Source organism: Bos mutus, chromosome 1 (assembly GCF_027580195.1).
Source record: "Bos mutus isolate GX-2022 chromosome 1, NWIPB_WYAK_1.1, whole genome shotgun sequence".
Lineage (NCBI taxonomy): Eukaryota > Metazoa > Chordata > Mammalia > Artiodactyla > Bovidae > Bos > Bos mutus.
The window spans coordinates 72,280,658-72,351,846 of record NC_091617.1 but is presented as its reverse complement, the minus strand read 5'-3'; the positions used below and the strand labels follow the sequence as shown (position 1 = coordinate 72,351,846).

Sequence of the window (71,189 nt, the reverse complement as noted above, 5' to 3'; positions counted from 1 at the left end):
AATAATAAAATTTCTAGAAGAAAACATGGGAGAAAATCTTCGTGATATTGTGTTGGCAAAGATTACCAAAACATGACACAAACTGCATGAATTGTACAATATATATATAAGAAAATGGACTTCATCAAAATTAAACTTTCATTCATCTAAGGACACATTTAAAAGTGAAAAAACAAGCCACAGGCTAGGAAGAAGTCTCTGCACAATACCTAACTGGTAAAGGACTTGTTTCCAGGATAATAAGAAAGCAAATAATGCAATTAAAAATGGGCAAAAGATTTGAAAAGGTGCCTGCTCAACATAGATATATGACTAGCCAATATGGACATGGCTGACTAGTCATCAGGGAAATTAAAGCCACCATGGAATATCATTGCAGACTCACTAGAATCGGTAAAATTGAGAAGACTGTCAGTACCAGTTTGTGAGATGGGAGAATACACTGCTGGTGGGAGTACACAATGGCACAGTCTCTTTGAAAAAGTGTTTGGCAGTGTCTTATAAGGTTAAATGTATGCCCATCATCAGTTCAGTTCAGGTCAGTTCAGTCGCTCAGTTGTGTCCAACTCTTTGCAACCCCATGAATCATAGCACGCCAGGCCTCAACCCAGCAATTTCACTCCTAGGTATTCACCCAAGAGAAACGGAAAAATATGTCCACACAAAGACTCGTGTGCAAATGTTTATAGCAAACTTATTCATAGGCACATATTTTTAACAGCCCAAATCTGAAAACAGCCCAAATGTTCTTCAATAAGTGAATAGACAAATGAATTATAGTTATCCTATGATATACTGCTAGGCAATAAAAAGAAACAAAAATATTGATACATGCAACAACATAGATGAATCTCAAAACCCAGACATTGAGTAAAAGTAGTTAAACACAAAAGACACTGTGTACTGTGCTGCTTCATTTTATAGAAAATTCTAAGAAAGGCAAAACTATAATGACAAGATTTGCAGTTGCCTGGAGCATGGGGTCTGGAGACGGTGCTGACTGTGATGGGGCTTGAGAAAACTCCTGGGGATGACAAAAATGCTCTGTACCTTGACTGTGATAGCAGCTATATGACTGTACACAATTGCCAAAACCCCATCAAACTGCATCCATTAAATGTGTAAATATTATTGTATAAATGATTCTAAAGGAAATCAACTGTGAGTAGCATTAGAAGGACTGGTGCTGAAGCTGAAGCTCTAATACTTTGCCTACTTGACTCAAAGAGTTGATTCATTGGAAAAGACCCTGATGCTAGGAAAGATTGAAGGCAAAAGGAGATAGGGGCAGCAGAGGATGAGATAGCTAGATAGCATCACAGACTCACCAATATGGGTTTAAGCAAACTCCAGGAGTTGGTAGAAGACAGAGGAGCCTGGTGTGCTGCAGTCCATGGGGTTCCAAACAGTTGGACACGACTTAGTGACTAAACAACAACAACAATTTTAAAAAATGCTTTGACCTAAAAAATTAAATATAGTTATGGGTCACTTATTATTAGCATGAACAACCCACTGCTACCACATTGAATGGAGTCAAAAACAAGAGAACAAGACACACACATGATAGTTGGTCCCGTGCCCTTACCACAGGCTTTCTGAAACACTGAAAAGCATTAAAGAGCCTTGTTTACCACTTTTGCGAATCCCTGGTGGCCCAAAGACCCCACACTAAGAATGAATGGAAGAGATGCTCCCCTTGGTCACAATGTTCTCTGAGGGAACATGTAAAAATGCACCCAAGAAACAGGACCACTTGTCCTTTCCAGAATGTGAAGTCATACCTTCTCATGGAAGTAAACTAGTGGAGATTAACGCACAAGGGTATTTGATGAGGCTAAGCCCCTGAGCAGAGCTGCCTTCCTGTCCACTTGGCCAGGAAACATTTCTGTAAAGATTTCCTGGAGTCACTTAGGAGACAGCAAAGAAATGCCCCATTCGGGCAGGACTGAAACACTTAGAAAGTAGTCCTAATTAAATTTACATGCAAATTGCCAGTCACAGTGGGGCAGTTTTTTAGATTTTCAAATTAGCTGCTATACAAGGCAAAACCAAAAATGGATTTGGTTTAAATAAACATGAAAAAGGAAGGTTTCATCTTTTCCTCCCCTCCCACGGTTTCTGCACATCACTCTCTAACACTTTGAGGGGCAGGGCAGATGCAACTCAACATTCAATACATAAATTACTATGCACCAGCAGCGATACTAGAGACCCGGCCACCGAGAGGAGTCAAATGTGGTTTCTGACCCTGAGAAATCCACAGAGTAGGGTGGGGCAAAAAGCACAGAACAAAGACCCCCTGTGGCGACAGGGGCGGGCAGTCAGTTCTGATTGGGTTAGGAGCTTGAGGACTGTGTCCCACAAAGGAGAACACTACACAGAACCCTGAAGAATGAGACAGACTTAATAAGTAGAGAAGATGAAGAGACAGTGGCAGGGGAAGCAACAGATACAACATCGTGGGGCAGGACCTCATGCTCTGTTTGAGGGAATCATGGGTATTTTGATGGTGCAGGAGTTTAACGGGAGGCAAGTGGGAAAGTAATGAATGAAGAGCTGACAGTTAGTATTTTAGCTTTTTGCTGTCTGGTTTTTGCTGTGCTTGGGCAGCAGCATTCCAGCCCTGCTTATGCCCACAGGGCCACTCCCTCGGGAGTTTAGATCCAGCAGGACACCCCAGTACTGTTCATTCAGAGAGAAAGGCCGGAAGTTAGCTCTGAATGAAGAATCCTCTTTTGAGCCAGATCATCTATGACACTGGATCCACGTACTGAAGTCCACAAGGCCATGAAATTTTCCCAACGTGTTCATTCAGGTTCCAGTTAAATGGGCACTAATAGTCCTTTCTGTGTGTGTGCTCACACACACACAGAGTAAACCTACCTAGCACCTTTCTCTTTATTTACAAAGCGCTTTCTCACCTGTTAACCAGTGGAGTCTCCCAATGCCCTCATGAGTTAGAGGGCAGAGAAAACACACCCTATTTTATAGGGGAGGAAACAGGCTGGAGCTGCCATGGGTTAAGGCCCATGTTCCCTGTCACAAGTGAAGTGAAGTAAAAGTCGCTCAGTCGTGTTCGACTCTTTGCGACCCCATGGACTATATAGTCCATGGAATTCTCCAGGCCAGAATACTGGAGTGGGTAGCCTTTCCCTTCTCCAGGGGATCTTCCCAACCCAGGGATCAAACCCACAAAGTAGCCACAGAATATAAACACCATCTGAAGGGCAGGGGGAGAAGTGATTTACTGGCCAGATCTCCATGCATTTTTTTTTAGGGTAGACTTTCATCAGAATGTCAAAAAGTCCACTTTCCTGTAGACCTCTGAAAAGTTGATTTTGATCAGATCAGCCAGCCCCACAGTGTTAAAAGTCTTGTCTTCTGGTTTTTCCTGCTAAGGACATGAAATTCACATTAGTGATTAACTTATTCTCAGAATGGACTTGTGATTGTTGTTCAGTTGCTAAGTCATGTCCAACTCTTTGTTCTCATGTTAATGCTTGTTAATAACTCCTCTTCCAATCCCTCTTTGTGACACCGAATCATAGAGCACTGATGCTGGTAGGGCCGTAGAGGCACCAGTAATGTGGTTTCAAAGGATTTTCACTTACTAATCAGCATCTATCATTGCATTTGATCATAAGCAGTGAAGCACCTAACAGCCTGGATCGTTATTCCCCTCTGACAAATGAAATAACTACAACAAAAAGAGGCTGAGTCGCCTCTCCACAGGTCAGAGAGCCAGGTTCGAACACAGGTCTCAGAACCCCCTGCCGACGTTCAGTCTACTACACCAAACCCCCTTTCCCTTCCTCGCTGCAGATTAGGTGATATTTACAACATCCCTGAACTTCACAAACGGGAAATTGCAGCTCATAGAGGATCAGAAATCTGACTGGCCTTGATGGCATTCTGTAGAGCTCCCTGCTTCTCACCAGCCCTAGAGAGAGGGGGAGACACAGCATTGCCTTTATGTGCCCTCATGAGGGTTGCTGCATGTCAGCCCCCATCTTAACCTAAAAATGACTGCAGGCCAATATCAAAAGGAAAGGAGAATGCCCACCTACACACTCATGGTAGCTGGCCACATTGTGCTGTCCGGGCCACATTGTGCTGTCCGGGCCACATTGTGCTGTCCGGGCCACAGCCGGTCGCTCCAGGGCATTCTTTTGAAACACATAATGGCATCCACCACTCCACCCCGCCCCCCCAGCTCCAGCCTCAGCTCCTGCTGACAGGCAGGCTCTGAAGCCAACAGGCTACAGCGTGAAGCAGCTCCCAGCAGGAGTCGGACGAGGCCGACAAGGTTACAGGTGCTTTTCATCCAGCCTTGCAGGAGAGCACCAACTTCCTGCTGCTAGAAATTTGTCTGCAAATTTTTGTCTTCATTCAAATCGATGGATGGAGGCCTGGGGACCCTGGGGTGATATGATAACTTGATTAAGCCCCAGGACAGATGACACGCTAACTCAAAGGCCATGTGCTCTCCTCCTTAACCTCTCCAAGGGAGACCGCAGGCTTTGCTGGTAATTGGCCCATTGTCCCTTCCACCGTGCTTCCTACAGAAGCCCACTAATCGCCACGACCCTGGGCTCCTCTCTGCAGCAGCCTTAAATGCTCTCAGAGCCATCAGACTCAGTGAGCTGTGAAAAATACCTGTGCAATGTGACATACCAGAGTCGTGATTTGAGCAGCCAAAAATGACCTCTACTGGAAACAATGACTTGGTAAGATACCTTTCCATCTTCCAGCCTGGGTGCAAATTGCAGCACATTTGGGGATGAAAGTCTGAGACAGTTTTGTTAAAAAATGTGTTCAAACTTTTAGAATGGTTTGTTCTCTTGGGGAACTAATCCCCCTATCTTTCATGTTTACCCAGTTCAGTGTCTTCTGTTGGACAAACCATTACTGAGAGTGTTTATGATCAACCATTTCCAGGTACTTTGGCATACGCTCATGTGAGTCTGCCCTGGGTGAGTCAATGTGTGGATGTTGTTTCTGGAACAAAAGTAAGGTTCAGGTCTGCCAAAGGAGGGAGAGAGCACTGAACAGAATGGATGGATGGGATCCATAGGTGGGTCAGCAGCCACAGCGATAGTTTGTTCCCCACCCCGCCCTCCACCCCACTCCTTTTTAAAATCTTCTGTCAGCCTTTTTTCATAGTTTCAGGGATTTTAGAGTTAAGAGGGAGTCCGAAGTGTATCTCCTCGATCCATTTTCTTTAGGAATATTGTGAAGGAATAAAATTCACTACTCAGGATCTCAGATGGGTTCACTTTGAGAGACGTCAAGAAACAGAGCTGTTACTGGCACTTGAAAATAAGCAAAGTACACATTAAAAGTTAAAGAAATGCTATTTTAAATTTTCACTCCTTATGATTTATTGCTTGAATCTCCCTGTAAGAAAAACGGCTAGGTATGCCAACAACACCGTTGCTGTATTTGTCATGGGAATGGAATGTCTTTTGAACTGCTAAAATAGATAATTCCAAGCCTGGAAGAAAAACAAGGGAGGGGGGAGGGGGAAGCATGGGAGAAAAAAGAGCCTCTCATTTTCCAATAATTGCAAAGGCCAGGAATGTGCCACAGTGGCACAGAGGACCACGTGGCGGGACGGCCTACAGTGGCGCACGCGCCTCCTCCCCCTGGTGCCAGGCTGGTGGTGGGAAGCCGACTGGAGATCGCTTCTGCCATCTGCCCAGAACCCAGAAGCTGGAGCATTTGCGCCTTTCTGCGAGGGAGAACTGTGTGTTTTCATCTTTGTCATCTTAAAGCGGGCCTCTTAGCGCCTAAGGGCAGCACGCACCCCGCTTATTGCGCGGGAGCCCTAGCTGCGCGCGGAGCCTCCTGCAGGCCCCAGGACTGGAAAGGCCTTCTAAAAGGGGGCGTTCCGCTCGGCCCTGTGCGCCTCCGGCCTTTGTCTCCGCTCGCCCCGCACAGGGGCTGAGGAAGGGGCTTTTTAAATGGCTTCCCGGAAACAAAGGGGGCCCAGGCGCCCGGCTTCATTACAGGCTCATCGGCCACACCGGCCGGCCGCCCCTCGCCCGCCCCACTCTGGCCACCATCGGGCCCCGCCTCGCTCTCGCTAGCCCGCCCGGGCCCACCGACCCATGAAGCTGGGCGTCGGTGGGGGGCGGGGGGTGCCTCTCCTCCAGGCCTCCCCTTCTCCACCCGCCTCCCCTAGCCTTCTCCACCCGCCTCCCCTAGCCTTCCCCAGCACTCCTCTCTTCCCGGGCCCTCCTCCGCTACCCCCATTCCCACCCTCACTGTCGCACCTACCCCCACTTCCACCCCCACTGTCACACCTACCCCGCGCTCCTGGCACGCCACCCCTCCCGCCCCAAGAGATGCTCCCACCCCAGAGCAGCCTTTTCCCGGTGGAGAGGCTCTTTCCCGCCTGAGGACAGGGGAAGGATTGCCTCTAAACTGCCTTGAGGGCCCACGTTGAGATGATCCAGGCCCTGACTCCTGCATGACCGCTCTCTGACCCTCCTTTGCTGTTGGCAGAACAGACTTGGCCGACCACAACTGGGAGTGGGGAATCCGAGGGCCCGGATTTTGTCGCAGAGAAGAGGTTAGCATGACCTCAAACATACTCTGGGAGCCACTTGTTAGGCAAAAATGGAGAAAGGCCACTTGTAAGGTGAGCAATAATGTATGTGTCCCTCCTCCTCCTAGTTCAGTTCAGTTCAGTTGCTCAGTCGTGTCTGACTCTTTGCAACCCCATAAATCACAGCACACCAGGCCTCCCTGTCCATCACCAACTCCCGGAGTTCACTCAAACTCAAGTCCATCGAGTCAGTAATGCCATCCAGCCATCTCATCCTCTGTCTTCCCCTTCTCCTCCTGCCCCCAATCCCTCCCAGCATCAGAGTCTTTTCCAGTGAGTCAACTCTTCGCATCAGGTGGCCAAAGTACTGGAGTTTCAGCTTTAGCATCATTCCTTCCAAAGAACACCCAGGGCTGACCTCCTTTAGAATGGACTGGTTGGATCTCCTTGCAATCCAAGGGACTCTCAAGAATCTCCTCCAACACCACAGTTCAAAAGCATCAATTCTTCAGCGCTCTGCCTTCTTCACAGTCCAACTCTCACATCCATACATGACCACTGGAAAAACCATAGCCTTGACTAGATGAACCTTTGTTGGCAAAGTAATGTCTCTGCTTTTGAATATGCTATCTAGGTTGGTCATAACTTTTCTTCCAAGGAGTAAGCGTCTTTTAATTTCATGGCTGCAATCACCATCTGCAGTGATTTTGGAGCCCAAAACAATAAAGTCTGACACTGTTTCTACTGTTTCCCCATCTATTTCCCATGAAGTGATGGGACCAGATGCCATGATCTTCGTTTTCTGAATGTTGAGTTTTAAGCCAACTTTTTCACTCTTTTCTTTCACTTTCATCACAAGGCTTTTTAGTTCCTCTTCACTTTCTGCCATAAGCGTGGTGTCATCTGCATATCTGAAGTTATTGATATTTCTCCCGGCAGTCTTGATTCCAGCTTGTGCTTCTTCCAGCCTAGCGTTTCTCATGATGTACTCTGCATAGAAGTTAAATAATCAGGGTGACAATATACAGCCTTGACGTACTCCTTTTCCTATTTGGAACCAGTCTGTTGTTCCATGTCCAGTTCTAACTGTTGCTTCCTGACCTGCATATAGGTTTCTCAAGAGGCAGGTCAGGTGGTCTGGTATTCCCATCTCTTTCAGAATTTTCCGCTGTTTATTGTGATCCACACAGTCAGAGGCTTTGGCATAGTCAAGAAAGCAGAAATAGATGTTTTTCTGGAACTCTCTTGCTTTTTCGATGATCCAGCAGATGTTGGCAATCTGACCTCTGGTTCCTCTGCCTTTTCTAAAACCAGCTTGAACATCTGGACGTTCACGGTTCATGTATTCCTAAAGCCTGGCTTGGAGAATTTTGAGCATTACTTTACTAGAGTGTGAGATGAGTGCAATTGTACAGTAGTTTGAGCATACTTTGGCATTGCCTTTCTTTGGGATTGGAATGAAAACTGACCTTTTCCAGTCCTGTGGCCACTGCTGAGTTTTCCAAATTTGCTGGCATATTGAGTGCAGCACTTTCACAGCATCATCTTCCAGGATTTGAAATAGCTCAACTGGAATTCCATCACCTCCACTAGCTTTGTTCATAGTGATGCTTTCTAAGGCCCACTTGACTTCACATTCCAGGATGTCTGGCTCTAGGTCAGTGATCACACCATCGTGATTATCTGGGTCGTGAAGATCTTTTTTGTACAGTTCTTCTGTGTATTCTTGCCACCTCTTCTTAATATCTTCTGCTTCTGGTAGGTCCATACCATTTCTGTCCTTTATCGAGCCCATCTTTGCATGAAATGTCCCTTTGGTATCTCTAATTTTCTTGAAGAGATCTCTAGTCTTTCCCATTCTGTTGTTTTCCTCTCTTTCTTTGCATTGATCACTGAAGAAGGCTTTCTTATCTCTCCTTGCTATTCTTTGGAACTCTGCATTCAGATGCTTATATCTTTCCTTTTCTCCTTTGCTTTTCGCTTCTCTTCTTTTCACAGCTATTTGTAAGGCCTCCCCAGACAGCTATTTTGCTTTTTTGCATTTCTTTTCCATAGGGATGGTCTTGATCCCTGTCTCCTGTACAATGTCACGAACCTCATCCCATAGTTCATCAGGCACTCTATCAGATCTAGTCCCTTAAATCTATTTCTCACTTCCACTGTATAAACCTCCTTCTAGTAGGTGGTGCTAAAATCCCAACCACGGTGTCTTTAGAGCAGGAACCCACTGCACCCAAGTGCCTTGGGAAGTGCCTCTGAAGTGATGCGGTCTGGGGAGTGGGTGGCCAGCGGCAGGCCAGCCCTTCCTTTGAGAGGAGGCTTGCTCCTATCTGCTGTTCCCCCTAACCCCACCTCAGAGGAACCTACAGAGCCCATGATAAGAGCACCGGCAGGTGCTCCACGGAGTCTTTGGAGAATGACCCAAAGGCATTCCAAGATGCTGTGATCATAAGGCGTGCAGACAAGTCAAATGGACCATTTCATGTGAAACCAGCGAGTCATGGGAATAGACACATCTTCATGGGGGGCATGGAGGACTATTTCAGACTGAACCCTTGCTGTGCTCCTTTCTTGCAGAGGACCAGACCAGCACCCGCAGGATAGGGGTGAAAGAACATTCACCATCAGAGTAAGAGCACAGCCTCCCAGGGGAACTTTCCAAAGGACCAAAGAGCCACTCCTGTTCCTCAGTGCTATCCTGGGGCTGCCTCTATTAGTGAAGGCTAACAGAAGGCTGCCTCTATTGGTGCCCACCCAGAGGACTGGTATTAACAGTGGACCATCAGGCTAGGCAGGACAGGTGGGAAGCACAAACCCACAGGGCTCTGGGAGCAGCTACGCATCCTGTCTGCCATCCCAGCAAGGTACTGTTGCTTCTCGCTTGCAGTTGGTGATGAGGAAGGTGAATTGTTTCCGAGTAGTGCAGACAGCAATTCAAGCTGGCGATAAGAAAACCTCACCCAGATCCCAGCCCACAGCCTGCAATGGGCTACTCCCTGGAAACAGTGAATGAAAATGTAGGACTGTGGCCCTGCAGACAGGTTATTACTCTCCTCCTCCATGCTATGCATACTGGGCACCAGTGATGCCCATCATTTGGATGTCGGCAGTTGTCCCAAGGTCCCCAAAGGAAACAGAGAAGAAGCAATAAATGGGAGTTTCTGGAGTGCACCATCTTTTTGTTGCTGGACTGATTTTCAGCCAACTTGGCTAATATATATGTTAACTTTTTGGTATTAATCTTCCCTTTGTTTACTTTGCCTCCCTGTTTTTTCCTACAGTGATCATGAATTGTGACGTTTTCTAAAATTATTAGAAAAGAAACAGGAACCCACTGGATAGTCTGAAAATTTAGATATCCAGTGAAGGAAAGTCCTAGTTGAGACTAAAATTGGCTTAAAAACTGCCCCCAAGGAACTTCCCTAATGGTATAGTGGCGGAAACTCCACGCTTCCAATGCCTGGGGCACAAGTTTAATCCCTGGTTGGGGAACTAGATCCCACTGGACCACAACTAAGAGTTTGCATACCTCAAGTAAAGATCCTGCATGTAGCAATGAAGATCAAAGATCAAGAGAGCCGCAGCTAAGATCCGGTGTAGCCAAATAAATAAAAACTGTGACAAGGTGTTGCAGCGCTTGGGCACTTGTGTAGGAGCAGGTGTGGGCGGTGGACGAGGAAGGGTTGCACATTCAGTCCTGGACCCCAGGTTTCTGCAGTTTCTCTGCTCGTGTCCTCTCGGACGAGATAACTTCACTTCTGACAGTGAACCTCGTCCAGAGACTCCCAGACCTGATGACCGGCAGCCAGTCTGTCCAACGTGAAGGTCACAAAGAGGCCACCCTGAAGAGGATTCACCACACAAGCCTTTCTCCATCTGGGATGGTGAATGAATGGTGGCTGGACTGTTGGAACGCTCTTAAAATACTTTTGATGAGCTGGCCTCAAGCAAGGTGGGCTGAGGCCCAGGGTAGATGATGCAATACTGACCCCTTCTTGTTCTGGCCTGGGAAGGAGGTAGACGGCTTCCATGATGCGATTCCCAGCCCTGCTCAGTCAACCAGAGGTGGTGAAATTATCCAAGGGCCAGAGACCTTGCTCTGGCTGGAGCAGAATCCCATGGGCCCTCTTGAGTGGAGAACCTGTTTAATCTGGAGCAAAGGACCTGAGAATGAGTGGTATTTGTGTATACCTGGGGAAATGCTCTGAGGAGGGGAAAGATGTAAATGTTTATTGGTGGTGGTTTTAAAAGTCTGGGGAGGTATCTGCTAAATGAAAATTTGAGCATATATTTCATACTCAAATCCACTGGATATAATGAAATGGTCAATTTTAAGTCTCAAATGTTGCTTTTTTAAAACTCTATGAAAGTTTCCAAGTTAATTTTGTTCAACCTCCTATCTTAAACTCGGTAAAAATATTAACTGAACTGTTTTTGAACTCTGATTTTGAGCAAGTTAAAAATCTTATATCATTAGACTGATTTCTGAGGCCTATAAGATTTCTTTCCAGTGGCGTAGGGCCCATCTGCCAGTTGCGGCTAAATCAGTGCACTGGTGTATGGGCTGGTTTTGATATCTAAGATTCGGTACATTTATAAAACTAGTATTTTAGGTTAACATCTTTTTTTTTAGTTGGTCTTCAGTCTAATTCATATTTTTTGAAGCTATAACATACTTGACACTTTAATAGGCAGTCTGCACTGATAATGCCACAGAGTGTCACAATTGAGTAACTGTGGATGATATTGAGTTTCTAGAACTTACAAGAACAGAGTTATGTGACACATCTCCTTTATATAAAAAGTATATTAAATATATAGTCTATATTACATATAATAATATAGAATATTCTATATTATTCTATATTACATATAGTTTCCGTGGACTAGTCACTCTCCTTATTAAGACTGGCATTCAAAAGTTGTCATCACAATAACCATTATATTCTTTTTTATTAGTATATTAATAGCACTTTATACAACATTTGCGTTGTTATTTATGCATTCAGCAAACATTTACTGATTTCCTCCAATGTGCCAGGTTCTATGCTAGGGACCAGAAATTGAAGTGAGTCAGCATTACTTCTGTTACTGAAGTGACATTCAGTAGAAGATAAAAACGGGGAAGCAAATAAAGATGGGAACATGTTATAAGTGTTAAAATACAGAAATGAACAATGAGCCAAAAGGAAGATGGTGCAAGCTCTGCCCAGAAGAGGGAAAAGAAAGTAGGACCATCTTCCGAAAGGAAGGCTCCCAGCCTTTAACTGTCAGTCACTCTCTGGATGTTACCACAGCCTCGTGGGTGGCCTCCCAGCTGCCACACTTACCACAAGGCTAAGAAGGCATTTGATGGAGTGTGGGAGAGTGTGCTCCCCACCCAGGCCTGCAGTTCTTCAGGAGTGGGGAATAGCCATTCTGATTGAAAGTGACAACCAGTCCTCTGTAAGATGTCAACAGGAACCCTCAAGCAATTACCAATAAAGAACACATTCATTTCCCAAACATCAACATTATGAAGGAAGGTCTTCTACTGAATGACACTCATGAATTCTGACCTCTGCCCTTGGCTGGTGACCCGAGCGTGAAGATGATCAAAGCTGTTGCACTTGCTGTTCCTTCTGCCTCAACCACTTAGAAGTGGATTCATCGAGGAAACCCTCCTGATGGCCGTCAACTGTGGGCTCTCATGGCGCCTTCTGCTTCATTCATTTAGACTGAAATCCACTGAGCATCTGCGTGTGCACGTGCATGCATGCTCAGTCGTGTCAGACTCTGCAAACCCGTGAGAGTAGCCCGTCAGGCTCCTCTGCCCATGCAGTTTTCCAGGCAAGAATACTGGAGTGGGTTGCCATTTCCTCCTCCAGGGGATCTTCCCAACCCAGGGATCAAACCTGTGTCTCCTGTATCTCCTGCACTGACAGGCAGATTCATTGCTCCTGAGCCACCTGGGAAGCCCCTCACTGAGCATTTACCACCCGGCACACATTAGGGCCACAGTAGGGAATAGACCAAACATCCTGCCTCCAAGGAGCTTATATCCTAAGGGAGGGGAAAGGAAAGCAAATAAATAAGGGAAATACAGAGTGTGTTATATAGTGGAGAGTTAGTGGGAGCTCCCCTGGTGGGGAGGAGTATCATATAACAATGTTTAGACTTGCCAATGCATGGTGCTAATAGAAAACAGACTGACTTAGTACTTTTCATGATTATTTTTTAATTTTCTACAGATGATGCACCTCCTTATTACCTGGACCCAGTACAGGCTCCCCACCCCCACCACTGAATTGGTAAATCACTGAATTAAAGAGAGATAAGTGCTCACAGACATAGAAAACAAACTGATGGTTACCAATGGGGAAGGGAGGGGGGAAAGATAAATTAGGAGTCTGGGATTAACACATACACACTGCTATATATATAACAGATAAATTATAAGGACCTACTGTATAGCACAGCAAACTATATTCAATATTTTATAATAATCTATAATAGAAAATAATCTGAAAAAGCGTACATAGGTACGACCGAATCACTTTCCTGTACCCCTGAAACTACCACAAGGTTGTAAATCAACTATGCATGCTAAGTCGCTTCCGTCTTGTCCGGTTCTGTGCAACCCTATGGATCGTAGCCCGCCAGGCTCCTCTGTCCACAGTATTCTCCAGGCAAGAATACTGGAGTGGGTTGTCTTGCTCTCCTCCAGGGGATCTTCCTGACCCAGGGACGGAATCCAAGTCTCATACGTCTCCTGCATTGGCAGGTGGGTTCTTTACCACCAGCGGCATGAAAATTACATATTTGAAGAATGGTAAGTACACTGGAGAAAATAGCAGGGATGGGGACAGTGGGTATAAATGGGGTAGGTTGCGACTTTACACAGGGTGATCAGGGAAAACCTTACTCAAGTGACATTTAGCTTGTCTAATCTTGGAGGCAAAGAGTTCCCAGCAGAAGAAACAGTTAGTGCAAAGGTCCTGAGGCAGGAGAGAGTGAACACAGTGGAAAGCGTAGTAGGAGATAGAAAGATCATGGAAGGACAGAACACACGTGGTTTGAAGGCCTTTGAGATGAATGTGGCTGAGGCTCCATGTGAGATGAGAAGGAAGAGACATGATCTAACCTATTTTTGAAAAGATTCCTCTGGGAACTGTGTACAGAATAGACTGAAGGCAGGAGGGGATCTTTGGGAAGGGTAGAAGCAGGAAGAACCAGTTAGAAGCCTTTGGCAATGTTCTAGCCAAACATAATGGTAGATTGGACCAATGTGATAGCAATAAAGGTGATGAAATGTAGGGCTCACAGGATCTGATGACACAATCAATTTGAGACATGAGCCTGAAAGAAGAATCAGAGAAGTTGCCATTAGCTGAGAAGGATGGGCGGTGGGGCGGGGGGTGGGGTTGCAGAATGCAGGCAAGAGGGGATTTGTGTGCTGGTGGGGCAGGGGCAAGCAGGAGCTCGGTTCTGGAATAGATGTGTGTTAGCTGCCAAATAGAGTTGCAAACAGGCCTTCTTGAGTTCAGAGGAAACACAACCTTGGAAGTTAGCGCATAAGTCTCATTTAAAGTCTTGAGGCTGGGTGAGTGATGACAGAGAGGGGAGAGGCACTCAGACTGAGCCTTGTCATCTTCATCAGGAAGATGAAGAGAAGCCAGCAAAACTTTGAGGTGGAGCAGGCAGAAGTGGAAGGAGAGCCACATGAGGATGATGTCTCAGAAACTGTGAGAGAAACTTCTCAAGAGAAGGAGGGGCCACTGTGTCCAATGCTGTGGACAGGTCAAGCAAAGTGAAGAAGGACCAGGAACTGGCCATTGGATTTAGCAAAATGAGAACATTGGAGACCCTGTCAAGACAGTTTTGAGAGTGACAGTCTGACTGGAGTGGATTCAAAGCAGAGTGGGAGGAGAGGCTATGGAGGTGATAAGTACAGACGACTGTCTACATGGTTTAGCTGTAAAAAGGAGAGCTCCAGGGCCAACTTCCTGGGGGAGGAAGTGGAGTCAGGAGAAGGTATATTTAGATGGGGGGGATTAACAGCAAGGCTGATGCTGTTAGGAGAGACCTGGCAAAGAGGGAAAGATGGGTGGGACAAGAGAGAGAAGAGAGACACGGGAGCAATGTCTGAGAACCCAGATGGACGTGGGGTGGCTCAGGCAGTTGGAGGGGCTGGCTTCAGCCAGGTGTGGAAAGCTCATCCTAACAGGACAGAGACAGAGACAAGGGCACAGACGTAGGCTCGGGGTGGGGCAGAAGTGATGTGGAGACAAAGGCCGTGCAGGTTGCCTGACTACTTTTATCTTGCCTGCAGTGAAATAGGGGCTTCCCTGGTGACTCAGTGGTAAGAATCTATCTGACAATGCAGGAAACTTGGGTTCAGTTTCTGGATCGGGAAGATCCCCTGGAGAAAGAAATGGCAGTCTCCTCTAGGATTCTTGCCCGGGGAATCCCATGGACAGTGGATCTGGCAGGCTACAGTCCATGGGGTCGCAAGAGCTGGACACGACTGAGCGACTAAACAACAACAGGGAAACAGAGGAGGGTAGGAAGTGAGACCATAAGCTCAGGAAGGTGGTACCTTGTCTCTTGCTATTGTTCTTCTGGTGCTAGGCACAGACAAGGTGTTCAAAAGGCACTTATGGGAAGATGAATGATTGAATAATTGATTAAATGTTCAGAATAAGCAGACTATCAAAGGACCTGAAACCTGTTAGCCTTTGCCTAAGGTCTCCAGCCAGATGCCCAGTGCCACTCTAACACACTTGTATCCGCAGCCGTCCAACCCCAGGGCTGCCCTGGCCACCTGATACGACTTCAGACCAATCCCTTCCCTGTGCTTTCTTCTCTTGCTGGCAAGCTTAGAAGGGCTGGACTTAAGGCCTCTTTGTAAAATGGAAGTTAGATTAAAACAAATTTATCTAATTTGAGATTAGTGAGGCATATCACATTTGTATCCATTCCTTGTCCTTTTCTTCTTTCCTAATTACCCTCTGGTTGTTATCGTATTTGTTGCCAAGCCCATCAAGGGGAGCACCTCCAAACCAGTGACATCACCCATAGTTAGAAGGGAAAGTTGGAAAACCACAGCAATGACCCCACTGCCTTTTACAGACATCAATAAAATTCAACTGCTTAGTCAAGCCCCCAGGAATATTTGTTTTATTAATATTACTAATATTCTATTAATATTACTAATAGTTTAAACTGTTCATAATCTTCTGGTCCAAGGCAGAGCTGTGGAGGAGGGTGGGGGTCCTGCCTGCGATGGGTTAAGATAGGCGTCCTGCCAGGTCCTTCAAGTCTGACGGTCTGGGTGCTCATCCCAGGACCACACAGCCTGGAGCCCGTGGGGAGGGAGCTCCTTGCCACACTGCACTCAGCCCGAACCACAAACCCACGGCAGCTCCAGGGCTCCAGTAATCCAGCCCAGTGCTCGCCAGCACGCAGCCTCCTATGCATCCACGTCAGGTAGTCTCCAGCTTCATGGGGGCTTGTGGGTTTAAAAGCAAATTGCCAGAAAAGCTTTGGCCCAATTGTCTGTAAAGACCTGTGTGTCTAGTCACCTTGTTGATCCTTACTTGGCATGCCAGATTCCCGCCCAGAGCGTTAGGGAGGGGCTGAAGGGGGTTGTCCGCCCCATCCACTCTTATATAACGTGTGACACAGTGACCTGGTGTTGCTTGGAAACATCTGCCGAAGGGCGACAGTCTCCCCGGGCACCTGACAGCCTGGGGTACAAGAACTTTCGTTCCTTCCCTGTCCGGCTTGAGAGCAGGCTTGAGGGGGAGGGGTAGAAATTCACATACTTAGTCAATACATACTCAGTAAGAACCTACCGTGTGCCAGGCATTGTTCTAGATGGCAGAGGGTGTGTGAGGAGCAAGACCAACCAATCCTATGCCTGTGGAGCTTGCATCCCGGTGAGGACTCGGGGGTGGAGTGGGGGTATCACGTGAGAAAACGGCTCCCCTTCCATCCAGTCCACTCTAGGGGGTGAGCTTCCTTTCCCCCCAACCCTTGCTCAAGGAGCAGGTGGAGCCCTGGGTCCTTTCAGACCTGTGTCCCCGGACTGAGGCACAGAGGCCTCCCCCTGAGCCTGCACCACCGGATCTGCTGAGGATGTCAGCCGATCCCATCTCCTCAGAAAGACTCGAAACCACTGGGCAATCAGGGAGATCAGCACCGCCACGGTTGGTGGCAAACCCCCGCCCGCTCTGGGGGAGCCTGCGGGGTCAGCTCCCTGCCACCTGCTTCCTGCCTCCGGAGCCACAGGGGAAATACTACCTCCTGGGGAGGTGGGGCCTGTCACCCAGATAAGCAGGCCTTGTTGGGCTGCCCACTTCAACAGGAAAACCCACTTTCTAAGAAGCAGCCTCCCTCCTCTCAGGGTTTTCCTGGCAAGTAGAAGCAGCATGAACACCTGCAGATAGCAGTGAGCTGGGGTGGATTAAAGCAAAGGCTGCTTAAACACCCACCCTTTCTTTAAATCCAGGGAAGCTTCCCAAATAAAACATTTTTAGAGGGGAAAAAAACAAACAAAAAAAACTTCAGGTCCACCACTGTTTGCAAAGAGCAGACAACTCAAGGTTTATCTTCTCCCTGTCATGGGCAATAAAAAGAGGCTCCTGACATTCATTCCCTTTAAGGAGTTTGTAAAAAACAGAAGGCAGCTGTACATGCTGCTTTGAGTATAAGGACCACAACCTCCCATCCTCGGGGCCATGCTCCCCACGTGCCCATGAGGGCAGTGCAGGGTTCGAGGGTGGATCTCCACCTCCTGGGGTGGGCCGTCACCTCAGTCAACTCCTAGTCAGCAAGTCACACAGGACAGACTTTCCAAATCACCTTGAGGAAACTCATCTCCTTTCTAAGTCTCCAGAGTGAATAAATTAAGACTTTGTATGTAACTGGAGGGAGGTTTTCCAGGCCAAACACAAGTCACTCCGTGGTATCATGAAATTTCTGAAGCTTAAAAAAAAAAAATCACCAAAATACAGAGACATTTGCATGATTCTTCTAATGCAAAATTAGTTTCTAGATCAATGGTTTTCAAATAGGGGAGGGGAGTGGAAGGGGAGAGAGACCATAACTTTTTAGGGACTTTTTCAAACTACATTAGTCATCGTCACCCCCAGCTCCAGAGTTTATGGCACACGCCCCAGGGGAGCCTCCCTGACCAAGAACCACTGTCACGGTGAGTTAGTCTTACTCACTGGCCCTCGAACATGAGCGGCCTCGGAGTCACCTGGAGGGCTTAGTAAGCCCAAACCGCTGGGCCCACCCCAGTTTCGGATTCAGTAACTCCCAGAGGGAGTCAAATATGTGTGTTTCTGTCCTAACAAGGGCAGAGGTGCTGCTGCCGTGGCCGGCCCAGGGCCACAGTAAACCTTCTCCATGGGTTTCGAGGGAGAAAACGGTTAAGAACACTGAAAAGACACCACGTGCTGTTTATTGCAAAAAAAACAACAAGCTTAGCTCCCCACCCCACCCCGTTGCTTCTCTTGATGCAGAAGGTGTGACTACACACTAAAATGCCAAGACTCTACCTCCACTGTCTCCCCCATCTAGGCCACGGGAGGAAATAAGGCCAGGAATCCCCAGCTGCTCTTTGAGCTGGAGCATGGATGCAAGCAGAACAGGGGCGGGCTCCATCCCCATGCAGGCTGGGAAGCTTGACTTGTTGGGGATAGCGCCTCAGGCCGTAGGGACACCTGGAGAGAGGAGCGTGCCAAGGGAGACACCTCGGCTACCCAGGCCCTTAGCTGCAGTGATGGTTCTATTCTCAGAATTCAGAAGGGACTTCGTGATAACCAAAGATGCAGCCATCAAGCCAAAGTCAGGCCAGGACCCCTAGCATCAGTAATGGTCACAATCATGACACAGGAAGGAAACTGGCCTGTGGTTCCAGAGAAGGAAAGACAGTCTGAGTAAAGAATTGTAGAATTTACCTTTATTTCCTATTGTGTTTTCATCACACATGAGATCGCGTCTCATAATTATCTGTGGGAGTGGGGATTTCTCCACCTTCTCCAGCGCTTCAGGGCAGGGAGTCTGTCATCACTTCCAGGGCCTAGCACAGTGCTAGGAACACACTAGATCCTCAGTTAAGGATAAACGAATAGATCTTTTAAATGTTCTGAAGTCAATACCTCCCCAAGGGGGAAAAATACCATCAAAGGGCAGGTCTGTGGGGGCCCAGGGATTGTGCTCAGCTCAGGGGAGCTCAGTTCAGTCTAACAAGGAATCCTGCAGCCATGGAGCAAAGAAAACTCCTTCTCCCAGCTGTGTGCCTTGCCTGGCTCTGTTCCTGAATATTTAGTTGGAGTCGTTATGGCTTTTGCCCACAGGATGTCTGCCCCAAGCCTTCAGAAACTGTCTTCTTATTCTTCCAAAGAGTTAAAGATCCTCAAGCATTAGAAAGAAGCTATATTTTGGCCGGTTATCAAAGTCAGCTATCCATAGAGGTGCTATTGCAAGCTGCTCTCTGGGGTGGTGTGCACTCTGGGGGGGTGGGGGCAAGTAGGATGGGAGAAGGGCTTGTATTTACACCCACTCACACACCCAGGTATGCATGGGCACCAACACCAAATTTAGACATTAGCTGATTTAAGCAGATGACTCATTTTCCGCTCACTCCTTGCGGGTGTGGGGAAGGGAGATTGGCCACATGCACAGTTAATGTTTCCCCTAAGATATATTCCGACCAATATCTTTGGTGGCTTGTCTTTCTTCTTTTTTCACCCGAGATCCCACCCAAAGTGCCTCTAGGTAGGGACCGCACAGTGGTCTTATCCATCCTCTTATAGTTTCTTACACTCTGTTCACCCCTTTCTGCCTCCCAGACATCACAATGACACCCTCGGTGCTGGTGAAGGCCATGACAGAAAATATTGCCTTGAAAGCTACTTCTGTGTTGAGCATAAACTGTTGTCAACATGCCGGCCCGATCCTATCACTCTACAGGAGTCCCTCAGAAATTTTTTTTAAAACTCAAAAATGAGAAATCTTATCCCCACTAAGAAGCCAAAATACCAACTTCTCCCCCTTTTTTTCTTGGCCACTAGGACCTTCAGAGTTAAGTTTAATAAGAGTTTTAGGTTTTATATACTTACTTCCTGCCTCCTTCTTGCAGTCCTGGAAGTAAGACAATGATTTTAATCATCTTATTGAAGACATGTTCCTTGTTGTAAGCACACAATTTTTAAATTTTAATTTTTGGCAAAACACAAAGTATCAATGATCTTAGTGTCAAACAGGGATAAACATAGATCCAGCTGCATAAACAATAGTGATTTCCCATAAACACAAATTCCTGAAAACAATTCAGGGGTCACAGTGGACCACAAGCTGATGATGGCCCTGTGCCAGGGGCAGCTGGGCCTAAGAGACTGCGTACCTAGATGCATGTTTGACATGTGAGGGCAGTTCCTTCTCCAGGACGCTATTACATTTCAACCCCCCCTGATGCTTAGTGTTTCTTTCTCACATTGGCCCTTGGAAAAGATAATGATCTTACTAAGGCTTGCAGGAAAAGGTTGTGCCATGCTTAACTGCAATCTTTTTGCTTGGGAGAGCTTGTCTAGTAAACATCCGTTACATACCTGCTGTTTTCAGAATCCTGCCCCCAGCCCCCGGGAAAGGGAGCATCCAGAGGAGAAAGAATAGAGCACAAGCCATTGCACTCAGGGCTTTTCTTCCAATCCTGGTCACCAGTGTCCATAGAAGCTTCTGGAAGCAAATTCCCCAGCAGCATAATGGATCTGGATTGGAAGGATAGAGCATTTCCTGCTGACCACGCTGATCAGACCCCGAATGGACGTCCACACAGGCTTCAGTGTTCTGTTCTCCAAGGCTTTTAGAAAACTTCCTCCAAATGGACTATAGTGAGTGGGGCCCATTCCATACCCGCAGGCCTCCTGCTCTGCAAAGCCCACATCGTACCAAGGCCCAGCCTCCAAAGCACTCGGCGAGCTCTCAGAAGCTGGCGTGAAGCACAGCTCCACTGTATGGTCCTAATTCCCCCACTAATCCTCCACAGCCTTCATTCCTGTAGCTGCCGTGTTGGGGGTTCTGGCACCAGTGGCCACGCGAGCCGGGCTGGCCCCTTGCCCTGACTTTTTTTTTTAAATATAAATTTTGAAATGTGACTTTGAGATGAAAGCAAGAATGCCAAAAGGAGGCCGATGCCTTCTTGTGTTCAATTACAGCCCTGGGGAGTACCCCACACGAGGAACCGCTCAGAGCTCAGCCAAGATGAAATCTGCTTTTCCAATAAGTACTTCAAACAGCGGAGGATGTTTTTGGCTGGATTCAGTAACTGGGAAGCCAACAGTTAATAGGGCTGGGCACTGAGGCAGGGCTCCCTGCCATCAGGGGAAATCTGAAGCTGCCTTTCACAGTGGCTCCCACTGCAACTGAAGTTACAAGGCACTCGTTTGGCTCCCCCAGACAAGCAAGCACGAACTCCACTGCTGGACCTCATTGAACACATCTTCCCAGATGAAAGATTTCACTATCCCAGTTAATTACTCTCCATACAATTTTTCTTCATTTTTTTTTTTCCAGGCCTAATTCCTTTATTCCTAGTCAAGGCTATGGTTTTTCCAGTGGTCATGTATGGATGTGAAAGTTGGACTGTGAAGAAAGCTGAGCGCCGAAGAATTGATGCTTTTGAACTGTGGTGTTGGAGAATACTCTTGACAGTCCCTTGGACTGCAAGGAGATCCAACCAGTCCATTCTGAAGGAGATCAGTCCTGGGTGTTCATTGGAAGGACTGATGCTAAAGCTGAAACTCCAGTACTTTGGCCACCTCATGCCAAGAGTTGACTCATTGGAAAAGACTCTGATGCTGGGAGGGATTGGGGGCAGGAGGTGAAGGGGAAGACAGAGGATGAGATGGCTGGATGGCATCACTGACTCAATGGACATGAGTCTGAGTGAACTCTGGGAGTTGGTGATGGACAGAGAGGCCTGGTGTGCTGCGATTCATGGGGTTGCAAAGAGTCAGACACGACTGAGCGACTGAACTGAACTGAACCGAACTGAATTCCTTTACTAAAAGTTCTAGCTTACTGTAAAGCTATTGGAATTTTGTTGGTCTGAATAAGGGACGCCAGAAATGTTGGTAATAATGAAATAGGGATACTGATGGTTATGGTGATAATGGATGAATGGATGAGTGGATGGATGGATGGATGGGATAGGTAGATGGATGGATACACAGGTTGGCTGGTGGCAGAGGTGGAGGCAGCATTGAAATAAGTGGGAAAAGTTTTAGGAGGCCCAATTCACAACCCTGGAAGCTGAAGCTCCTCAAAGCAAATGACTTGGTCAAGCTCACCACCATTGGGAGTGATCTATTAATAGAATGCAAGTCTTCTGATCCATGCTCTTCTCATGACAATGGCCTCTTGCTCCAGTAAGCTGGGCTGCACCTTGACTGAACGACATGCCATGATATCATGCTTTGCACTGATAGATCCTTCCAGACCCAGTCAGGGTCATGAGTGCACTTTACCTATTTTAGTTACTAAGTATAAGCTAGTTTGGAGAAGGCAATGGCACCCCACTCCAGTACTCTTGCCTAGAAAATCCATGGACGGAGGAGCCTGGTAGGCTGCAGTCCATGGGGTTGCTAAGAGTCGGATACGACTGAGCGACTTCACTTTCACTTTTTACTTTCATGCATTGGAGAAGGAAATGGCAACCCACTCCAGTGTTCTTGCCTGGAGAATCCCAGGGACGGGGGAGCCTGTTGGGTGCCGTCTATGGGGTCGCACAGAGTCGGACACGACTGAAGCGACTTAGCAGCAGCAGCATAAGCTAGTTACTAAGTCACAACGGGAGTCATCATCAGGACCTAGATTCCAGTTTCACTCTTGAACTCCTAAAGTCACACCTAGATTTGGACAAATATTTCCTCACCTCTTAGGTAAATGTCCTTTGCACGGAGAAGCACCAGGATGCAGACAGGGATCTCTAAATTTAGCTGGGCATACAAGACTTGTTAAACCATGTATTTCAAGACCCCCATTCCCAGAGGTTCTGAATGAGCAGGTATGAAGTGGATATGGGAAGTGCAGGTTCAACAGCAAAATATTTATCTTTTTGGAGTTTTGGTTCAAATGGCATTTTCTTGGTAAGGCCTGTTCCGACCATTATGTTTAAAACGACAACCCAAACAAGGACCTAATATATAGCACAGGTTTTGAACAATATTCAATATTTGAATTATAGTCAATATCCTATGATAAACCATAATGGAAAAAATATGAAAAAGAATGTATGTATGATTGAATCACTTTGATGTACAGCAGAAACTAACACAATATTGTAAATCAACTATACTTCAATAAAAATATTTTAAGTTAAAAAAATAAAATGACAACCCACCCACATACCACCTCCCCACTTCTCACTTCCTACTTCACTCTCCTTTTTTGTCACACAGCATCATCACCTTCTGTTATTCCATTGCTATGGACTTAATGTGTCCTCCTACTGTCATACCTTGAAGTTATAACCCCTTGTGTGATGGTATTTAGAGACAGGGCCTTTGAGAAATTTAAATAAGGTCATGAGGGTGGAGCCCCCATGATGTGATGAGTGCCCTTATAAGAAGAGGAAGAGCCCAGCATGCTCTCTCCACTATGTAAGGACACAGCATAAAGGTGGCCATCTGCAAGCCATGAAAAGGGTCCTCACCAGACACCAAATCTGCTGGCACCTTGATCTTGGACTTCTCAGCCTCCATAACAGTGACAAATAAATGCTTGTTTAGGCCACCTGGTCTATGGTATTTTGTTATGGCAGCGCAAGTTGACTCAGACAACTATATAATTGACTTGGTTCTTCTATATATCTTGATCTCCCCAGGCGTGGAAGCTCTGTGAAGCTTCATGCTGACTCCAACGAACCTGGAACAGCCAAGGTGGATAATATCTGTTTAAAAAGATGGACAGAATCAGGAAGTGGTTCTAACATAAGTGGCCCAGGATACACTAGAGTAATCCTGGTGGAAGAAGAGCATGAGCATTGGTATTAACCAGATGAAAGTTTGAACCCCAATTCTATCCACTTCTGCATGACTTCAGACCCTTTAAGCAACGTTAGCCTCAGCTTTCTCATCTGGGGAATGGAGGCAATCCCTCCACCCTAGGGTTGCCACACAGGAATCCAACACAGATCCTCCACAGAGCACTGCCCCACCTGCAGAGTTCTTCCCGCCTTCCTCATCTTCTGGGTAGAATTTTGCATTCAATGACCTCGGAGCAGAAAATGTGCCTGAAGCCTCCCAGGTAGGGGAGAAGCATGCTCTTCTCATATTGTGGAGAGAGGCAGGGAGGACATGCTATCAGAGGCCATCCATCAAGGGGAGTGGGGAAGTCCTCCCTGCAGCTCCTTCTGCAGCTCAGAGGACACACATTCACCTCCCTCCATTGCTCCATCCCTTCCCACCAGCAGGAATGAACAAGCGCTCTCTGAGTAAACAGACAATAAATCACTAGCTGGGATCACACTCTTCCTCCAAAAGCAGCATCATTCAAGACCTCAGGCAGAGACAGCATGTGCTTGGAGGCTGAGCATTCCTCCCAAAACAGCCCAGCCAGTTTCCCCGGGGGTCCTTGGAGTAAATCCCATAGACTCTGCCAGCCCCACCTGGAGAGACTTAAACTAGAGCATGGGAGCTTTGGGCAAGGTGGGAACAGGATTTCCTGATAGACATCCTGGAATAGGTGACTGAGGTTATAGAATCTCTTTTCTCTGAGTTTTATGAAGCTGGTAGGAATTGGAGGCAGAGACACAAGAAATGTCTATACACATGCATGCACACACACACACACAGATACAGATTACACATCCCAAAGAAAAAGAAAGCAGAGCCTCCATCCACATGGAAAGCTGGACAATGGTGGGGACAGTCCACTTGGAGTCCAGAAGCCTGTCCCAGCTCCACTCTGCTGCCAACTGTGTGGTAACCTTGGGCCTGTCTCTGTCCTGCCCTGCACTAATTCTTGACCCACAAGAAGAGAGCATGAATCTCCTTGGTCCTCCTCCAGCTTCTGTTTCATGAGGCCCTGACTTCCAGCTGGGCTCTGGCCAGATGTGCGGCTGAGGCGGTAGGGAAACTGGTCCAAGCTTGCGGCTGCCTGGATCCCCAGGGTCGCCCCCAGGCCCTTTTCGAGGTCCAATTTGAGGCTCAGACCTTTACTTCCAGAGGCTCTGCTAGAAGGTGCAGGATCTGTACTGACCTTCCACATCTCTTCCCTGGCCTTCTGTCTGTAGGGACTGGTGCCTGGCAGGTGAAGTCTCCCGAGTCCTAGGGCAGTTGTTTCCAGCCAGTCCTGCTGGGTCAGAGACCCCAGGGTCAGGCTGAGCCCTAGAAGGACATCTGCCTCTGGCAAGGGGTCACTCATTAGATTCAAGGAGAGACTAGCATTTCTCAAATTAAACCAAACCAGCTCCCTTTGGAACCCAGCCATCACTCCTTCAACATTGCCTAACAGTGTCCAATCTTGCGTCTGGAACCCTGAGGGGCCCTACCAGGGACTTCTGAGGAATCAGCTTGAGAAGGGACATGCTGCAGACCAGCTGTGTGACCCTGAACGTGTCCTTTCCCTCTCTGGGCCTCGGTTTCCCCGTCTGTGCTGGCCTGGCTCCCTGTCATCTGCCCAGTGCTGATGGTCTGTGTCTCTTTCCAACACCCCAGCAGCCTCTCCCTCTTCGGGGGCTGCAGGGAATGCCCACCTCACTGGCTGGTCATGGTTGGGAGGGGGCAGGGGTGTCAATTGAAGGAACCAGGCACAGGCACTGAAGGTCAAGAAGAGAGCAGGAATCAAGCCTGCCTGTTGCTTCCCAGAATTACCTCCTCTCCTCTTCTTAAAATTATGAGCTGTTGAAGCCCAGAGAGTCATCAGCCATCATCCAGACCAGAGGTGTTCAGGCTGCTTTTACCCACAAAACCTTTCTCCAGATGAAATTTCACACAGAGGCCCAGAAAATCAAGCATGGGGGAGGGGAGCAATATCGGGTGAAATGGGAGTCTTTATGATAAAGGCAGCTCTGGCATGCCTGCTGGGAAAGCAACTCCAGGGACGTCCTCAGCCAGAGGGGAAGCCAGATAGGGAGAACATCACTGCACCTGACTGGGCAGTCTCCTCTAGAATAAACTCCCATCCTGGCTTCAAGGAAGGAGTTTTTTTTTTTTTTAACTAAATTTTCATCAACAACCAGAACTCACTCCTCACCACCACAGACAACGTTCCTTACAAAGAGAACTGCCTTGTCTGTCATATTCAAGGGAGGCAATCTCTGGCCCCATCTCTCCCACTCCTGCATATAAGAACATTATCAGGTTGAAATATCTGATCTACACACCTCAGATAAGAGAGAAAAGGAGTAGGCAACCGGGAACTGAGCTGAGGAGAGCCAGGGAGAAGAAAAACTCAGAAGGAGATAGGTAAGACTTGGTTCTTGCAGCTGAAGTGGAAGATCCAAGGATCTGGCCTTGGGGTACCGGGTCTGGGGGATTTCCGGGGACCTTCGGGGATCCTGATAAGGTAGGGGAGGGGCAGGGAGCTGCCGGGGAATGGGAAAGGACATTGCTGCCCCAGTCCGGTGGAATCTGGGAACCGATCTCGCGTTATCCAAGGAGCATGAACAAAGTCTGGATACTCAGGGTGAGCCCGGCGCCCTGCCTGGAGGAGGCGGGCAGCATGGCTGGCCGGGCGAAGCAACTTGTGCCGAGTGGCTGCAACGGACGCGTCTCCCCAGCACCGAGCACAGCCCTGACGTCAAGCGCGGTGGGGCCGCGGCCAGCTCTAACTAGGTACAGATGCACGGAGGAGGGCCGCCTCGGCCCGGAGCCCCTCCCGCGGGCCCCCCTCCCCCAGCCCGGCCCCTCCAGCCCCGGGCTGGGAGGAGTCTGAGTCGTCCGCCCGGCGGCCTCCCAGGCGGCGCAACAGCGCGCCCTAGTGGCCATGGCCCGGAGAGCGTGTCCAGGAGCCCCGCAGCCCTTGGTGTGGGTCTGACATCTTTGATACCTTCTAACACTCAGAGCAATTACATCTCAATCGTGGGAGGGACTTTTCAAAACCCCAGTGCCCAGGAGACACCCCACCTTAGTTAAATTATAATCCCTTGGAGCGGGACCTAGGCGCCAGTATTTTTTAAAACTCTTGAGGTGTTTGCTATGGTCCACCAAGTACAGTTCTGGTTCCCTTAAAGTAGTGGTTCTGCTACTGCTTTGAGCGTACATCAGAGTCACTTGGAAGGCTGTTAAAACAAGGATTGCCAGGTGCCGGCCTGGCAATACTGGAGTTTTCTGCCCCAGTGTGTCTGTGGTGGGGCCTTCCTAGCTCTAGCGGTTTCCTGGGTGATGCTGATGCTCTGATACCCAGGACCCACCTTGAGGACCCAGGGCTGAACTACCATGACTCACAGCGGGGCAGGGCACAGCACTGAGATCACCTGGGAACTGGCTGGAAATGCAGACTTGAGGCCCCGCCTCAGATCCACTGAATCGGAACCTACTGATAATCTAAATTATCAATTTGTACAATAGGATTAGAAGCACGCTCTAAACAACATTTTGTCAGGCCTCATAGGCTCAGACTGTGTTGAGTGCTGGCAAAACCTCTTCACATCCTCCCCAAAACCTCGGGATCAGAGAGCTGGATGGGAATTTCCAGATTACCTGATCCATTTCTCCTGCATGACAGATGGGGGAAAGCAAGGCCCCAAGAAGGGAAGGAACTTGCCAAGGGTCAGTCACCCTGGGCACCTCAAGTTTCATCTATTCATAAATATTCCCTCTCCTCCCGGGGAACAGTCCTGTGAGTTATGATTTCATTCATCCATGGGTCAGGCACCTCGAGCTCAAGGGAGCCTGAGGGGCCCAGGTCTTCCCTGTCCTGTCTGCTTGGCAGTACGCGGAGACAGGGAGTGGGAACACAGGCAAACTGCAGCACTGTGGGAGTGGCCTGCACAGGGTGACTCAGGAGGGGCCTGGCTTGAGAGCTGAGGGTCAGCCACCGACCTAAAGTGGATAGAGACTGACACCCATTTTTTTGCTCATGATTATTTTTCTGACTTCTCAGGAAAAAGACACAGATCCGAGGCCTATCTTACAGGCACCTGTCTTACAGAGGGGATATACCGGTCATCCGGTCTTTCCAAAGTGGAAGGGATGGAGGGCTCTGATCGCAGTTCACAGTGGATTTCTATCTGTCTGTTGTTGTTGTTGTTTGTCATGCAGGTACTCGAGGGGTACACAGAGTCCAGGTGGAGAGACTAGAGAAACATACAAATAAATGGCAGTGGAATAGATATCACAGGACTGGAGGTTCTGACGCCCATGGGAGTGGGAGGAGGGATGGCGTTTGGAGCAAATGGACGCTGGAGGGAGGCGCACTGTGGGTCCGGGAGGCTGTGTGGCCCTCAGAAGCAGGGCATGATGGACTTGGAATGTGCCCGAGTTTGGACCTCACACTCCTAACCACTCCACTCACTGCCTAGTCCTCAAAAGGTACAAAGGTGAGAACCGCACCCCCACCGTGTCCTGTCTGGGATCTGTAAACAGGATGTCTGACTGGAAAAGAAGCAGCTGAGGCTGAACAGAGATGGGGACGTGGGACTTTAAAGTTGATGAGTGTGGGTTCTATCCAGGATCCCATGGAAAGCCATCTGAGTTGTGATGCAGAAAACAGGCACTGATGGAAGTTTCAGGAAGACTCAGGCTTTCTAGAGTCCAGCAAATGGCTGATATGTAAAGCTCTAGCTTTAGAGCCTGTAGTGAGAGAACCACCAAAGTTCTCTATAAGATTATCTCAATTTTGAAGGGATAGATGCATTTTAACATTCTCCCTTCATTTCCATTCATTCCCCCAAAGCTGGGGATGTGGTGGGGGCGGGGGAATAAACAATTTGTAATTGTTAAATAAAAATGGGTAGGTGTTTGTTTTCCACTTGTGGTCTTTTACATTCCCAGCTACACCACCCTATTATCAGCTTTACAGAAAACAAAGAAACTGAAATTAAACATTAACCGGGGTCATTGAGAATGTCAGTGAAATGAACAGGCCTGGTGTTAGGAGAGGAGAGGCCCCTGACTCTGGCTGATTGTTCAAACAGGAAAGGGACCTGAGTGGGCCTCATTGCCAAAGGATTGGGAGGCCAGCCGATCCCAATAGCACTTTTCATTCCAGCTAAGCAAAGACTGAATGACCGTCTGTGTAAGGGCTAGGTGCCTGGGTACCAGGAGGGCTCTGACAGGGTTCCAGCCCTGAGAACCATAGCAGGACCTTTTTTGGCTGGGAGCGGGGGAACCAGGGGCGGAGGGGGGAGCTGCGCTGGGTTTTTGCTGCTGTGTGTGGGTTCTCTCTAGTTTCTGTGAGTGGGGACTACTCTCTAATGGTGGTGCTCCTCTTCTCGTTGCAGAGGCGTCTCTTGTTGCGGAGCATGGGCTCTAGGGCACAGGTTCAGTAGTGCTGTGCATGGGCTTCTTTGCTCCCTGGCATGTGGGATCTTCTCAGACCAGGGATCTAAACCCATGTGCCCTGCACTGCAAAGTAGATTCTCAACCACTGGACTACCAGGGAAGCCCAGGAGAAGGGTTCTTGAGGCAGATCCAGGGCCACGGAAGGCAGAATGGGGAGTGATGTGTTTCACCCTCAAAGAGGTAGGTAACATCTGCTGTGGGTCTTAAAGAATCAACAGACATTTACCCGTAGAAAGAGAGGATGGTCCAGGCAGAAGGAACAGGTGAACAAAGGGTGGAGGGCCACGCAGAGCATGTGTGGTGGGAGGAGGTGGGTGTGGAGGATGGCCAGGGCTGGAAGGTAGCATGGGACTAGACTGGAAACACCAGCTCTAAAGTTAGGTTTAATTAGAAAAGGTCTGGGGACCTTGTCTAAAGCCCCAGGCCACTGTGGAGGAAGGTGGGGTGGCAGGGTGTCCTTGTGGGAGGCTGCTGGGATCATCCTAGCAAGAGATGATGAAGACTTGCCCCAGGCTGCAGCAGAAGGGAGGGGTGACTGAGCTGAAGAGGATTCCAGAGGCACAGTCCTCTGACTCAGTGACTGGTTGTGTGAGGGGGAGGCGAGGGAGACTGAACACTCTGACCTGGTGCCATCCTGAGGGGGAAGGAGTGGTCTCAGTCAGGAGTTCAGCTGGGCCACAAGAAGCACACAAGTATCTCAAACAGAGGGGATTGGTTGCATACTGATGTAAAAGCTGAGAAGCCGCACAAGATGTTGAGGCTGCACAGAGGTTAACATGAGGAAAACCACTGGCACCACCTAGAGAAGGAGGGATGGAAGGGGAGGCAGTGTAAGGAGAGCTGGAAGGTCAGTCGAAACCGGATCAGGCCTGTGCAGTGGGAACTGGGGGCATGGAGGAGGCCCTGCTGGGGACGCTTCCCACAGCAGAGAGAGGGGAAGATCCTGGCCTCTCTCTGCCCACCTGCTAATGGCCAAGTACATGAAAGCCCAAAGACAGGAAATGCTGGCACAGGACTACTAGAGGCACCTGGGCGAGCAAAGATGAGTGCAGCCTAACATGGGAAGTGGGGGGCCTCCCTGGAAGCACACCCAGTGTGCACTGGAGACACAGGCTTAGGGCTGGAGGGGCAGGTGTCATCAGCATGACTCTGTTGGAGGTTTTCCCAGTGGAGGCAAAAGCTGACTCATGCCTGAGTCACACCGTCCCGAAGCTGAGCCTCGTGGGTGGGGCAGGGCAAGGGGGTGTCAGGTGGCTCAGTGAGATGCCAAGCCCCAAGGTCAGGAGAAAGGCTGGCCAGGAGAGGCTGTCAGACCACATCATCATCCACATCTTGATGCTCTCTGGGCCTTGGCTTCCCATCTGTAGAGTGGAGAGAATACTGCGCCCCCATCACTGGGAGAACAGAACCATACAGAAGCACTTTGTCGACATGAGGCTCTGTCTATGCCAGGAAGACCAGAATGACCAGGAGTCGCCAGGAACAACTGGGGCTCAGTGACACCGGGGCTGGGCAAGGCATTCAGGTTGTTTGCTGTGCCCCTGGGGATTCTGAGGTCACACATCCTGCAGAGAGGCCGCTGGCAAGTGCAGAACCCAAGCTGGCCCCACAGAACACAGGACTGGATGGGATCTTTGAATTCCCCTGGTGTTAGGAGCCTTGGCCTGGATCCCTGAAATGATGTGCAAGATCCTATAGGTACTTCTTTCCTGCGAGAGGGTCTGATTCTTAAAGGATTGACAACCACAGGGGCTGACAAACTACAGGTTAAGCCCCTCCACACTGCAGCCCCACCTCCAACCTGCCCAGCCCGCACCAGCAGCCCCAGTCATGGAACTCCTTGCGGTTGCCCCCAACGCTCCAGGCTTTTTCAAATCCTTGACCCTCAGAGGATGATGCCTCTGCACCTGGAATCTCTCTCCTCCCCTCTCCTCCAACACATTTTATTGTCTCCAGTCTTCAACACTCAGTTCAAGCATCACTCCCTCCAGAAAGTCTCCTCTGGCTTCCTGCCCCCTGGCCCCAGTCCTAGATGGACGTGGCAGATTGCATTCTCCAAAGACTCTGACGTACTTAGGCCATCTTGTAAGATCTCCTAGCTGTATGATGGATACACACTACTCCCATGGAGAGGAGAGTCTCTGTCCTCTCTCCTTGGATCTTGGATCTGGAGGGCAGGGTGGCTTGTGACTGCCCTGACCAATGAAGCACAATGATGCCTTCAGGGGCCAGGTCAGAAAAAGACAGCCCTCTGCCTGGTTCTCATTCATTTTCTCTCTCTCCCCTTCAATCTCTGGGTCCTCCTTGGACCAGTCACCATGCTGGGAAGAATCAGGGTCACAGAGAGAGCCACGGGCCCAGAGTCAGCGACCACATCAAGTGTGGACCTTCAGGTCACCCCTGGGAGGCCCTACCTAATGGTGTAGATGCAGACTGTCCCCACCAAGCTCTGTCTGTGTACTGGCCCCCAGAATCCCTGAGAGATAATAAATGATTACTGCTGGTTTAAGCCACAACATTTCAGGGTAATTTGCTTTGCAGCAATTGACAAAAATACTTCTCTGGAGTCCTGTGACCCCTCTGCTTCTCTCTGTTGAGGCACTTTCTCCTGAAGCTGGAAGTGTTGGCTGACAGCCAACCCTCCAGATGCTGAGCAGGGACTAGACATACCGCTTGCTGCTCACAGAACACCCCGAAAACGTGCCTCCAATGAAACCTAGGAAGTAAGAGAGAGACGATTGGGGATAGCGGAAATGAATTCCTAGGTCAGAGAAATATTTGAGCTACAACTCTAAAGATGTGAAATATGTATTTTTTTTAATGAATGAAATATTGGTGAGAACGTATCCATTGAAAGCTTTAATGTTTTATGAATTGGTCACCGTAGACTGTGGTCTCTTATTACAGGGCTTGCTGTGGAGTAAGCTGATGAAGGGACATGAAGGGACCCAAGGCCAGTGATTCTCCCTTCAGCTTTGCAGTTCAGTAACTTCACAGAACTACCGAGTAGTGCAGGTTTCTATTGGGTTGCAAAAAAGTTCGTTTGGGTTTTTCTGAACGACATTATGGAAAAACCCAAATGAACTTTTTGGTCATCCCAATACTTCTCACATTGTGATTTCAGCGTGCCCTCCAACAACAGGCAGCCTTCGTCTCAGGGAGCATCTCTCCCTTCCTCCTGGGGCTCTGCAGGGCCCCAGGCAGTCACCCACTCCCCAAGGCTGAGCCCCCCCAGAAGCCACCCTCCCAAGGGCCCCAAATACAGAATCGCCACCCTGTTGCCCAGACCAGACTTCTGGCCTCTGCCTCTGGGAGGGCATCTCCATCCCAGGAGGCAGGCAGAGAAATGTCATGACAGGGACCTCACGAGGAGCCCTTTCCAGTTTCCAGAGCATTCTCTCCTGCTTCGTGTCCTTGATCTCCTTGATCTCCGGGTCACCGAGGCAGACCCGGGAGATGTGATAAGGAAGTGGCCTCAGCAGGCCTCCAAACTGGGCTTCTGCCTGCACACAACTGCCCCCCAACCCTGCTCAGGCCACGATCGGCCAGGCTAAGGCTAATCACCGTGGTGGGTCCTGCCGTCTGTCCCTGGTGTGTACTGGGTCATCCACAGACGTCTAACCATCTCAGTAACCATGTCAGTTAGATCTTGGCACCCAGGACATTTCTGGTCTTCCTTGACCTACAGTGCCGGTTAAGAAAACAAAGCTCGGATAGATTAAATAGGATTAGACTGGTACTTCTGTTGCCAAAAGACACACACTCACATATACACAGCAAAAACAAACCAAAAAGACAAACCAAAAAACTTTAGCATATCTTCCCCAAGCCAGTTTTTGGATTACTTGCTGCTTGGGATTATTTGTGTTCCTTTCCCCGTGTACCAAAAAAAAAAAAAAATTCAGTTAGCTGTGCTGTGTCTTTTTCACAGATGTCTGCTTATATAAATATTTAGGGAGTACGAGCATGTGTCCTGCACACGCACACACAGGCCTCGCTGTGGATAAAGAGGTCTCAGGGTTAGGATGCATTCTGGAATCTCTCCTTCCACACCTCCCGCGTCTGGTCACTGTCTTTGAGGCTGACATTCCTCAAGTTGAGGGATAGGCAGGCAGAAGGCTGCAGGCTGTGCGCCAGCCAGGTCAGCTTACGGCGAGCTGTCAACCCGTTTCTGACGCCCCAGCTAGGCCATAAATAACTGCAATGAAACTGCAGCAGGCCTCCGGGGCCCCTGCAACGCGCTCCCCTCCATCAATCTCCCCTAATGACTGCTTGGCATTCAGGCTTCCGCCCGTGACCCGACCCCGGCCCCAAGCATTCTTTGGGGGCGCAGCGTCCTTCCCAGGCATAGAATGGGTCAGCCGGGAGCACACAGCTTTGAGAGGTCCCCGTGTCCTGCCAATATACTTTATGGAGGCTGGAGACAGGCAGGAAAACTCTCATCACTCAAAAAGCCCCTCCTTCCCCAATGGGCTCTGGAGAGCAGAGCTATAGCCACCATCCATGTGGTCAATCTGGTCATGGTGGATTCTAAGGTGCAAATGAGCCCACACAGCTATAGCTTTCCTCAGCATAATACTCTATGGAGAAGCTGGCTCTGTGCTGTTTGCAATGTGGGTGGGCAAGAGCCAGAGGACGCTCAACGCCCCTGTTTACACTTCTTTGTCCTGTCCTCAAGTGACAATTACCTTTCATTCTTGCCTTCTGCTCATAAGCCTGGTTTGTCTCAATTATCTCACTATCCTAAAAACATCAACTTCAGGGCCTATATCCAGAAGAGTTGAAAACCTTTATTCAAAAAGATAGCCCTATGTTCACAGCAGGACCACTTCCAGTAACCAAAATACGGAAGCAACCTAAATGTCCATCAACAGAGGAACGGATAAAGACAATGTGGGACATACGCAGTGGAATATTACTCAGCCATAAAAAAGAATGAAATAATGCCATTTGCGGCAACACGGATGGGTCTGCTTCTGGGAAGCCTGACCAAAACCATCAGGAAACGTCTGGGGAATGAGTGAAGGCATCGTGGCTGCAGGGACGCTCTGGGAAGATGGCGGCAGGAGGGACTCTGGGGCGCCCGGAAGGGTGACGCTGGGAAGAATGAAAAGTCTCCAGGAGCCTCCGCTTAAACAAACAGGCACACAGGCTCTGGCCCGCGCAGGAGCACACGGGCCAGCGCTCGGGCTCTCCAGCACTCCCACGGACGCCGCGAGCCCAGAGCCCTCTTGAAGGACCACTCTGGATGGGCTCATCTTCGGGGTAACTGAGCATGCGCCCTGTGAATGACCCCTGCCATCCATCATCCTCCATCCTTGTGCCCACTTCCCGGAACTGGAGTGGGGGGGTGTTGGGAGCTGGAGGTGGGCGCTGGTGGCTAAATGCTCTGCCTCCTAGAGTCGCTCTGGATGTGTCTCAGGCCGCCCTTCTGGAATCAGTCCCATTGCCCAGAGCAGCTTCCACAGTCATCTGTGTGTTGGTTTTTCCTCCTTCCCTGTTTCCTGGGCCTTCCTCTTGGGATCACCTCCTAATTAAACTGCATTCACGCCCTGGACCCAAACTGTGCTTGCAGGGAATCGAAAACCAAGCCAGTGCTATACTTAATGTGGACTTTCTGCAGGCAGCTCGGGTCATCATTATCTACCTGGGGACTCCATATTTACCTCCAGCTCTGAGCTGGAATAACACGTTGCCCTCAGAGCAACCCAAGTGCCCTCTACTAAATGCCTAGCTGCTCTTCTTTGGGATTTCATATCCGATTCTGCTATTTTTCTCTTTGTTACTGGCAAGTCTCCAGCAGGACTGCCACTCTCCTCCCAATTTACGATTTTATCTTTAATCTACTATAGTCTGGAAACCATATGATCAAACTTGGTGGACTTGTGTCTAACATAGAAGTGAACAGATTCCAAGGGCAGGAATGTACGTTTGAGCAAATGCACATGCTTTCATCCAAGGGAGCAGAAACTTATGTTGGCTGCTCTCAAGACATGTTTCTTTTTCCTGGTTTAGAGCTCTAATTTGGAGAGCATAGAGGTTGGGTAGTGAAATTTTGCATGAGTGAGTTCTTGTATTTCAATTTAAATTGACGATGTGTTTGTGGGCAAAGGCAGTGGATCTAATAACACTTATTGCAAATGCCCTAAGGCTTCAGCCTGCCCTTTATTAGGATATGCTGACTCCATAGATGTAAGTTTTAAGACTCTGAGGGTCTTCACAAATTTGCCAGCTTCACAGATGCCAAAAAAGGTCACACTCCACAAAGAATGATGACTGACCCACACAGTTTGGAGCGAAAGTAGAATCTGTCCAGGGATTGGATTAAAATCTCCCAGGCTTCCCAGGTGGCCCTAGTGGTAAAGAACCCGCCTGCCAATGCAAGAGATGTCAGAGACACAGGTTGGATCTGGGGTTGGGAAGCTCCCCTGGAGCAGGGCATCGCAATCCACTCCAGTATTCGTACCTGGAGAATCCCATGGATAGAGGAACTTGGCAGGCTACAGTCCATGGGGATGCACAGAGTTGGACACAACTAGAGTGACTTAGCATACATTAAGCCTCCTAGTCTAACCTCTTTCCTCTCCTAAGATGTCACATGTCCCCTCTTGTGGACAGGAGGAGGTGTGTGCCCACACTGGCCTAGGTAACTCCATGGGATTCTGCCCATGGAAAGAATTCTGTTCTGGGCTCGCCTCTTTCCTTGGCACCTTTCCCAGCCTCAAGGGCATGGGGCAGCCTCTGTGTGCCATGGCTGATGGCACAACTGGGGAAAAGCCACAAAAGAGCCACATTTCAGGGACAAGCTGAGAACATAGTGCAGTAAGCGTGTCAGTGGTAACCCACCCGGAGCCGTGGGAGTGAAGCCAGGGGTGAGGGAGCTGAGTGCTGAGAACGGGGGTGGCAAAAGCGTGTAGGTGTTGTTGCTGTACCTGGGACCTCCCTGGGCTGAACGGTGAATGGGAGTTTCCTTCTTGGCCAGGTTCAGTCCCACAGGGTGGCAGTGGGCTCCCCTCTGGTGAGGGACAAAATCTAGGCAGAGGGAAGCATGTCCCACTGGGGCCCTGGCCCCTAGCCAAGCCACAGCTATGCAGACCCCAAAGCCTGGTGTTCTGGGCAAGGTGGCAGGTGACAGGAGGGCTAGTTTGAGGATCACAGTTGTTCAAAGACATCAGGGTTGATAAAGTGTCGTCACAGGGGTGGTTACTATGTGTGGTTTGAGGGCTGGAGTTCACACAGAGCAGGCTGACGAGGATGTGGTTGGAGGCTGAGTGTGGTCGGCTGCAGAGAGGCAGGAGGCTAGGTGGTTGTCGAGTGGTCAGCGGGGCTGGTACTCGATGCGCCTGAGGATGCTGCCGCTTCAGTGAGGCCCACTGTCCCTCTGAGTTGTTGCACGAAGGGAGGCAGCAAGATGTGGACAACTCCACCCCCCTGGGAATCCTCTGGGGCCACCTGAGAAGGACTCTCGTGGATTAGAGCATCAACGGGGATGCAGAAGCCCCCTGAGGCAAGCTCATCCCCTCAGTGACTTCGGGGAGAGACTCCTCAAATTTGGCAAGGGAAGAAAATATAATCCCTTGAAAAAAGCAACTGAACTGGCTTCCATGCAGAAATCTCTGAATTTTCCAAATCCATGATTCCCCAAGCCAGAGGTGAAATCTGGTTATGAGAAGCAGTTTCTTGGTTGAGGGCAATTTGGCTGAAGCATAGGGCTGTCAAGAGCTCAGACCCAGACCCCTGGTCCCAGGGAGCGACAATGCATAACTGGACTGGGAGTGTCCCAGCAACCACTCAGCTCCTGGGTTCCTAGGACTTGAGGTCACCCAACCCTGACCTTCTCACCTTCACCTTATTCATATCCCTTGAGACCCCGACCTCCACTGGTGGTACCTTCAGCTCTTACAAAAGACACTAGTGAACCCCCTTCCTCTCAAAAATACTGACCCCCACTCTGCTACCCCCAGCCCCTGGCTGCTGTACGCTTCTGTAGCCCCTTCCTGGACCCATCCCTGCTGGTGCTGATGGTGCCTTCTGTCCTGGCCTGGCCCTGCCCCTGCCCTCTCCTGCCTCCGAGGGTGGATCTTAAGCTTCCTCCTTGTGCCCACCCCACCCCCCACCCCTCTCTGGCTGCCTCTCTTTAGTCCTCAATGAGAGACTAAATTATTTGTATTTTGTAGAGAGAATTCTATTTTAGTAGGATATGCAGGAACCCAAGCTGGGTCCCTGCTGCTTGTATAAATTGTACAGACCATGAAAAAAAAAAAAAAAGCCACGTTTCGTCCTGTGTGCTTGACTGGCCCAAAGAAGTCAGGACATGGAATCTTCCCAGGGAGGTTGCTCCCCAGATTCTTCATTTTCAGCTCAAGGAGTTTCCAGAAAACAACTCAGCCCCATTGTCCTGAATGCTCAGTGCAACCTTGCAGGAGCATTAGGGTTCCCCACCCAAAAATAGGAATGTCTTTGACTATGAAGTATCTCTCTATTAAGGCTGACCCCAGAGTCTCTGAAATTTCTGTGAAATAAATCCTAACACCCCCTTCAGTCTCCTGAAATAAATGTCACAGTTATCATCAGCTCTCATAGAAAATTAAAAAATTAGATGTTCTAATTGTAATAAGCTAGAATAAAAAGTAGTTTTTAAAAAATATTTATTTATTTATTTGGCTGCATCCAGTCTTACTTGTGGCACATGGAATCTTGGTTGCATCATTCAGGATCCTTCGTTGAGATGCACGGACTCTCTAGCTGCAGCGTGCAGGCTTAGTTGCTCCGCGGTATGTGGGATCTTAGTTTTGGGACCAAGGATTGAACCCTAGTCTCTTGCATTGCAAGACAGATTCTTAACCACAAGCCCACCAGGGAAGTCCCCAAAAGGTAGTTTATAATAAAATAATATTCATCTCTGTGTGTAAATGCTTGGATTAGACCTCACACCTTGGTGAAGGTCTTGGTGAAGACTTGGTGAAGTAGCCGGAGGCTTTCACTTACTTCCATACTGATTAAAGGATGAATTTTAGAGAAGTTGCTTTTCCTCTGTACTCTACTTCTTAAAATAAGGGTTAAGTATTGCTAAGGGGAATTTCCCCCCCAAATCCAGAACAACTTGCATAAAATTGCAAAGAAAACAAAGCACAATCTTCCTAGGATGTATTTGCTGAGGATATACATTTCAATCTTGGAAAACTGAAAGTGTGCAGACAGCAAGGCAGAGACAACTTTGAATGTGTATGAACAGAGATCATTACCGCAGGCAGGATTTCACCCCCAGCCGTGTCTGGAGGTCTGTTCGCGGGAGAAGTAGGACCACCTCTCCGCTTCCTACCCCAGTCGTGCAGGATTGTCTCCCTTCACACCCCTACCCCACCCCCGTGCAGGACACGCCGCATCACTGGGACAAATCTGATAGCCCGGCGTGCCTAAACACCACGAGGTGGCGGTGAGCGCGAGACCTCAGCCTCCGCACCGGCCGCTCCTCGGCGCGGGCGCGTTCCAGAGTCGCAGAAAACAGAAGCCTCCGCAGGTTGCCATCCGGGAAGCGTCCCAGACCACGGAGTCCCTGTGGTCCGGCGTCTTTGCTAGGGCTCCCAGGTTGACTTCTGGGAAAGCTATTCTCCCAGTACGCCACGTGGGGGCGCCCTGAGACCCAGAATCGGAACCTTTTAAGGTTTGTGAGATGTTCAACGTCTCACAAACCTTTTAGAAAAGGCAGAGGAACCAGAGATCAAATTGCCAGCATCCGCTGGATCATCGAAAAAGCAAGAGAGTTCCGGGAAAACATCTATTTCTGCTTTCTTGACTACGCCAAAGCCTTTGGCTGTGTGGATCACAATAAACTGTGGAAAATTCTGAAAGGGATGGGAATACCAGACCACCTGACCTGCCTCTTGAGAAACCTATATGCAGGTCAGAAAGCAACAGTCAGAACTGGACTTGGAACAACAGACTGGTTCCAAATAGGAAAAGGAGTACGTCAAGGCTGTATATTGTCACCCTGCTTATTTAACTTCTATGCAGTGCAGAGTACATCATGAGAAATGCTGGGCTGGAAGAAGCACAAGCTGGAATCAAGATTGTTGGGAGAAATATCAATAACCTCAAATATGCAGATGACAGCACCCCTATGGCAGAAAGTGAAGAGGAACTAAAAAGCCTCTTGATGGAAGTGAAAGAGGAGAGTGAAAAAGTTGGCTTAAAGCTCAACATTCAGAAAACAAAGATCATGGCATCTGGTCCCATCACTTCATGGCAAATAGATGGGAAACAGTGGAAACAGTGTCAGACTTTATTATTCTGGGCTCCAAAATCACTGCAGATGGTGACTGCAGCCATGAAATTAAAAGACGCTTACTCCTTGGAAGGAAAGTTGTGACCAACCTAGATAGCATATTCAAAAGCAGAGACATTACTTTGCCAACAAAGGTTCATCTAGTCAAGGCTATGGTTTTTCCAGTGGTCATGTATGAATGTGAGAGTTGCACTGTGAAGAAAGCTGAGCGCCGAAGAATTGATGCTTTTGAACTGTGGTGTTGGAGAAGACTCTGGAGAGTCCCTTGGACTGCAAAGAGATCCAACCAGTCCATTCTAAAGGAGATCAGCCCTGGGTGTTCTTTGGAAGGAATGATGCTAAAGCTGAAACTCCAGTACTTTGGCCACCTGATGCGAAGAGTTGACTCATTGGAAAAGACTCTGATGCTGGGAGGGATTGGGGGCAGGAGGAGAAGGGGACGACAGAGGATGAGATGGCTGGATGGCATCACTGACTCGATGGATGTGAGTCTGAGTGAACTCCGGGAGTTGGTGATGGACAGGGAGGCCTGGCGTGCTGCGATTCATGGGGTTGCAAAGAGTCGGACATGACTGAGAGACTGAACTGAGATGTTGAACTGTTAACAGAAGCAACAGGAGGCAACAGGAGGCAGTGGGAGATAGAGGCAGTGGGAGATGCAAACAGTGTGAGGGAGAATTCATTACTGGACTACTGCTGTGCTAAATTGTCTAATCTTTGGCAGAACCATCCAGTTTTCCAATATCCACTGTTAGCCCTGAACAGTTTTGAAAATGGCATTTCCAGTATTCCCAATAATTATCATTTTGATATATAAACAGCAATGTTAACATCCTCTAGAAATACCAATGGATACAGGTGAAACAAATACAGTGGCCAAGCAACTATCCAGTTCCTTCCTACCCGCTGCCAACATCCCTCACAATTCCCTAGAAATAATAATGATAATAGATGACATTTTGAGAACTTACCCCACCTCATTTTTCTGGGATCTCAACATGAATATTTCATCTTCCCCAGTGACTATGAGATAGGTACTATTATCCCCATGGTAAACAGTATGGAAGAGAGAACCGAGCTGCAGAGGGTTTCAGTAACTGGCCCAAGGTGGCCTTGCTGGCAAGTGGTGGGGAATCACTGAAGAACTGTGGAACTTTCCACGCATCGGCGCAAGGACTCTCTTCTGCTTGTAAGAAGGCATTTTGAAGGAACTTAGCCACCCTTGTACTGCAAGAAAACAAGGCATTCCGTACCCAGCTTATTGTCACTCCAAAACCTGAGAGCACTGAAGATTACATAGAATAAAATGCACCAACAAGAAAAAAACCCGGTGAGATATTTTGCCACATGGCGTTGTGGCTTGCTTCACTCATGAGTTCATCTGAGCATTTCACCAGGTGGGCCTGACAAAGCATACATTTGCTCCTCAGCCCTGGGGCAGCTATAGAGAGTGGAAGACCTAGAACTGGGCAAAATCCATCCCTGAGCTTTTAAGCCTGGATGAGCATTTAAATCACTGGAGGAGTTTTGTGTGTGTGTGTGTGTGTGTGAAACTGATATTTGGGTCTCCCCAGGCCAACTGAATCATCATCTCTGTAAATGGGGTCCTGTTGGTTTTTTGCCTTCCCCCAGGTGATTCTAGGATTCACTGAGCATTGAGAACCAACCTCTTCTGGCCAGAGAGGAGCCATGACTTACCAAAGGGCAAATGTTGAGGAAGGAGGAGTCAAGTGTCCTGATTTCTTTCCAGAACCCATCAAAAAAAGCCCTACTATGGCACCAGACCAGGACCACCTCCCAAGAAGGCAGCAGGACCGAGGACGCCGGGTACACAGCACACTCAGAGCTGTCTCCTGATCTGCTTACCCCTGTCTGGGGGATGCTCAGCACCTCCTGCTTCCTGTCAACTCCAGCCTGAGGATGCTAGCGGCCCTCAGTGGTCAGGACTTGCACCACTGCGGGCTCAGGCCTGACCTCCCCAACCTGGAAGCGAATCCCCAACCCCCACCTCCATCCCCTTTGTTACTTGACCTTCATCAGGTGGTTGGCTCACCTCATAAAATATCCAGTTAAATTTGGATTTCAAACAAACTAAGAATCCTTTTTTTAGTATAAGTGTGTCCCATGCAGCATGTGTGTGCTTATTTGTAACCCTGGCAACCCTGCTCAAAGAGCATAGTGACTCTGGTCTCGCTCAGCCAACTTAAAAGGCCTGCAAACAGCTTGCCCTGACTACTGGCCTGTGCTTTTTCCCCATTTCCCCAGCACCGTTCAACACAGAGAGAGATTATTATATTTTAACTTAACAAAGTGTTATATTTGGCGGGGGGCGGGGTGGTGGTGGGCGGAAATAGAATGAAGAGAAATGTCTGGTTGATTATCTTGCTCCTTTATTCCTGGCAGTAGACATAAAGACCACTTGGACCAGGAGCTGTGGCTCAGCGGGCATCCTTCTGATGGAGATCTGTGATGTGTCTCCTGTGTGCTGGGTGTGGCCATCCTTTCCCCAGACAGCGGCCCTCACGACCAGGTGGAAGCCAGCGGTCAGCGCAGCCTGGACCAGTGCAGTGAAAACAAAAGCACTGGGGGCCAGCACCACGGGACCCTCGGTCACTCAGGATCTCCTCCTTTCTGGGGAAGCAATGTTCCCCAACCTTGGAGGAGCTGGTCAGGATTATTATTAAACCAGATGCTTTGGAGAACTGGACCAAATGAATCTGGGAAAGTCTATTCCTTTGGTAAATCTGCCAGACTACCTTCCATCACCTTAGACTAATTGGTTTGACTCTCAGGAAGCATGCCTTTTTAAAGGGGCATCACTGGACAGGACAGGATGGCAAAGTTGTACTTTTTTGCCTAAAGCTGGCATCTTGCTCCTCCTTTCCCCTTAAACTCCACCGGCCCATGGTCAGTGGCTTCACTGTCCTCCCCATCTCCCAGGAGAGAAAACTGAGAGTCACCCCACGTATCTCCCTCAGCGCCCCCCATCTTCCAGTACCCACCCCATCCCTGTCCCCCTCACCAAACCCTTTCTTTGCCTCAGGGTGTCTCCCGTGCTGGGAGGAGTGGCTGCCAGGGGCACGCTGAGGCTCCACTATGTCTGTGCTGAGCATGATCCTGATTTCTCATTTCCATATTATTAATTCTCAAATTAGTGGGTACAAGGCAACGCCGGTACTGTTTGAATCTGCATTTCTGTGATTCACGTTTCGGTCTTTTAATCCATTTGTGTAGGTACTGTTCAGGTCCTGACGACTTTTCATTCTATCTCCTTGGCGCCCCTGACCCTTGGGGCTCCCAGCCCAAGCCAGGCAGGAGTCCTCACTGTTTTCCCTGCCTCTTGCTGTCAGACTTCACAGGCATAAGCCTTCCTTTACATAAAGTTCTTCAGGAACAGCTGGGCATCCATAATGAATATGCAGCCTGCTCGCTGTGCCCCTCGAGACTCCAGCTAGCTTTGCAGCCTTGCTTGTCTTTCCGTCTGCTTTCCAACCAGCCTGTTCCAGAGGCCTCAGCCCTGACCTCACCGCTCGCCTGTCTCCACCCCTTGGCTCACGCTCTGCTTGCACAATCTCAAGGCTCAGGGATCCAACACAGCTTCCAGAGGTCTGTGCTCATCTGACCTCTGCCTCCCCTGTACTCTCCAGCACCTGCTCGGCGCCCACCCTATCGAGCTTGTGTTTTCATCCCAGACACCCCCTGTCTTTTCTTTTCCATCAGACCGTGAGCTCCTGGAGAGCCTGCTTACATCTGATTCTCTTCTCCCAACCCCTGAACTTCAGCCAAGCCTGTCCACGCTGTAGGCGTGGGCAGGGAAACCGGGCAGGAGGCTGGGCCATGGTTCAGTCCAAGGAGACCAAGAGCTTCTCCAGGCTGGGAACAGGAAAGGAGATATGGACAGAGGACACTCAGAGGCACTCAGTGACAGGCTGGGCATGAGGACTAAGGGGAGGAGAGGCTGGAGACCACTCCCAGCTCCTGGGCTTGGTGACTTGCGGGGCAGGGGTCCTGGAGGAGCTGGGGACAGAGTCTGGTTTACACGTGTGTGTGGCTGTCCTGATAGAACACGAGTTGCTGAGCAGAGAGAGATGTCACCATGGAGCCAAACACCAGGCCTAAGACGGAGATTTGAGACAACTAGAGAGTAGCCCCCAGTCGCCGCAACTAGAGGAAAGCCCATGCAGCAACAAAGACCCAGTGCAGCCAAAAATAAACAAACAAATAAATTAATTAAATTATTTCTTTTAAAGATGGAGATTTGAGGTCATCGGCATAGAGGTGGGATCTGACTGCAAGGATCTGCATAGGGATTACCCAGGGAACCCGAATGACATCCAACCCGAAGGCGACCAGCATGCAGGAGGTGAGGGGAAAACTGGTGGGGGGTGCAGCCAGGCTTGGGTAAGAGGGTGGTGTCCTGAGAACTGAGAGAGGACCATCGCTGTGAGTGAGCAGACCCTCACTCACAGTTCTCACTTCAGTTCTGAGGGTCTCACAGGCGCCGACCCTCAGAACTGGAGGATATCCGTCCCCGCCCCTCCTGGCTCGCTCCTCAGGGAGCAGCCATCCTATCAGCTGAGCAGGCAAAGCCACGGCGTTCACCCTCCTCAGGGCCCCTGTCACCTGATTTCTCCTGGACGCCCCAGAGGTGGGTGCGAACAGCTTGAGTCCTTCTCAACACCAAGTCAGAGCTCTACCCCACCCCTCATCTTTCTCGTCAGCTCTGCTTTTATCCTCTCCCTTTTTCTTTTTATCAATTAAAACCACATTTCCATATGGTAGTGTGTATGTTTCCATGCCCCTCTCTCTGTTTGTCTCACCCTCTCCTTACCCACCCTCCGTGACCTTGTCCGTAGGTCTGTTCTCTATGTCTGCATCTCCATTGCTGCCTTGCAAACAGATTCATCAGTACCATCTTTCTAGATTCCATGTATATGCATTAATCTATGACATTATATTGTAAAGCAGTTATCCTTCAATTAAAAAAAAAAAACCCACCACGTTTCGAGGCAGAGGAGTAGAAACAGACATTGGCTCTTGAACTGGATGTCAAGAGAGGTTGGCCCCCGTTTTGGGGAAACAGAGCCTTCGTATCTCAGGGTGGAGGTGAGACAGGGGTGAGTATTAAATAACAGAAAAACATCAGGGGAGCCGCATTACTTTATTCTCCAGACCACAACGCAGCTTTGATGGGAGCTTTGCAAAGCTTGCAGAAGGTCCTGTTAGGTATCATTCTCAGAGACCAGGGTAATGAAGGAGGCTCTGGGTGGTGGAGCCGGCCACGCCCCCTCCTCCACCTTGGAGATGCAACTCCACCCCTCGCATCTGAAGAACCCGCTCAGCTCCCCTCACCATCTCTTGCCCAGTTGGGCTCAGAGGCCATCTGCCTAGGGTCCTGGTCCATCTGCCCTGCACCTATGGCTCCCCTGCCAGAGCCTCAATGGACACAGTGACCCTCACAGAGCCACAGCTGGACTTCAAGTCCCACTCCTGACTGGCATTGATGGGTAGTCCTGGGGAGCCCGATACCTGCCTGGGGGACAGCTGGACGTTCAGCCAGCGACACCGGGCCTTGTCACAGGCCAGCACCACGGTTCCCTCGGGATTGCTGTAGGTGCACCGGCTCCTGGCCGCCCTTTCCTCCGCAACCAGATCCCAGGCGCCCCCTGGCTCCCTGTCCTGTGGCCCCGGAGCAGCCTGGAAGCCCAGGTGGTCCCGGGTGATGGGGCACACCAACTGCTCTTCCTTCAGCGCGGGCACCACCTGGCCCTTGAGGTAGGCAGGGCCGGCACAGTAGGTCTGGATGTTGAAGAGCCGGTCGCTGTACTGATACAGCCAGCTAAAGAGATAGGCCAGGTGGCAGTCACACTGCCAGGGGTTCCCATACAGGGCCAGGTTGAACAGGTTGTCATTGGTGTCGAAGATGCCCTCAGGGAGCGTGGTCAGGAGATTCCTGGAGAGGCTGAGCAGCTCGAGCTTGGACAGGTTCTGGAAGAGGGCGGGGTGCAGGACCGTCAGGTTATTGCTGCTCAGGTAGAGCTTGACCAGCCCCTTGAGGCCTCTGAACACACCGGCCGGCAGATGGGTGAGGGCATTGTGCGAGAGCATGAGGGACCCAAGGCTGGTCAGGTTGGCAAAGGCTGCCTCGGGGACTGTCTCCAGCTGATTGTGGGACAGGGACAGGCTGACCAGGCCGGGGGACTGGGTGAAGAGGCCGGCAGGCAGTGTCTGCAGCGCATTGCCCTGTAGGCTCAAGAAGGTCAGGTTGGGCAAGGCCGAGAAGACAGACCCAGGCAAGTGACCGATGGCATTGTGCTGCAGCCACAGCTTCTCCAGGCAGGAGAGCTGAGCGAACACTTCTGGGGGCAGCTCGGAGATGGAGTTTCCATCTAGGAAGAGTTCCTGCAGGCTGCCCAGACGGCTGAAGAGCCCCCGGGGCAGACTTGCCAGCTGGTTGTTGCTCAGCCTCAGGGTCTGCAGGCGGCCAAGGGGGTGGAAGAGCTCCTCGGGCAGGTAGGCCAGGAGGTTCTGTGCTAGGTTGAGGGTCTTAAGACATCTCAGAGGCTGGAAAAGCCTCTGGGGCAGGGTCTGGAGCCGGTTGCCCTGCAGCTGGAGGGACTCCAGGCCATCCATGTGCTGGAACAGGCCCTCGGGCAGAGCCTCCAGCATGTTGAAATTGAGGGTGAACTTGCTCAGCGAGATCAGGTTGGAGAAGATGTCGGCGTTGAAGTTGGAGAAGTTGCCCCCCGTGATCTCCAGATCCTGGAGCCCCGGAAGGCCCCCGAAGGCATCCGGCCTGAAGTGGCACACCCGGGTGTTGAGGAAGACCACCTTGGTCAGGTTGGGGCTGCTGCTGAAGGCCCTGGAGCCCACCACAGTGAACGAGGTCTCCACAAAGATGATGTCTGTGGCATGTGGCGGGATGTCCAGTGGGACGGCGGCGAGCCCCTCATCCGAGCAGAACACCTCCCGGATGAAGCAGTCACAGCCCTGGGGGCAGGGCAGGGTGGGCCTGGCCAGGAGCAGGAGGCAGGCCCAGCACAGCCAGGCTCCGGGCAGCATCTCCTACACCCGAATTGGAAAGAAAAACAAAAGCAGCACCTTCATCGAGGGCAGGCAGCCCAGTGACCAGCACACCCATCAGAGAGCCAGGAGCCTGCTTATGCTTCTGATAGTTGTTCTCATAGGGCCTCACAGCAGCCTTGCAAGATCAGCAAGACCACAGTTCTAACCTCCTGACAGCAAGGCTGTCGCCTGTGGGTTACTGTCAGGACCTAGACCTTGGTCTCCTGGACTAGCCGTGTTCTTTCCAGATTGGAGGGAAGAGGTGGAAAGTGAAAGTGAAAAGTGAAAGTGAAGTCGATTAAGTCACTCAGTCGTGTCCGACTCTTTTCGACCCCGTGGACTGTAGCCCACCAGGCTCCTCCATCCATGGGATTCTCCAGGCAAGAATACTGGAGTGGGTTGCCATTTCCTTTCCCAGGGGATCTTCCTGACCCAGTGGTCAAACCCAGGTCTCCTGCATTTCAGGCAGATACTTTACCATCTGAGCCACCAGTGAAAAGGAAAGAGGTAGGAATAAGACCAAAAGGCATGGAAGAAGGGTATGAAAGGAGACCATGGGTACTGCAGAATTTTTAAGATAATACGTAAGATATGGGCAGATTATTCCTGAGTTGGAAATTTTTAAACCATAACTTTTCCTGAGCTTCCAAACCTCAGCACATTCCAGAACCTAATTATGAGGAGTTCTTCCCATCAGCTCTTTGCATAGCTGAGGCTGAGAGTGGCCAACGGGATATGATGGGCTCTTATCTTGAAATGAGTCTGTGTTCTCTTCAGCACTGCCGTCAAAATGCTCCCCTCACATCACCAGCACCTTGGAGCCCACAAAACTTTCCAACACTATGCGGACAAGAAGGTCCCAGAGGCGCATATTCTACAGACCCGTAGGTATTTTTTTGGGGGGGTTTTGCTTTAAATAAGGGAAGGCAACCAAGTTTATAGTTCACTAAATATACAATTTTTTGAATGCCAGTATCCATTCACAGGTCACAAATTGGTGATACAGCTTATAATCCTATTTCCCTTGCCACTCAATTTTTTTTTTTTTTTTAATGTATGAACCACTAGTTGGCATATTGACACTGAGAAATAGCACATTAAATGTTTCCAGATTTCAGGATGACTTAGGGGCTTTGGGCTCACATTCTCACATGACAAGACCAACGGGGTCTTAATTGCCTCATTATGGGGTTTGCACCACCAGGTCACTATTGCTCCCACCCACATCAACATGTAGGTGGCGCATAGTGATTCAAGTTCTGTTCATTGGAATCCCAGCTCATTCCAGTGTTCTAGCTATGTGCCCTTGGATGTCTGTTTCAACTTCCTTATCTGTAAAATGAGAACAATAACCATGTGCTAACCATGTTGGAATAATCGGAGGATTAAATGAGTGAATATAGGTAAAGATTTTAGGACAGTGTCTGAAAGTGTAATTAATAAGCTGTGTTAACTATCATTAAAGGGTGCAAACCACCATCATTACAGAAAAGATTATTTGAACACCAAAAAAAGGAGGAATAACAAAATGCCCTTTGGATAGAATATATTTAAAGACAGAAAGAAGGAAAGGCAGAAAAAAGAGAAAACCCTCACACAATATAAATCATAATTTTTTTCAGCTTACCTATCTTCAGCCAAGAGCTCAATTGGCTCCCTTTTGGGGAGCCTTGGCCCCAAGCACCAGAGAAGGCAAGAGCACCCCACTCCAGTACTCTTGCCTGGAAAATCCCAGGGATGGAGGAGCCTGGTGGGCTCCAGTCCATGGGGTCGCTAAGAGTCGGATACGACTGAGCGACTTCACTTTCACTTTTCACTTTCATGCATTGGAGAAGGAAATGGCAACCCACTCCAGTATTCTTGCCTGGAGAATCCCAGGGACAGAGGACCTAGTGGGCTGCCATCTATGGGGTCGCACAGAGTCAGACGCGACTGAAGCGACAGCAGCAGCAGCAGGCCCCAAGCACACTTTGCTGGCTGCCTCTCTGCTGCCCTCTGCTGGCTGCCTTCTCCATCACAAGATTCTGCTTGGGCCAAAGGGCTCCACAAGCAAACACAGTGCTTTCAAAAAGCCGCCTGAGACCTCTTCCCATTCAGACACTCAATAACCCTCAGTTTTCCCAGGAATTTTTCTGCCTAATCAATAGAGAAGGAACAATTTCTCCCTAAGAAAGCACATAACTCCCTGGAGGCTCCTATGTAAGCCACAGGAAGTGGATTTTATACAGAGGTTAGGAAGGTCTCTAACAGTGATGGCACCAGACTGCCACGCAGGACACACTAGGGAAAGGGACAAGCCTCCTGGTCCTATCGCCCCCACCCCCAGACCAGAGTTACAGAGCTCAGCTTTAGCCTGAGACTTATCCTCTCAAGATTGGATGCACAGAACACAAATAAGCAGCAGAGGACCTGGCTAAAGAAGGATGGGGTAGCCATGGTCGCCTCCACTCACCCACTCATATCTGCCACCTGGGCTGCCCCTCGACTCCTACACAAACCCCTGGGGATCCTCACAGAAGGCTTCCCTGACCCCAGGAAGGAGGCGCCTGGCCGCATCTTAGCAACCTAGCATGGTCCTCTGAAGAATGGATTCTCACAGCTGTCTTTTTTGTGAGAAGATAGAGTGATCGCTGTCTAGCATAGAGTCATCACTCTATGCTCAGCATCCAGCACAGTGTTGACGCACGGTGGGCTTGGCTAGAGTTTCTTGAACCAACTCCTCCACAGTTGGGATGAGCAGCGTTTAGGGCAGAACTGCCTCTCCCAGAATGGTTCCAGCCTGGAGAGAATGACCACAGCCAGGCATGAACGTGGTCCTGAGCCCTCCTGCCTACACCCCTGCCAACCAGAGGGTAAGAGAGGAGCAATCCTTGTCTGTAACATGCTGTGATGTTATCAACATGCCGGGCCTCTTCCTGCTAACCCCTTCAGTCTTTGCTTCTCAAAGGGCAGTTTCCGGGAGAAATCCCATTAGAATGGACACAAAGTCCCCAGGGACCATCTGGCCAGCTTCGTCAAGAGAGAAAGGCCAGGCTCCCAGGGGTCCACAGTGGGCCCTTGGTTAGAACCGAGATCTGGTCTCCCTGATCGCTCCTGCTGGAAGAGCTGTGACCAAAGCAGGAGGTGCCCGTGAACGAGGGGTCATGGAGAGACTGTGCCCCACCTACCCCACTCCGTGCCTCTAACTTCTAACCCACTGTAACTTGGAAATAATACCCTTTATAATTTTCCAAAAGAAGACATAACTAGAGAATTCAAGACTTGAGTCAAAACTATGGCATCAGAGGCACAGAAAATCAAGTGTAAACAAATCAGCTTAGGCTCAAGCACGGCTGGGGGAGGTGGGGGAAGCCTCTCTGATATAGGGAGCTGAGCTAAGGGGCGAATCCCATCTGCTAGCTCCTAGAGCTCTCATCATGATCCTTGGCAGATGGAGACACTCCCAGAACAGGGAAACCAGGGCTTCCAGAGCTAGAGCGACTGGGAGCTATAGTTAAGAAGTGCAGGCCAGAATCTATTCCCGTGGCCTGAGCTTTCAGCCAGGTGCTTGCAGCGACACCACAAGGCTCCTGGAACAGGCAGACCCCTCCTCACATTCCCGAGACCCACAGTGAACATAAACAAGGGACCTGGCCTACTGCCTGGTCCCTCCTCTTCCCACCCAACTCTCTCCGGTACTGTAAGTAGAGAGCCCATAGTTGCCCCAGCACCCCACAAGCCTACGGGCATGCACTTCCATGACAAGAGTCGGCTTAGGGAAGATGAAGCTGGGATGTGCCCCACATAAGCCCTGGGTCCTGGGTCCCTGCAGCAGGGTTTCAAATATGGTTGAAACCTCTGGTTGGGCATATCCCTTTGATCTTGCAAACTTCTCACTCTTTGGGGTGCCATGGTAAGAGGAGAGCCAGAACAGGGCCTCAAAAGTTTCAGGGCAAGATCCTCGTACCCCAGTCTATTGGGGCAGAAGGAAGTGGAGGATAGTAGTCACAGTGAGAACACTGATGGTTTCCAAACACTGATGATCCACTCCCAGCCCAAGACTCACTCTCACATCCCTCTAGAATGGCTAAGAGTTTGTGCTCTAATGTCAGACAGTCTGGGTTCAAATTTTATCTCCACCCCTTATTAGCTGTGTGGCCTTGGCTAAATTACTTAAACTCTCTGTGCTTCAATTTCTTTATCTTCAAAATAGCAAACTTCAACACTACCTTCCTCACGGGTTCTGAGAACTGAGTAAGAAAACGCACTGAAAGCTCCCAACCCAGAGCTAGGCACAGAAAGGACTCCCAGTGACAGGAGCTCAGGCCAGCCCCAGCTCTGGGCTGAAGTAGCCACAGGAGTCAGCTAAGGAGAAACGGATGGGATCATCCGAGCGCCTCACTGGTAGACCCAAGAGAGGCCCCTTTAAAAACTTTCTGGCTCTTTCCTCCCAGCCAGCGGAAATGGGTCACTGTTTTGTGCTTGGTTTAGTGGAGCTTGGATTCTGATGACTCTGGTCAGGATGTCCTGGACTTGGGCCCCTTCCCCAAACCACCCTTGAGAGCAGGTCACCAGGGACTTAGGAGATGGGGAACATCCCTGCCTAGGTACCTCGGAGGCTGGCACCAGAGGGGACGGTGGGGCAGCAGCCGGAAGATTCTAGCTTGTCACCTGACAAACCACCTCTGCATTTGTGCAGAGAGCAGCAAGATACCCACAAAAATGTTCCATGCTTTCAGCAAGCCACAGAAGCCTGGCTTTTTGAGGGTGGGGGATGTAACTGGCTGCAAATGGACTCTTCCCTCTTCTCAAATTGCTTTTGTGTTGGTACATTTCTGTGTCATCCACCACAAAGCCAACCCTCACTCCTTCCAGAGGGTGATGGGAGCTCAGAGCCCAGCCAAAAAAAAAAAAAAAAAGCCCCAGGGGCTTGCCCCTTGACTGGGATATCTACATCAGGGGCTGTCTCACCAACACGGTTGGATTTTGCCCTTGGGCTCCACTACATCTGGGGGCAAGAAAAAGGGCTTCCAAGGCTCATCTGGAGCCCCTGACTGCCTCACCCAGGTTCCCGGGACCCCTGTCTCCTTTGTTCTCAACCAGAGAAATAAGCCAAGTGGCTGAGGCTGGGGGACCTGGGCTGGGCTCGTGCCTCAGGCCCCTCCCCACCAACCAACCCCGCCCCCCACCCCCCAAAACACACAGTGCAGTAATCCCTCAGAGTCCCAGTTTCCATACTTGTAAATAGAGAACAGTCGTGAAAATAAAACCCACATTACATACTGTTAGGGCTATTGTGGCAATTAAATGAGATAATTGGCCATGGGTTTGTGATACTCTGATATAATAAATATATATTTGGTCTTCCTCTTGGTTCCTGGCACAGAGCTCCAGAAACCTTTGGAATATCCTGAGTAATAACAGAGAAATGTCTTTGCTATTCATAATAAGACCCTTCCACCCACACTGGAGGCTAAGTTAACGAAGTGACTCAATGGCTTCAGATTATACACAAACATATTTGCAGCAGTTATCACTGACGAACAGAATTAATTGCAGGTGATTCTCATTTTTTCCTTTTGCTTAATCATATATTTTCAACTTTAAAAAATAATAAACAGGCATCACTGTTGTCATAAGAGTGAACGTTATTAAGAAAATCATATAAAACATGAAGCATGGTTCCAAGCACACAATAGGTGCTTCCTTGATTCTTTCCTTCCTTGCAATTACATTGCAGAGACTCAATGAAATTTGTCTGTCTACTGTGTCATAGCTTCTTTTTTTTTAATTTTTAAAAATTGAAGTATAGTTGATTTACAATGTTGTACCAGTCTCTGCTGTATAGCAAAGTGGTTCAGTCAGACATATATAGATATTCTTTTTTGTATATTCTTTTCCATTATAGTTTCTTGAAGAGAATGAACATTCTGAAGTAAGAGCAGGTTGTGAACCTGGCACTTTCCTTTCCACAAATGCTCCCCATGGGCCCCACCTCTGGTCCTTGATTACATAGTCCCCTCCACTTTAGAAGGCCCACCCTGACCTTTCCCTATCGCTCCCTGTCCCCATTCTCCCCATCCTGCGGGACAGCATAAGTCACATTTCCTCTGGGAAGCCTTCCTTGCCTGTATCTCCTTTGAGTCCCCTCAGGAACTTGTCTTCTATTGACCATGAGGGTCCTTCTTCTCTGCCTTCTAGTCAGTTGCACCACCTGACTAGGAGCCTCTGGGATGGCGGTGGACAGGCAGAGGTCTTGAGATCGCAGCATCCCTTACCTGGCCGTGCACCCCAGTACCTGACTCAAAGTTGAGCACAGATAGGTGCTCAGGCCCTGGGTGCCAAATGGAACTGAATGTGTCTGCGGCTCTCGTGAGCCTGTATCTAGGGCCTTAGTCTTCATCCTGCTTCAGGGATTGGGGCGTTATTGGCACTGCGCCCTGTGTGCAAATTCTGATACCACTCCCTACTGGCTGCGTGGGATTGGGCAGTTCACTCCATTTCTCTAGGCCTCAATTTCCCACTGCCTGGTTATAGCCCATCCCTTGGTATTAAAATTAGCACTCAGTTGGATGACAATATGCTAAATTAGATGGTAAATAATAAAGCACTTAATACAGTGCAGGGTATATAATAAATGTTTGACTAAAAGGTAGCCACATGCACATTTTATTTCAACTTTATCATCCAAACCAGGACACTTCTGAGAATAAAAGAGGAGCTATTGATAATTATGGGCTTCCCTAATGGCTCAGTGGCAAAGAATCCACCTGCGATACAGGAGTCATGAGTTCTATCCCTGTGTCAGGAAGATCCCCTGGAGAAGGAAATGGTGACCCACTCCGGTATTCTTGCCTGAGAAATCCCAAGGACAGAGGAGCCTGTCAGGCTACCGTCCATGGGGTTACAAAAGAGTCAGTCACGACTTAGTGACTTTGTTGTTGCTCAGTCACTAAGCCGTGTCTGACTCTTTATGCCAGAAGGACAGACATAAGCAAGGGTGGCGTCAGGCCAAGTGGAACATGTGTCACACTACTTATCCTTCCCATTCACTGGCAGCTCCCTGAGCACAGGGACCAGATCACCCTCATCTCAGAACTCCCCTGCCACAACCTGCCTCCAGCCCCAATGCAGCACGACCCTGGCTGAGCAGCCCTCAGGGACTTCCCCTACCCTGGCACAGAGGTGCAGCCTGCCTGGAGTCGGGGATATGCTCTGAAATCTGGGACAAGTGGCCAGCCCATCTCCTGCCCCTGAGCTGGGACCCCAGATTCCTCCCATGCCCCCATGTCCCCTGTAGTCTTGTAGTGACCATACCGTGAGGGGCTGACAGGTGGCGACCAGCTGCCCTGGCTCTTCCTCTGGAGCAGAAGGGCCTCTGAGGTGGTCAGTGGTCAGCACGAACCCAGCAGCCCTGGCGCTGATCAAAGTTCCAGGCAGAGGTTCCTCCCCTCACGTGGCCTGAGCATTCCTGGAATGTCACCAGCGTCACAGGACAGCAGGAGAGAGTCTAGGCAAGGCCTCTGAAGATTACAAAACAACCCTGAACTCTTACCACGGACAGATCCTTGCTGGAGCCAAAATCCAGCCACGGTTACAGGTTTGGCATCTTTAGGACCCCAGGGGAATCCATCAGGCCCTAGAAAGTTCCCAGTAGGCTGCTCTGGGGTGAGCACTGGGATCAGGGGTTAAAACTTATATCCCTTCCTGTGCTAGACAGGCTGACCACAGCTGGGCAGCCAGCCACAGGCACCTGCAGACTCCCAGTGCCAGGAGAAATCCTAAGAGGTCTGCAGCTTTGCTGTCCTTCTGTAGCTGTTTATTGAATGCTTATGTTTCTAAACCCTTTCTGAGTTAAAACGGGGGAGTGATATAGGGAGGTGAATTTTGGCTCAGTATGGACAGGAACGCATTCACCGCTGAGATTATCCAGGGATGAAAGCAGTTGCACGAGGAGGCAGTGATTTTCTGGCCTTGAAGGTATTCATGCAGGGGCTGCAGAGCAGAGTGAGGAGAGCGTGTGAGTGTGTGTGTTCATTCGTATGCACTTGTGTGAAATCAAACAGCGGGTCTGTGCTGCTGGCAGGACCCTGGGCAGATGTGCAGGTGTGGAGGGCAGGTTTGTATTAAGAACTCCAGGCATCTTTTGGGAGATGGGAGACAGGCGCTCACTGCTCTTCCGTCGTTGGAATTCCAGGCTCCCATCTTGAGTGGGTGGGCTCAGTGGTTAGGGAGGGTGCATAAGGCCCTGTCCCAGTCATTGATAGGGTCCTGCTTTGTGAGACAGTGAATACACGACTGACCCTCGCCAGGTCCAGCCTCCTGGGACAGGGTTACACCCGGCAGAAGGGATTGAAGAGCTAAGAGAGCCCAGGAAATATGGTTTGAAGCCCTCTTCCCGGGCACGGCAGTGGGATGCAGGGACAGAGAAAAGATTACCCTTCTCATAAACCCTGGACTTGCACCAGCAACGGTGACAACTCCCGAACCTGGAGGCCTGAAAAGGTCCCAGGGACTTCTGGACACCTGGAGAGTCACCTTCACTCACAATGTGTCTTCTGAGAGCCTGGGGCTCACTGAGCCTGGGTGCTAGGCACTGTAAGAGTCCAGATGTGTGCAGGAGAGTCCTACCCATCAAAGCTAGTGTGCACCTGTGTGTGCATGAGTGTGAATGCATGTGCACTTTGATGAATGCTGAGGGAAATTCACTGCCTTTCTGAGACATAGAAGAAGCTCCAGGTTGGGAGTGGAGGCCTGGTTGTCTTGCAAGCTCAGCCACTAGTTCACTAGGTGACTATGAGAAATTCATTTCCTGTCCTGATCTTATTTTCTCCATCTATAAAATGGGTTGAGCCTATTCCTAAGGCCCCATCCAGCCATAGTGACCTCAAGACATCATTTTGATCCCACTCGCTTTCCAAAAGCCTTTCCCAGCCCTGAATATCTGGTGTCTGTGAAGAGCTGTCTGGGTCAGCCTTGCATTCGTGTGACAAGCAGAGAATCAACAGCGAGATCCCTTAGCCAAGGCGCCCATAGGAACACATGTGTCCTTAGTATACCATTTATTGTCGATTCTGTACTCCAAATCTGTTACAAGCAGCATCCAGCAAAGAAGGACCCCCCACCTCGCCCACCAGGGCTCACACTCTATAAAACCCTGGGGGCCTAGAAAGCTCTAAATACATCACCAAGCACCTGGGACTATTTGCAATGGTTCTCTAAGTGAGGCAAAATCGATTCACTTTTGAAGGCAGCATGAAGGCGATGAGTTGGTGAGAACAATCCCTCCTTGGGTGAAGAAGAAAGTTCAGACGGGGAGGAGTTTGGCCTGGAGGAGTGCCCACCCCACCCCTCTCTGAACCACAGCCATGACCTCCTCCCCAAGATCACCACTGCCTCCCCAGCAACTCCAGTTCAATTCCAACTGTGGGATCTGTGGGTTGATTTCCTTGAGTGATTCGTAGCTAAAGGCAGGCTACCGCCCATGTCTCTCTAGCAACTCCAGTTATCTTGTTATCTGTAGTTGCCTCCTCTTCATAAACTTCCTGAGTCTGGAAATGATTCCTAACACTTCACTACACAGACATCTGTGACAATGCTGTTGCCGCCCATGAAGAGTTCTGAGAACGGCGTTGTGCCTTTAAATCCTGGTGAGGAGGAAAAATATACACTCAGCCCAACAGTCCCTTGAGGAAAGCCAGTTTTTCTTTAATGGATGGATGAGTTTAACTTTTCCTGTATTTACAAAGCTTTGGATCCACACAGTACCAGGTGGGGTCGAATAGCTAAGATTACGGGGAGCAACAAGACAGTGACTCCCATTTTCCTTGGTTTAGCAATGAAAGCCTAGGACAGGCCATGAATTCTTGTATGAGCTTAAAGAGAGAAGGAACACTCACAGCCTGTTAAATCATGTTGCAGAAGCAAGAGGTTTTAGATCCTCACACGTGCACCGCTCCTGCACAGGGCTGTTGTGAGGGTTAAAAAGAAAATGCCTGCTAAGTGCTTTGAAGGGTATCTATGCAGAGTAAACATTTTTGAAAAACAGTGGTTCTAACCAGTTTTTATTATCTTTCCTCCAATATTTACCCTCCACTCCAAATGGAGAACTGACAAGGAGGACTAGAAGCCAATGAGCTATGGAGAAAAGTGAACTCAACTCTGGGGAACCAAGCAGCTCACTTCAGCCCCAAGAAGTGAGCAAATGCCAAGAGCCAAGAGCCTGTTGGAAAGGAAACTCCACCCACCTTTTCTGGCAGCTTCCTGACCAGACAACATGGTTTAGAGAGACCACATGGCCTGCCAAGGAAGAGAAGGCTCAATGGTTCCCTCCCGTCTCTGATGGAGAAAAGACCAGGGGCACTCAGAAGGTCAGGAAAAGGGTCCACCAGCCCCACCTAGGGTGCTTCCCTGGGGAGTCATCTGAGGACAGCTGCCCTCAGGCCAGCCTTTGATCTGGAGACATATGAGGTATCTTGGGCCAGAGAGGAAGATATTCCAAGGTCGTGGCCAATGCTATTAATACCCAGGGGTCTGGGCTCAGCTTGACAGGTCACACTGGATGACGAAGACTCCTTCCTTACCTTTCTGATATCTCTGGCCCACTTGTACCCTTGCACAATGACCCGCCTTACATGGAGTCCTTTGAAGAATGCAGTGCCAAATGATGCTTCCTGTCTGGAGGAGAGTAGGCCACGCTTCCCCTTTGGGGCCCAGGATCAACAAGGCAGGTCACCATTGGGAATGATGCTCAAGCCCCAAGCTCTAGGCTCATTTCTTTTTGGACCCTGGCAAACCCTGGTACATGTCTGCCAAGTACTATACATATTTTGCAAACATTTTGGAGACCCGGATTTACCTTGGTGAGATAATGTCTTTTGCCTCTAACAACATCTCTCCCAGATTTCCTGTGACAGAGAGTGAAAAGCTACAAAATGCACTAGCTCTTAACACACATCTGCTCCTGGACTCTTCGTCGGGGCCTGTCAGCACCATGCTGTTAAGGCCAAAGTGGATTTCTTATTTGTCTCGTGCAGCAGAGGGAACTAGTAAAGGCCAGTCAGGATTGATGGCAGATTTCCAAATCTGTACAGTATTGGCTTCAGCTCCTTTCTGGGAAGACACAGACACCTGAAAGTCTCCATTTCACTGTTTCTAGTTCTAAAGTGGTATACCAGTTGTCCAGAGAAAGACATGCATCGTCATGAGTGTACTTTCTTTACCACTGTGAATATGTGTGCAGCAGGAATGGTGGCCAGGGCAGGTATTCATGTGACTGCAACACTGAACCAAAGCACTCAACTGTTGTAACCAGACTACAGGCAGGGGGAAGCTTCAGAGTGGTCCCTGACCCAGTCTGACCTGTCTGTGTATCCGTGTTGCCTGCTGTGTGTGAGAATGCTGAAGTTCAGTTTCTAGCTGACTGTAATGTCTATGAAGAATTTTACCATGACCAGAAGGATTGCTGGGTTCTATTATACTTGGCTGTCCAATTAAAGGATCTCATCCCTGAGCTATTTCACTTCCCCAGATGCAGAGTGAAAATTAAAAACAGATATAGGGCATCTCATGCCCATAAAAGGCCCAAGCAGAGGAACCTCCAATGAGCAACAGACAGCTTGTTGGCAGGGTAGGGTGTGTGGTTGCATGGGCCTCTCTAGTTGAGATGCTTCTGACCTGCCCAGTCTGGGTGCCTGAAGGTCTGGCATTGAATACAATTTCCTGTTCAGGCCAGAGTATACCTACATCTTCTCCTCCACTGCTGGTAGCTGGGCCTTTGCAAGGACTGGCTGCAGGGGGAGGGCAGGCAGGGGCCTATCCTGGTCTGTGGGGAGCCAGTTTCCAGGTAAGTCCATACCATCTCCACAAGCCCCAGTCTTCTCCAGTAAAAGCCCCAGATGGAGGATCCTGGTGATGTCTCGTTTCTTGAACTGGGTACTAATCACACAGGTGTGTACAGTTTGTGAAAATCCATCAAACCTTACACTAGCATGCTCCCACTTTTCTGTATGTAGGTTACATTTCCAGAAACAGTTAGAAGAGAAAAACCTTGCAGGTGAACACAAGGATCCCCAGGTACCAGACTGCTTTCTCCATCCAATACCAATAAGCTGACTTTCATGTTTTGGGGAGGTCAGAACTTCTACATGATTTTATTCCTTAAAGGACTAAAATTTTCAAAGCAAAGTTTGCAGTTCAGAAATATTCTCTAAAGAGGCAAAACTTGTTTCACCGGTGCCTTTCTTCTTTTTCCAGATAAAAATCACAAGACAGATACTGATGATGGCTCTGTCTTCAGAAACTGAGCAGCCTCAGTTTTCCCTTTCTCTCTATCATAGCATCCTGAAAGCCAGGGCATTTGGCAGTTCTTGGAAAAGCAGCTAAAAGGTTTGAAGCCTCCTTTGAGGAGAAAAGTCACCTTGTCTTCAGGGGCAGGAAATGAAGAGAGACTTTTCATTTGAGGGGACAGGGTGGAGCCATGCCACAAACAAGATGAGCAAAGAAGGGGAATCAACTTACATAATACTTGGGAGAGGGGCTGTCCCGGTGGAGAACTATTTCCACAAAGTGGCAGGTGTGTGATAACTGTGTCTATGGAGGCCAGTGGGGGCACAGACACAGGGAAGGCACGTTTTGGAGGAGAGCTGGTGAGCTTTAGAGGAGGGGCTTTCTTGAAAGAAGCCCAGGCATGTGAATTGGGACCACCACAGGATTTTTTCCATGGCAGGTTAGATCTCCCTGGTAGTAAGAAGGTTCTGCCAGAACCTCATCTACAGGAGAACCAGGCAGGTCAGGAAAAGGTAGGGATGCCTTTCTCTAGGGGACCCGAGAGAGAGGGACAGGGGATGGTCTGTGGACCCAGAGGTGAAGGCAGCACGGTGAAATCCCAGGTCCTCTGGGGTCCCACTGTCCCCTAGCCCTTCCTCCAGCCCTCCTCTCTAACACTCATTGGGTGCCTTCATCTGCATCAGGACCGCGTGGCTCCTCTTCTTGCAGCAGCAACAGCAGATGCAGGCAGCCAGGGAGCAGGCCAGTGCAATGATGCCGATGACAATGGCGGCAATGGCCAGCCCTCTCTGGGCCTGGGGCATGTCCCCCGGGCCACGACTAATGGGGGTCTCAATGGTGGTCAGATCGGTATAGTCCTGTGAGGGGCTGGTGAAGTCAGTGGTGGAGGAGATGGAGGTGGTGTCGGGGTAGCTGGACGTGTCCGGGTATGTCGGCGTCCCTGGGTAGCTGGGCACCTTGGGGACCACTGAGCCCTGCACACTGGGGACAACAACATTGATATTGATGATGATGAGGGACTGGCCACGGACACTGGCTGGGCTGAAGCACACAGGGAGGCTGTCTGTCCCCAGCCTGGCCTTGTTGAGCAGGAGCCAATTGTGGAGCGGAAGGATGTCTGAGTCACACCTCCAGGGGTTGTCATAGAGCCGCAGCTCACACAGCTTCCCCAGGTGATCGAAGATGCCCAAGGGCAGGTTCTCCAGCTGGTTGTTCTGCAGCTGGATGGTCAACAGGTTATTGACGTTGGCGAAGAGGTTTCCGGGGAGCTGCCGAAGGCGGTTGTTCTGCAGGGAGATGTTCTGCAGGTTGACCAACATGCGGAAGATGCTTCCATCCAGCTCCTGCAGTGCATTGGTGTGGAGGGACAGCTCCCGCAGCTCCACCAGCCCGTTGAAGGCATCCGGGGAGATGTAGCTGATCTGGTTGCGGCTGAGGATCAGGACCTGAAGCTGGCTGAGGCTGCTGAAGACATTATCCGGGAGGGAGGTGATGTGGTTGTCATAGAGCCACAGCTCCCGCAGGTTGTGCATGGGTCCAAAGATGCCAGGAGACAGCTCTTTCAGGGAGTTCCCAAAGAGCGTGAGCCGGTTGAGCTGGGGCAGGTGCAGGAAGATGCCAGGGGGCAGCTGGGAGATGTGGTTGTTGGACAGGTAGAGCTTCTGGAGGTTACGGTTGTTGTGGAAGAGGCCAGGGGACAGCATTCCAATCTGGTTCTGCTGTAGGGCCAGCTCTTGGAGGTTGCTGAGCCCATCAAAACAGCCCATGGGGATGTCTGAGAGTCTGTTCTCATACAGCCGGAGGACCTGAAGGTTGCTCAGGCGCTGGAAGACCCGGGGTGAGAGGTGGGTCAGGCTGTTCTTGCCTAGATTGAGCTTGGTGAGGCCCACCAGGTGGTCAAAGACCCCATCAGGGATGTACTCCAAGTGGTTGCCATGCAGCTGCAGCTCCTTGAGGTTGCTGAAGTGGGTAAAGTGGGCCGGCTGGATCTGCACCAATTGGTTGCTGGACAGCAGGAGCGACTCGAGGTTGTCCAGGCCCTGGAAGAGGCCAACAGGCAGGATCTGGAGCTTGTTGTTGGCAAGGCTGAGGTAGCGCAGCGAGCCGAGGCTGCGGAAGGCACCGGGAGCAATGTGGGCCAGCTCGTTCTTCTCTATCCGCAGCGCGATCAGGGCCGAGATGTTAAGGAAGGGGGACTCATTGAGTTCGGTGATGTGTGTGTTGAGGATCTGCAGGCTCATGGCGTTCCAGGGCAGCGGGGTGGGCACCACCGCGATGCGTGCCCCTGTGCACTCCACCTGGGAGGCCCTGGAGCAGGTGCACTCGCTCGGGCAGCCATAGAAGGCCAAACCCGCAGCCCAGGCCTGGCAGCCCACCAGCAGAAGGAGGTAATGCTTCGGTAGCATGGCCTCTGCAAGGGGAGAGAGAGCATGCGGGTCAGGACTGCCTCACCGACACTGCCACTACTTTTAAGCCAGCATCAACCTTGGGTGCCAAACACCGGCTTGCCTTTGAACCCCATGACCACGTGCCCATCTCATGCTACCTATAGGTTGATCTGCAAGCCTCTTCATCTTCCCTGCCGGCCTTCCTACTTCCAGGCCGCTGCCCAAGCAACCTAGAGGGCTCTTCATCCTCATCCAAATCTTTCCCGCACTTCACATGCCTCCACCTTAGGATTCCGTGAGTCGGCTTTAGTCGCCCTCCAATGCCGGTGGTTTCCCCAGCCTCCTCCCCAGCCCAGCCACAGAGGCACATATGGCATCCCCTGTGACCCCGTCTGCTTCCTCACTACTCAGTAGGCTTCACAAGGGCAGGGCTGCTGGTGCCCCATCCCAACGAGTTCCTTAAGTCAGGAACAGTATCTTATCCATCTCTGTGTCCCTCTCAGTTCCTGGACTTGCTGGCTGAACATGGCTTCCTCAGGAGAAACCAATAGGAAATGAGAACAAATAAACCAGGCCTGAACCAGGCGGAAGATGCTGAGGCCATGAACACGGAGGCTGCTGGGAGGAGCTGCGGCAGCCAACAGAGTGGGACCATGCAGTGATCTGGCGGAAAAGACTGCAGGGAAGCTCAGTTTTTGCTCTCCCTGGGCCCCGCCCTGCCCCATCACCACCGGCAACAGCCTGCCCCTGTGTTAACCCTTTCACAGGTGCTTCATCAAGGTTTAATGCAAACCACCTTCCCAATAAAAGGAAATTATCCACACCACTTCCTGTCTCGCTGAAAGGACCACTGTGCATCAGCTGACATCTGGAGTCTGACTTCTGGGTACCAGTACCACTTTCCAAAAGAAACATTGAGTGGCCTTAAGTAAGTCCGAGAAAATTTAGGATGTACTCTGAGCTGAGAGGGCTTCCCTGGTGGCTCAGACAGTAAAGAATCTGCTTGCAGTGTGGTTTGATCCCGGAGTCAGGAAGATCCCCTGGAGATGGGAATGGCTACCCACTCTAGTATTCTTGTCTGGAGAATTCCATGGACAGAGGGGCCTGGCAGGTTATAGTCCAGGGGCTCACAAAGAGTTGGACACACTGAAAGGTGGTAGGTAGGCCCAAATGTTCCCTCAGACATGGTACTGATCTGAGAATGGATCCAAAGTCATGGAAGTTTTGGTATTTGAGTTCAGGCCTATAAACTGTATAGAAAGTGGAAAATGGGGCATGGGGGTTGGGCCCTATGTGAATATTTAAGGACCACTAACTAGTTTATTTTTGGGGGCTCCAAAATCACTGCAGATGGTGACTGTAGCCATGAAATTAAAAGACGCTTACTCCTTGGAAGAAAAGTTATGACCCACCTAGATAGCATATTGAAAAGCAGAGACATTACTTTGCCAACAGAGGTCCGTCTAGTCAAGGCTATGGTTTTTCCTGTGGTCATGTATGGATGTGAGAGTTGCACTGTGAAGAAAGCTGAGCGCCAAAGAATTGATGCTTTGGAACTGTGGTGTTGGAGAAGACTCTTGACAGTCCCTTGGACTGCAAGGAGATCCAACCAATCCATTCTAAAGGAGATCAGCCCTGGGTGTTCTTTGGAAGGAATGATGCTAAAGCTGAAACTCCAGTACTTTGGCCACTTCATGCGAAGAGTTGACTCATTGGAAAAGACTCTGATGCTGGGAGGGATTGGGGGCAGGAGGAGAAGGGGACAACAGAGGATGAGATGGCTAGATGGCATCACTGACTCGATGGACGTGAGTCTGAGTGAACTCCGAGAGTTGGTGATGGACAGGGAGGCCTGGCGTGCTGCGATTCACGGGGTTGCAAAGAGTCAGACACAACTGAGCGACTGAACTGAACTGAACTGAACTAGTTGTTTGGGCTTCCCTGGTGGCTCAGAGGGTAAAGCGTCTGCCTGCAATGCGGGAGACTTGGGTTCAGTCCCTGGGTCAGGAAGATCCCCTGGAGAAGGAAATGGCAACCCACTCCAGTACTCTTGCCTAGAAAATCCCATGGACAGAGAAGCCTGGTAGGCTACAGTCCATGGGGTCGCTAGATCTTGAATGAAGTTTGAGGCCTCCAGGCTCAGCTTCCTCGCCCTCAGTGATGTCGATAACCACTGTCTCCACCTGAGGCCATTGTGAGGGGCAGATAGGAGAAAGGCTGTGGAGGTGATCTGTACAGCATTGTGAAAATGTGTGAGATGTGCCAAGCTCACCCACAATATGCCCTTATAACCTTGGCATTCTTAGTCAAATGATGAAGGATTTCTGTGTATGTGCAGAGCATCTGTAACTTCCATCTGAGGTTCAAAGAGGTCTTTAACTCCCAAAGGGTTAAGAACTGCTGATCATACATTCCCATCATTTTAAGGGATGTAGGAAGCAGGGAAACTGAGGCTTAAAGCCTCAAGCCAAGATCTTCAGATAGCTGATGAGAACTTTGAGTGTTAATGCAGTGCCTCTCCTTGCCTCTCCTTTTAATGAGCAAAAGCCCTGAGTCAGAGGAAAGAATTTCAAATGATGGTCTATAAGGCCATAAACTGACTGGGTAGAAAAGGTATTTCTTTGACCTCTCTTTGCTCCCCTGCACTCATGGGGTCCTGAGCTTGGTCCATAACTCAGAATAGTCCAGGCTTCCTTACCTGGAACTCAGTGCAACCCTCCCCTGTCCCCCAAAAAGTTTACTCTAGGGACAGAACCCAAGTTCATCCCACCTCAGACCTTGATTGTTGCCTTAGTCACAAACCATACAAGCCTTGACCTGCTGTGCTTTCACTTCAAAGACTCAAATAAGTATGTAAAACTGTAGAGAGAAGAAAGAAAAATAACAACTTGACTAATGAAATCAAGATGTAAAGGAAGGGGGCCAGAGTAAGCTATGGACACATTTAAAAGTATAGAACAGTCTTATGGACTCTGTGGGAGAGGGAGAGGATGGGAAGATTTGGGAGAATGGCATTGAAACATGTAAAATATCATGTATGAAACGAGATGCCAGTCCAGGTTCGATGCACGATACTGGATGCTTGGGGCTGGTGCACTGGGATGACCCAGAGGGATGGTATGGGGAGGGAGGAGGGAGGAGGGTTCAGGATGGGGAACACATGTATACCTGTGGCAGATTCATTTTGATATTTGCCAAAACTAATACAATTATGTAAAGTTTAAAAATAAAATAAAATTAATTAAAAAAAAAAAAAAGGATGAACGTGTATAGGCAAATGTCAGATCCAGAACTTGAGAGCAGAAAATTAACAGCTTAGATAAAGGGCACTGAAAAAAGTGAATTAACATCCACCCTTAGATGTTAGGGCTTTTTAACTGATGGTAACAGAGAAGGAAGGCTGCTCACAAAAGCTAATGTGATTGTAGATTGCATTAATAGAAGTGTTAAGTGTGGAACAAAGGAGGTGATTGTCTTCCTCTACACTGCCCTCATCAGTCCACATCAGCAGTGCTGTTCTCAGTTTCACCCTGAACTTGAAGAAGACCAGTAATAAACTGGTCTCCTGAAGGACTTCTGGAGAAGAGTTTGAGGAGGGTGAAGGGATGCAGACACCAGAACATCCTTGCATCCACTGAAGGAACTGTGGATGAGTAGCCAGAAGAAGAGATGTGAAGAATCTGCAAGCACTTTCTTAATATATGTCAAGGGCTAACTTGGGATAAAGAAAGCAGCCTTACTCATGTAGCCTCCAAGGTCCAAACCAGTGTGAAGAAGATATGGGGTCACATATTTCAGTTCATCACCAAAGACAGCTTGTCAGAATCAGAATGGACAAACTTATAAGGTAGTAAGCTCCTCATCACTGAGAGTGTTCAAATAGAAACTGAGCAACTACTTGGTAAGGATGCTGGAGAACAGGGTCCTACACCAGGTAGAGTATTGAGCTGGATGACAGCTGGTGTCCTGTTCATCCCCAAGAGGTTAGGATTCTAAGGCTGGGTGTCAGAGCAAGGACATGAGAGCCATCTACAAAGACAATAGTGTCTGCACTCCCAGCGAGTGGCGTTCTGCACTGCACTCCCAGTGGGTGTTCGCCCATCCCCTTGATATGTGTGAGAGAGCGATCCACTCCCTGGACTAACTTACCAAAGGCAAAGCGTCACTTCTGGTTATGAGCCATGCAGTACTCAGCTTCTATGCCCAGAATGCTTCAAAATGGTATTGTCACCCAAGTATTAAAGATTAAATTAAAGTGCCCATAACCTGGCGAGCCCAGGGCAGCCTCTCAAGTTTCCCCATCTATAAATGAGGGTGTGGGCCAAGGTACCTTCTGAGGACACATCTAAGACCTCTCTGAGTTTGTACTCCCCAGCTGGGGAGGGGCATCAAACCAGGCCCCGGAAGGGCCCAGGGCCAGGGGAGGTACCTTGTGATTTGGGAGGAGGAAGCACAAGATAATTCCTTATAGAAACAGAGGCACTGTTGTTTAAAACAGACCACACTCAGCTTGACAAATATTGCAAGAATTGGCAGATTTTCCCCCTCATAAAACCCTCCCGTCTGCAGAGCCCACCCCAGCACCACATGCAGTGGGCTCCTACTTGCCAGCACTTGTTGCAGCTGACACTGCTCCAAAGGACCTCTGGGGAGCCCACTACAAACCCAGCTGCAGAGCTTCCGGGGAGGGAGGGACCGCAGGAGCAGGGCTGGACACCGGGCAGGCCCTTAGATTTCCAGTGAGGGTGGCCTGCGTCTGTGGCAGCCTGAGGCGCTCGGGAGCCCAGCACACAGCAGCCTAATAGCCCACGCTGCCCTGCGCTGCTTGGTAGCCGTGACAAATGCCAGTTAAAGTCCCACAAAGCTACCGTAATTACACCTTCCTCCTCCAAGCAGCCAAATGCATTCTCAGTCACTGCAGCGACCAGCCCCTGTCCTTGGAGGGGGCCCAGGCTGGCATCTGCCACGGGTCCGGGGAATTCACTGAGCCCACAGTACACAGAAGGACGGACAGACAGCTCACCTGGGCACTCTGACGTGGTTCCTCCCCAGGAGAAGTGCTCGGACCCAGAGCTCTGGCTCTGGGTCGCCTTAGCAAGAACTGCCTATATGACTCATGGGCAAACACATAATTAGCCTCGAAGCCCTGGGCTTTGTTGGCTGGTGGGTTGGGACTTTGGGGTTTAATACCATCATTCACATTCCCTAAACACGAGCTTCCATGGGAGGAGACGCCTTCTTATTTCAATGCCACGGAACAAAGATTTTGGAAAGAGCCTCGGAGATGGATGAGCTACCCAGTCTTGACTCTAAGCTGGAGTGTAAGTTTAGGTGAATTCTCCAGACCTCAGTTTCCCCTCCTGTAAAGACTCCCAAGGCCCCTGGGCAGCTCTGATATCTTCAAGGACACAGAATGGAGATTTGGCCTGAAGCCCCGCCATTCCCACCGCCCCCTACAGGTTGCATTGACCCACCAGCATAGCCACCTTCTCACTGAGGCTTGAGGACCTCATATCCATCTTTTCAGGCCCACCATGTTTCAGAAGTTTTCCAGGCAGGGTAATCCCACTCGTTAACTGGTGCATTTTCACATGGCCAATAGCCATTTCATGGACTGGGGAGCTCAGAGGTGGCCTTTGGGAGGCAACCTCCTAGCCCATCTGGGGAAACTGAGCCCCAGACAGGAGATCTCTCTCCCTGGCCTGTGTCCTTCCCCCAGAGAGGCCTCTCAAAACGTGGCTTCGTGTGCACTGAATGGTGCCCCATTCACCGAGGGAGCTGTATTGTCTCTCCCTCGCTCAGCCAGCGTCAGCCTCGGTCCAGCTGCTCCTCTGTACATGGTCCACTGGATCTGAAGTCACTAAGAGGCTCACTGCATCCTAACCTCCCATCTCACTGATATGAGGTAACCACCCCCCACCCCAATCAGTATACAAACACTGTCTGGAAGTACCTGGGAAGTGTGTTTAACAGAACCAACCTCACAGCATCACATCAATGAGGATTACATGTAAAGCACTTAGACTCACTCTTGGCCCCAAATGAGTACCTACTAAATGTTACTTACAATTATTGTTCATCCACCTGCTGAGTAAAATCCGAATCTCTGGAGGCTCCACCCACAGAGCTCCTGACCCTGAGGTCTGGGATGAGTGGGTGCCCAGGACCCTGCACATTTAACAAATCCCCCAAGTGACCCTGATACAGGGGTCCACAGCCCTTACCACCACTTGAGACCTAGGTCAGCTGAGACCGCACACTCCTGATGTATGTCATTTACTGCCAAGCAGTAAAGAGAGACTGAGCCCTGGATGGGGGGAGCTAAAGGTCAGGCCACAGACCTGGTCCAGCCCCCTCTGTCGCTATTTCCTTCAGTGGTCCTTTCTCCATCCCTGTCATAAATCTGGGGCTGAACTGAGTTGAATCCAGCAGTGGAGGCTGTTTCCAGGAGCAGCACTTAGAGGGCAGGGCATCAAAGGAACCAGCGTCCTCTGAGCCCATCTGATCTAACCATCTGGTCAATGTGTAGAGAGGAAAACTAAGGTACCCAGAGGAATGAGGGGTCTTGCCTAAGGTCACATAATCAATGGAAGACTCCAGACACCCAGATCAGGGCTCTATGTAACCATAATGCTTGGTGACCCCCTGAACCTTAACATGAGGCTTTAGGATCTCATCAACCACATGTCTGGCAGCACCTGGAAGCAGAAAGAGGTGGCTTCTCTCTCTCCATCATAAAATGATCTAAGGTTTATCTACAGTCCACCCTCTAGCTGCCCAGCATGATTATTCAAGGTCAAGTGCCTCTCCCAACTTCCAGGCTGCATGGTCTGAGAGATGTTCTTCCTCAAGTCTGCCCTGATGCTTATGTTCACTCAGTTTCACCTGAGTGCCCTGGAGGAGTGCAGGGAAGGAACCAGAGGGATTGATCCCATCATCTCAATACACAGCCCCGTTCAGGACTTTACCCCCAAACACATCCTGGAACCCCAAAGGAAGAGTGCCCACATCCTCATTCCCCACCTGGTTCAATCATTGACCCCATCTCTCATGGCCCACCAAAGTCAATATACAGTTCATTTGTTTAAAGAAGAAAATGAGAAAGAAAAAGCCAGTCCTTTCCAGACCCAGGGTTAGGGGAGGTAGGGCTTCCTAAAGAGGCCAGAGCAGGGCTGTAATTAGGTTGGCAGAAGCAGCAGGAGATACTGACAAACTTGCCAGCAGACCAAAGAGATACTCCTACTTGGGGCTTTTATTTTAAAAGCCTTGGGCTACAGCCCCCTTCTCAGGGTAACACCTGGGGGGCCCAACTTTGATAAAATGGATCAGCCCCTCCTCAAAGGATCTTGAAAGAAGTTTCTAAATCCCGTGTTCCCAAAGCCCATGGAGGCAGTGAAACCAGAAGCGGGAGTCAGTCTTTGGTGGTCAGGACTCAGCGAAGCAAATTGCTATGTGTGATCACCGCCCCAGGAGCGTGCGCTGGCAGGACAGAGTTAGAACAGCTTCTGCCCCAGCTCTCCTGACTTCTCCCCATCTGGATCTACTTCCACCCACACCCCACCCCGCCCCCTTCCATTTGCTGAGCAAGCCAAGTAGTGTCTCCAGCCTTGGGAGAGCCTTCCATGTCCTGACTTTCTGCAGGGTCTGTTCAGAACCCTTCCCCCTGGCCCTGCCCTCTCTCACATACTTGTCTCCTCCCCACAGAGCCTGCCTGGCTGACTCAAGACCACAGGCAAATACTACGGTCTGGCCCTGAATGTACCCCAGATGTTCAGTCGAGGCAGAGTGTAAGAAGTGACAGCCATTAGAGAAGTTCTAAATTATGGAGGCAGTGGTGCCCACACTGGTTGAGATACGGTGATATAATCCTAAAGGAGAAGCCAGAGCATTTCAGATGGGCATCTAGCACCTTCAGTCTGAGTGATGTGTCATCCAAGAGAGAGTCCCAGCCCTCTCAGAGGTCAGGCATTTGGCCCTGGAAGTAGACTGGCACTCTCACACTCAGCATGGCTGGGAAACTCTAGAAAAGTTCTGGTTTTCCACAGTTGGTTCCTTGGCCCCACTTCTGTCTCTGTGTGTGAGCAGAGAAGCTGGTAAAGGTACAACAGTCACAGTCTTAAATGCAAACCACCCTCATCACAAATCCATCTTCAGCCCTGACTCTCTCCGCCCATAGCCATTAGCGGCCAAGGCAAGAGGGGAAAGTGGCCTAAGCCACACACAAACTTAGCATCCGGAAAAACTCTGAATCCACAGCGGAATTCCAAACTGGAATCCAAACCAGACATCAGAACATCTGCTGAAGCTGCTTTTGTAGCAACTGTGAGTCAGTCTATGAAAAGAGGACAGTTCTTGCCTGGGGAGCCCCCAGCAATCCCTGAGAGACCCAAATTCACCATGGACCACTGGTGGCCACCATAGTATGTGCTGAAGAAGAGGACCTGGGTTTGAATCATCTGAAACTTAAAAAAGAGAAAACTCTTCTCCCGATGGAGCTAGTATCCTGAAAGAGGTACACTTGATGGGTAACTGGTGTGATCATTTAGTCAACTTGCCATGCGTCTTGCCAATCTAAAACATCGTCTCAGCATCTCAGGTGGACATCAGGGATGGGTAGGACCAGTGGAGCCAGAGGCGGGTCAGGGATCAGGAGAGGCGGGCTGTGGCCCCAGGCGCCTGGGCAGCAGGGAGGCGCGTTCTGAGAGCATCCTCAGGCACCGCGCCAGCCCGGCCTCTTCTGGACTCTCTTCCCCGGGGGAGCGGGGTCAGCAGAAAGAGAGGGGGAGGGGAGCCGGGTCCTTCCAGTCCGGTAGGAGGGAAGGAGGAGGCAGGAGGCCAACCCGCCTACTTACCAGCAGCTCGGCGCCCGCCCGCCTGCTTGCCGTCGACCAGAGGGAGCCGGAGAGGAGGACGTGGGGCGGCTCAAGGCTGCAGCATGAGTGCGGCTCCCGGGTCCTCCGCGTATTTAAGGGCTGCCTGGCGTGAGTCACCGCCAGGGGCAGTGTCGGCGCGGTGGCAGGGAGGGGCGCGCGCCACTGCAGCGCCCGACGTGCGAGGACAGCCGTGCGGCATCCCCCGGGGAGGCAAGCCTGCAGCGCTCAGGGGAAGGGGTTTCCTTCTGCCAGATTTTGTGATATTTTTTTGACCCGGGAACCGGGGTGGGAAGGGAGCGTTGTTTGTTTTTTTGAACACGTTTGCCTCTTGTCTGTTTTTCTCCAGTGTTTCTTTTGGACTCTCAATGGCATTGGCTGCTGCGGTTCTAAGAAAGGGCTGTGGCTCTAGAAAAAGCATCTGTCTTTTCCGTTTAAACCTTGTATTCAGAAGTAATTTCAAGTTTACAGAACATTTTCAAGAAGAATACAAGGAACCCTCTTATTTGCTTAACCCAGTTGACCCTGTGCGAACATTTTGGGAAAATTCTGAGGCAAGTTACCCCCAGGGTGTCACTCCTAAAAACAGTGTTTCAATTGCCTTCTGACATCATCCTCTGTTCCCTCACTGCCCCTCGGAGATGTGGGTACACAGGGCAGTCAGCGGACCTGTCAGAGTGAGGGGCTCCCTATGCCCTGCACCTCTGCATTGAAGCCATCAACCTGCTGCCCCAGTGGGAGGGTAAGAAACCATTTCTGTGCATAGCATCACCAAGAGGGCCTGGGAAGGGAAGAAAGAAGTCATATTTGGAGGGGTGGGGAGGCTGTTAAGCCCCAGCTTCTCCAAGGTGGAGCCTCAACAAGGTATGAGCCATGCTGGACTAAGCCACCTGCCCTCTTCCGCTCAAGTTACCCTCGCAGCCAAGTGGGGAGAGTGATATTTACACACAGTGCCTCATGGGATGCCGAGAGTCTTAATTAATGTTTGCACTGTGCTTTGAGATCTATGATGAAAGGAAAACATAAAAGTGCGTAGTGTTATTATTGAAATAGTCATTTGGGTGGCTTGCCATGGTCAAGCCCTTCAACCTGAATCATGCTGCATTCCTCCTCACCATGGCCCCATGATTCAGAGCCAGAAACAAAAAGTCCCCAGTCCATAAGTCATACTGGCCCAAGAGGGAGGCAGGCAGAACTTGGAGGGGATACCCACACAGCTCCCAGCTGTCCTCTTCAGCCACTAGCCTCCCTTCCAAATAATAG

The 71,189-nt window shown here is 49.9% G+C and overlaps 2 protein-coding genes across 2 annotated transcripts; both read right to left on the bottom strand.

Annotated features, from left to right (window-relative positions):
* Positions 1–44,104: 44,104 nt before the first annotated feature.
* On the bottom strand, positions 44,105–53,824 carry CPN2 (carboxypeptidase N subunit 2). The gene is made up of 2 exons (XM_005903392.2): positions 53,699–53,824; positions 44,105–46,402 (listed from the first exon to the last, which is right to left on the bottom strand). The coding sequence occupies exon 2, from the start codon at positions 46,397–46,399 to the stop codon at positions 44,753–44,755; it is 1,647 nt and encodes a 548-aa protein (XP_005903454.1). The 5' UTR covers positions 46,400–46,402; positions 53,699–53,824; the 3' UTR covers positions 44,105–44,752.
* Positions 53,825–55,451: 1,627 nt separating this feature from the next.
* On the bottom strand, positions 55,452–70,012 carry LRRC15 (leucine rich repeat containing 15). The gene is made up of 2 exons (XM_005903393.3): positions 69,909–70,012; positions 55,452–61,079 (listed from the first exon to the last, which is right to left on the bottom strand). The coding sequence occupies exon 2, from the start codon at positions 61,072–61,074 to the stop codon at positions 59,320–59,322; it is 1,755 nt and encodes a 584-aa protein (XP_005903455.1). The 5' UTR covers positions 61,075–61,079; positions 69,909–70,012; the 3' UTR covers positions 55,452–59,319.
* Positions 70,013–71,189: the final 1,177 nt, after the last annotated feature.

What these genes read in the sequence shown, in the direction of transcription:
- CPN2 (XM_005903392.2), bottom strand. Translation starts at nt 46,399, where the DNA reads ATGCTGCCCGGAGCCTGGCTGTGCTGGGCCTGCCTCCTGCTCCTGGCC.
- LRRC15 (XM_005903393.3), bottom strand. Translation starts at nt 61,074, where the DNA reads ATGCTACCGAAGCATTACCTCCTTCTGCTGGTGGGCTGCCAGGCCTGG.